Source organism: Xyrauchen texanus, chromosome 19 (genome assembly GCF_025860055.1).
Source record: "Xyrauchen texanus isolate HMW12.3.18 chromosome 19, RBS_HiC_50CHRs, whole genome shotgun sequence".
NCBI lineage: Eukaryota > Metazoa > Chordata > Actinopteri > Cypriniformes > Catostomidae > Xyrauchen > Xyrauchen texanus.
This window is the reverse complement of record NC_068294.1, coordinates 38,255,667-38,316,614: the sequence shown is the minus strand read 5'-3', so window position 1 is coordinate 38,316,614 and position 60,948 is coordinate 38,255,667. Positions and strand designations below refer to the sequence as shown.

Genomic DNA, 60,948 nt, shown 5'->3' with positions numbered 1-60,948 from the left:
TTAATAGACTACATAGGATGCATTGAGCTTTCCTGTTAATAGCTTAAATGCAGTGTATTCAGAAAGTATACAGACCCCTTAATTTTTTCACTTTTGACATGTTGCAGCCAGATGTATAGGGATGAAAGGATACCATTTTTTCCTCTTCCAATATGATTCCGATACCTAAAATCTCAGTATCGGCTATACAGAACACTCTTTGTGTAAAGAAACAAAAACCTCTAACAATGCATTATTTCATTATAAAATGGAAAAAAAAAAAAAACACAATTAAATGAGAGCATGTGCAAAATTATTTTTTACCTTTATTGTTAACTAAAAAATAACAATAAATCCAGTTCAAGTCTTCAGTAGAAAAGAAGCCATTTCTCTTTACACATTTTAACTTGTATCTGAACTTGTAAATGGTTTCAGATCTCTCTTTCTCCAGGTATCGGATCGGTGTCATCCCTAAATCAGACCCTTTGCTCTGACACTTGAAATTTAGCTCAGGTGCATCCCATTTCTCTGGATCATCTTTGAGGTGTTTCTACACTTTGATTGTTGTCCACCTGTGGCAAATTCAATTGATTGGACATGATTTGGAAAGGCACACACCTGTCTATATAAAGGTATCACAGCTGAAAATGCATATCTGAGCAAATACCAAGCCATGAGGTCAAAGGAAGTGACTCCAGAGCTCAGAGATCATGTGTGGAGATGGGAGAAATATGCAGAATTACAACCATCACTGCAACACTCCACCGATCTGGGCTTTATCGATCTGGGCTTTATGACAGAGTGACCAGATGGAAGTCTCTCCTCTGCGCAAGACACAAAAAAAGCATGTAAAGGGCTCTCAGACTGTGACAAACAAGATTCTCTAGACTGATGAAATGAAGATTGAAGTGTTTGGCCTCAATTCCAAGCATCAATTCTGGAGGAAACCAGGCACCGCTCATCAACTGTGCAATACCATCCCAATGGTGAAGCATAGTGGTGGTGCATAGCATCATGCTGTGGGGTGCTTTTCAGTGGCAGGGTCAGGGTTAAAGGAAAGCTGAGCGCAGCAAAATATAGAGATGTCCTTCACGAAAACCTGGTCCAGATCGCTCGGGACCTCAGACTGGGCTGAAGGACAATGACCATACAGCCAAGACAACTCAAGAGTGACTTAAGGACAGCTCTGTGAATGTCTTTGCGTGGCCCAGCCAGAGCCCGGACTTGAACCCAATCGAACATCTCTGGAGAAACCTGAAAATATCTGTCCACCTACAAAAAAGGGTGTACAAAAGAAAAATTAAGTAAATCTCACCAATATTGTTTTTTAGTGTACAACAGTTTAACAAATTTGGCTCATTTTGATATCAAGGGCAGCAGAACCACTAGTGTGCAGTGTGAATAGTTGTCTGACTTATAAAAAAATTAGGGATACACTGATGTATCAAACACTGATATTTATTTACCTTTGACCATCAGTAAAAAGCATGAAAACGGCAATATATATATATATAAAAAAATTGTTTATTTGGGCTATTATTAATGCCAAAATAAATCTGTAAAATGAAAAGCATGTTGAACATGAATTTGTAATGTTCTATCATAACATATAAATTGTTAGTTCTATTGTTAAGAAGTGCAAAAACAGAAGCATAAAAATGCTTTGTGCAAAATAAACTTTTTACATGCTATAAAACAACTATTTTTGTGGGTCAATGAGTTAATTAATAATCAACTCAAAATTGATAAAAAAAATGTTAAGTGAAAAATAACCCTTTTTGTCATCAACGACCTGTTGGGTTTAATTGGATAGTTACTAATTACTTTTAGGCCCAAAAAGCAGTGTAATGCATTAAAATGTTAATTATTGTAGTCAGATTACAGTTACTCACATTTAATAAAAGTAATTACTTGGGTTACAAATATTTAAAAATTTAAATTTAAGTCAATAAACATAATTTAACCACTCCACAGATTTTATATTAGCAAACTAGAGTTTTGGCAATCGTTTAGGACATCTAATTTGTGCATGACATGAGTAATTTGTCCAACTACTGTTTACAAACAGATTGTTTCACTTTTAATTGACTATATCATGATTCGAGTGGGTCAGAAGTTTACATACACTAAGTTAACTGGGCCTTTAAGCAGCTTGGAAATTTCCAGAAAATGATGTCAATCCTTTAGACAATTAGCTTCTGATAGGAGGTGTACTGAACTGGAGGTTTACCTGTGAATGTATTTTAAGGTCTACCTTCAAACTCAGTGCCTCTTTGCATGACATCATGGGAAAATCAGCCAAGACAAAAGAAATCAGCAAAGACAAAAAAAAAAATGTGGACCTCCACATGACTGGTTCATCCTTGGGACCGATTTCCAAATACCTGAAGGTACCACGTTCATCTGTACAAACAATAGTTCGCAAGTATAAGCACCATGGAACCAAACAGCCATCATACCGCTCAGGAAGGAGACACATTCGGTCTCCTAGAGATTGATGTTGTTTGGTGCTCAAAGTGCAAATCAATCCCAGAACAACAGCAAAGGACCTTGTGTAGAATGAGGAGGAAACTGGTAGAAAAGTATCTATATCCACAGTAAAATGAGTACTACATCGACATAACCTTAAAGGCTGCTCAGCAAGGAAGAAGCCACTGCTCCAAAATCACCATTAAAAAGCCAGACTACTGTTTGCAAGTGCACATGGTGTTAAAGGTCTTACTTTTTGGAGAAATGTTCTCTGGTCTGATGAAACAACTTGAACTGTTTGGCCATAATGACCATCGTTATGTTTGGAGGAAAAAGGGTGAGGGTTGTAAGCCGAAGAACACCATCCCAGCCGTGAAGCATAGTGTGGGGGTGCATTGCTGCAGGAAGGACTAGTGCACTTCACACAATAGATGGCATCATGTGGAAGGAAATTTATGAGGAAATATTGAAGTAACATCTCAAGCCAGGATGTTAAAACTTGGTCGCAAATGGGTCTTCCAAATGTACAATGGCCGCAAGCATACCTCCAAAGTTGTGGCAAATTGGCTTAAGGACAACAAAGTCAAGGTATTGTAGTGGCCATCAAAAGCCCTGACCTCAATCCGATAGAACATTTGTGGGCACAACTGAAAAAGTGTGTGCGAGTAAGGAGACATAAAAACCTGACTCCGTTACACCAGTTCTGTCTGGAGGAATGGGCCAAAATTCTGGCAACTTATTGTTAGAAGCTTGTGGAAGGCTACCCAAAACCTTTGACCCAAGTAAAACAATATAAAGGCAATGCTAACACATTTTCTGTAAACTTCTTAACCATTTGGAATGTGATGAAAGAAATAAAAGCTGAATTAAATAATTCTCTCTACTATTATTCTGACATTTCACATTCTTAAAGTAGTGATCCTAACTGACCTAATACAGGGAATATTTTCTACGATTAAATGTCAGGAATTATGAAAAACTGAGTTTAAATGTATTTGGCTACGGTGTATGTAAACTTCTGACATCAACTGTATGTGTAATACTAGTAAATGGGAATTCATGTGTTCATATGTACGTCTGTTTGCATTTCTGTGACAGCTGAGGGGTGTGCAACAGTGAACAAGAAAGAAAAAAAAAAGACATTAAAGTAAATAGTCATTTGATTATTTTTTTTCAATGAGGTAATCAATTTTAGGAAAGTTGTTAGTAATTTGTTGTGGATTACTTTATTATCATTTACCCAACGCTGAATGGTCTTGTCATCATATTTAGTTGTATCTTGTTTATTTAGCTTTCATTGTGGCTTTTAATATTTTGACATGTCGTGTAACCCATTACAGATCCAATACACATTCAATGGAAATTAGGGTTAACCCTAACCTCTTTGTACATTTTTAAAAGCATATTTCCCAAGCAAAAGTAAAATATCTGATGACAAAATCTGATGCAAAATATTTTTATCTGTAACCAACAAAATTTGCCATATCGTTGCATCCTTAACAAAAATGCATTTTATATGATTGACATGTAAAACCACCAAACCAGGAAAAAAATTGAAGTAAACAATCAGTGATCAAAATGTTTACTGAAATAAATTCAATGGTCCTGACATTACTAACATTTCTTAACTTACAGGTCCTTCGTACATGAAAGTATATACAAATATTTACATTTACAAACCAGCCTTGTTAGTTTTAGTCCCCCTTGTCAATTTACCATTCAAACAGGACCACTGAGTGCTTATGTTCATTGAAGGACTTTTCCTGGGAAAGCACAATCAAAACATTTGCATAGTATTTTGGTCAAGACAATATTTCATCCTTCAAATGTACAATATGACTGATGGCCAATCAAGAACCAGTTTATTAATTCTGATATGCAGATGCCAATGCTCTAATGATAAATGAACAAAGCTAACAAGGCCAGTATGAGGGTGAGGCATCCCAAACCAATTCAATACAAGAATGGAGAACAATCCAGCAGAGTGTAGTTTTCTTCCAAAAACTAAACTTACATTACAATAAGGTTGTTCATACATTTACCATTTGATCTGAACCCTATCATTAACTCAATGCTATAAACTGGTCAGTTGTGTGTCAAAACAAAAACAAAAAAATTATATTAGCAGCAAAGTCCTCAAACCCAGACTTAGTTAATTAGGTTCCCCTTGTACTCCAAAACAATATATGTATTCACAATTTAAAAATTATATTTCTGGAATAAGTGCCAGTTTAACTCCTGCAAGTTGCCCCCCCCCACCCCCCAAACTTGCCACACAGAGGGCCATGTGCAGTTGATTAGAGAGAGCATCTAGCCTTTTGCTGACTGTATGCTGATCTTAATGCCTGGCTGACTTGTTTATCTAACAATTATATATATATGGGGTGATACTGTTTGTGAGTGAGTTTCTTTCTACACGTAGGACAGCTGTGAGCTCTACTGAGAGAGTCGCGGAGGCACAGACTACAGAACAGGTGGCCGCATTTCGTGGAAACCATGAGCCGACCGCTGTCAATAATCTGAAAATAGGAACAATGACTCACTATTTATTCCAAAACTAAAAAAAAAAATAAAAAAATAAAAATTTAAAGGAATAGTTCACCCAAATAAAAGACACGCCAAGTTTGATGTCAATGATGAACAGTCATAAGACTCACAAGAACTAAGGACATTTGATGTAACAGACGTCAAATCGGGGGGGGGCCAGGATAGCTCAGCGGTAAAAAAACGCTGTCTACCATCCCTGAGGGTCGCTAGTTCAAATCCCAGTGTGTGCTGAGTGACTCCAGCCAGGTCTCTTAAGCATCCAAATTGGCCCAGTTGCTAGAAAGGGTAGTCACTTGGGGTAACCTCACTATAATGTGGTTCATTCTCAGTGGGCACGTGGTGAGTTGAGTGTGAAAGCTACGGTGGATAGCGTGAAGCCTCCACGCGTGCAAAGTCTCCGTGGCAACGCGCTCAATAAGCCACGTGATAAGATGCATGGGTTGATGGTCTCAGATGCGGAGGTAACTGGGATTCATCCTCCGCCACCCAGATTGAGGCGAATCACTACGCAACCACAAGGACTTAAAAGCACATTGGGAATTGGGCATACCAAATTGTGAGAAAAAGGGGGGAAAAGATATGGCTTCAAATCTATTTGAGTGTATGCAAGCGCCAATGAGATTATCTTTATGTGAGAAGGCTGAAATGTAGCTATTGTATGGCTTCAGAAGACTTGGAATATAGTACACTAGGCATATGGCCTACATTAATAATTATTTATGGTTCATTTTTGGAGCTTAACAGCCCCTGTATTAACTTTCATTACATGGAAAAGAGCACCTGGGACAACATCTTATTTTTTGTTCCACGGAAAAGTCATACAGGTTTGGAACGACTTAAGGGTGAGTCAATGTCGACATAATTTTCATTTATGGGTGAACTATACCTTCAAATGCAATGATTGGTTGATAGAATGTTGTTGCAGGACCAACAAGGATGTTGATCCAGGAACACATTCTATCTGGCTAAATAATGTTAATGCTTATTTAGTTGAGAAACAGGCACATAAAATGACTTACCTCTGAATAAACATCCATGCACACAGGACAGCTAACTGCCCCAGGTTTAGACCTAAGCACCACAAAAAAAAAACACACATGACCAGATGTACATGCAGGTTAAATATTCTAATGGTTTGGTCACTTGAGCATGGTAATGGGCTTTGTGTGTATACCTGGCTCTGGAGCTCTCATGTAGAGTGGAAAGAAAGCCTGGACTGAGTCTTAGACTGGACTCTTCCTCTTCATCACTGCTCAGTACGTAACTCTCTGTGTCCTGCCTGCGTCTGCTTGGCAAAACTGCTACACAAACAATGAATTTATACATAGGTTACAAATTTCATTTAGTGGCAATGACCCATTTACAGTGCTTAAAAGGAATATTCCATGTTCAATACAAGTTAGGCTAAATCCAAAGCATTTGTGGCATAATGTTGATTACTCAAAAACATTATTGACTGGAGAGAAAAAAAAAAAAAACACAATCATGGTACGGTGGAAGTGAACTGGACCAGTTCATAAATGTTAAAATACACACGGTTACTAAACTTTTTTCTTTTTTTTTTACACAATATTTAATATTTACTCAGGAATAAAAATACTTAAAACAGAAATCATGCACATTGACAAAACTATCAGTAGATTTTTTAAACCGATACAAGGGAAAGTAAACGCTTTTGTTATTCGGCCAAGTGGGCACAATTATCAGACAAAGCAAATATCTCTAATAATCTCAAAATGGCCAAATATTTGACGATTTATCAGTACATCCCAAATATAGATCAATAAAAGGAAAACAGGATGAAGCCTTACCCTCTTCCACAACCTTTTTTCCCCCCAACAAGGCGGTGAGAGAACAGTAAAACAGAACAGAGACGAACAGTTATTATAAGGGTCTTTAATTACACAACACCAACACAAATCCATCAAGCACGATACATGCTTAGGCCAAATCACTGGTTCAATACGGATGTTCAGTGTATGTGCTAAGGACTCACCACAATTGAATCATTATTCGTGAGATCAACAACAGCAGGTTCTGACCCTTCACACGTTAAATCCACCACATCTTCACCTTATAAAAAGGCCAGAGAAATAAAAGTAAAATAGCACATTGAAGAGAAATACTGAGATTTTTTTTTTAAAGACTCTAAAACATGCAATGTGTTGTGCGCAATTTACACTTGCCTTTCAAATTCCATTTCTGAGTTCAAACTGAATTCAGGCATGAAACAGGATGCAGAATTGTAATAAAAATGTTAAGTTTATAGAATTAAAATGAAATGTAAAAATATTTTTTAATTATGCATTACATTTTTCAGCACAACTCACCCATATGCATATTGTAAACACCATATGAGGTATATCCCTGAAATATTTAATGATACAATGATTTGTGAGGTTATAAAAATGTGAGGTTGTTATGTAACTAGTAATTTAAAAAACATTATGGCGGCTATTTTGTGGTTTGATAGTGGTGTTAATTATTTTGAAAATTAAACTTAGTTTATAAGAATTATGTTAAATATAAAATCACATATGATCAGTTCAGAAAATATATTCCATATATCAGAGAATAAATAGGCAAATTTGTTGAAATCAATGATGTAATTAATAACGTTTTGGAACAAAACTTGTAATGACCAATGAAATTCCTCTGCCATGTAAATTTACATTTTCATTTACATTTATGCATTTGGCAGATGCTTTTATCCAAAGCAACTTACAGTGCACTTATTACAGGGACAATCCCCCCAGAGCAACCTGGATATAAGTACCTTGCTCAAGGACACAATGGTGGTGGCTGTGGGGATGCAACCAGCAACCTTCTGATTAACAGTTATGTGCTTTAGCCCACTACACTACAATCACACATGTAAATTGACTTCCATAGTATGAAAAAAAAAAAAACACTATGGAAGCCAATGGTGCCCCACAACAGTTTGGTTAAAAACATTCTTCAAAATATCTTCATTGTGTTCAGCAGAACAAACAAATTTGTACAGGTTTGGAAATGATGACCTGAAGACATTACAGTCTATTGCATACTGTGGCATCTCAAAAACAAACACAAAGACAATGTTAAGTTAAATTTAACTAAACAAATATCTTTCAACTGTGTTTGATATAATGGCAAGTGATTTTCTAGTACCAAATTAGCAATTCAGCATGATTACTCAAGGATAAGGTATTGGAGTGATGGCTGCTGGAAATGGGGCCTGTAGAGATTTGATCAAAAATGACTTTTTACAAATAGTGATGGTGCGTTTTTTTACATCAGTAATGTCCTGACAATACTTTGATCAGTTGAATGCCTCTTTGGTGAATTAAAAAAAACATTTTTTTCAAAATCTGTACATTATTCCAACATTTTGCCGCCAGTGTATGTTTGTGACACCCTTTGGTTTTGTTTTTATTTTCTGTTGTGTTTTACTTTGTATTTGTACTATTTGAGTCAAATGTATGAAAACTTGTTTAATTTGTTTTTGTATTTATGAAATTCATTATTAATAATAATAAAAATCAGTTAATTCCTTTTCCTGTCATTCTGATTCAACATCCTGTGGGGCGTGGCCTATTCAATTCAAATTCCAACACATCTACTGAAAGGAAACCACTTCTTAAATTCTGAATTTAGCCCAACCACGCTTAGAAGTGTGTAATGCAACAGAATTGCAAGTTCACATATGATAATAGCACTGACTGAATGTTTTCACCAACTTAAAATGCATGTTGTTTTAGGCCATGTACCAATAACATGATCTTAGACAAACTTGTCAAACACAACAATCAGAGTGAAATGACTCATCCTCCAGAAGAAAAGTACCAAACTTACTGTTAGTTCTGTCGCTTTCAAGAAAATCTATGGTCTCCATAGCTGTGTGGGACATCTGACTCCGATTCCTCTTGCTGTTGCCACGTCTGGAACACGAAGTGGAAGTCGTCCGTCTTTTCCTCTGAGTCTGAGAGAACAGGAGCGCCAACGGTTACTATAGTACAAGCGTAGTGTTACAGTTGATGTTTGAGCTAAACAACATGCTGCAGAGGACACTGCCACTCAACATGGGCGCAAGTGTAATTTTAATGTTTTAATGACGTAAGTGATCACGTGGTCAATGATACTCACAGCATGACTCATGATTACTCTTGATTTACTCGCTGCTGGAGTTGAGTGCACGATTCCAGCTGAAAAACACCGATTTAGAAAGTTCAAATAAGCCTTGAAATATGGATTTTAGCCACCCGTCAAGTTATCTGTATTTACGATAAATAAAAACTAATTTTCACTACGTCTTTACAGTAAATGAGACTACAACCCCTTAAGACCAACATAGAGCTTTCAATGAGAACTAGAAATAAACGTTTAATCATGACATTTACGTTATCTGTAGGCCTGATAATAAAGGCACTCGTTCATATAATACATTCAGCAAAAAAAGCCCATGTCTAACTAGCCATTTAACTGACTGAGCAGTAAGCAAAACAATACAGAAAATGATCAGTTTCAAGCATTGCCATGGGCATGACTCATGGGCGCGTCTTGTTATTTTATGAACAAATATTTAATACTGATAAACACTGTAATTAAACAATAGACACATGTCTATGTTTAAGTAGAGCTGTCAATTGTAGCTAGCTTGCTAACAGTCACACTGTACTGAAGTTATTTAGCTGGTAGCTAACTTAATTCATGGTGCTAGTACTCCAGCAATCGTTTAATTCAATCATTGTGTGATACACTATCAGATAGCTTTATACATTAAATTATTACAAACCGAATCAACACTGATGTGAGTTTAGCAGGAATAGCCGGTTACATACAACAATCTACAGTTGTCTGCCTTTGATAGGAGCATAGCACAAACACAGTAAAGAGAAACAGTTCAGGACTCGTCACAGCGACACCTATGGAAGTGGAGAGTGATGAAGAAGTAAACACGTTTTTTTAACGTCTTTATTTTAAAAATTGCATATTCACAACATACAACAAAACGTGACCACCTAAGAAAAAATATTTACTTGATGGACAAAAACAGCAAGGAGCAATTAATATGAGATAAAATTACTGTAGCCTAGCAAACTAAGCTTTTTGTAACTCTGCTGAAAAGAATAAAACTGCTAAACCAGTTACTTGCTGGTCTTATGCTGCCTTCACGTGCTATCGGAATTATTGTAACCACAGTTTTGAAGCTGAGTACAAAAGCAATTAGCTAAGATAAAAATGACTTTACGGCACTTCAGCATTTATGAGTTTATCAGTGTAGCCTAATTATAGCCACATGGCTGATGCTCGTATCAGGTATGTGTATGCAAACACTTAAAGACTTGCTGAATTTATATCAGCTGTATACAGATTTTGAATTAAACATGTTTAAATATTTCGAAAGAAGAAAAAATAGAATTAATCAATCAGATATGAACAATATACTGCAGTTGCCTGATTTATAATACACACAATTAACTGTAATCTGATTATGAGTATTTTAAATGTTTTTAATCTAATTAAAACTAGCCTTTTTTTATTTTTATATAATATGAATAAAATAATCCAGATTACATATAATACCTTACTACCCAGCACTGTTGACAGGTAAAATGATCATTGGGGCTGAGTTGTTATCTTCATCATCATCATCATCATCATCATCAAATCTTGGGGAAAAGTATGGATAGAGTTTTTCAGTGAAAGACTGACCAGTGAAAGAGTAGATATGATACCTAGACTCCACATCATAAAATGAGACCAGGCCCTCCTCATAATCTACAAACACCCCCACTTTCTGTGGATTTAGTCTCAGAGTAATAAATAATGGTTTATTGTCTAAAACTCCCAAAAAATTAACAGACTCTCCATCAATACTCAAAAGACCCACAGCCCATGATCCATTCTGAGGTCTCATTTCGATCTTCTCCTTCCTGCTGATGGATTCTCTGACAACTCCTAAACTTCAGCCAGTCAGTCCCTCCACCTGTACCTCAAAATAAAATCTCCCCGAGGAGAACTCCTCCTTTCCCAAGACACAGGGAAGTTCATCAAATCTCTTTGGATTGTCTGGGAGATCATGCATAATGTCTCCATTAGTGATTTGTTTTCCATCATCAGACAGGATGAGTTCAGGATGAGCTGTATCAGGGTCCAGAATCACATCCACTATGATATAGATGACAGAAAATGAATCACAATTTTGGAATACAAAGATTTTTTTTATTATATATATTTGTATTAAAATGTTCAGTGAACTTAGAATTTAAATGCACATAGAATTTTTTGTCCAATTTTTACACCTAAAGAAATAATTTTAATATGAAAATTACATTCTAGTTGATACTATGCAAAATATATTTTCAAATATGTACTAACATTCAATTTATTGAATTAACATTAGCATGAGATAGAGATTTCAGTCATGTAGGGGACACCTATTTGCTTGTGAATGTGAGAAATCAGTGCAGATCACACGTTGTACCTTTATGTTGATGTATCGTCTTCAGCTCTGTGGAGACTAATGACAATAAAAGAAGATTTTCAATATACTTGATTATAGAGTGCAGGTTTATCTAATTGTCTGATCAGCTAATTAAACATAATAATTATAGTATAACCTAATTATTATAGTTTAATAATTAAATAATTTAATTTCCAGTTGCATTTTTAAAAAGGAATTTCCTCAAATAGGATATTTTTTGTATGCTGTATTTGATATTCAGTTACCAATATCACTGAGTTTCTCATCTAGAGTCATCTGAAGTGGTATTCAAGACTTTCCTTAGCATGTACACAACCAAACAAGTGTCAATACTGATGTCAGTCCAGCTTTGGGTTTGTGGAGGGCTGCACAGAGATGGGTGAATCTACAGAAGGAGAGAGGAGAAAACCCAATCATGGGAAATGTTATCCTGTAATGCACAAAGTATCACTTTAAAGTAATAACATACTTTGTTATAATGTTAACATTGGAAATCCATTAAAATATGAATAAATTATTGTAACAAAGGTTTCTTGGTCGCGATGAGAGGAGGAAATGGGAGCCGGATCGACAGTCCACGACAGTTTCTTTTATTACAAACAAAAACAACGCTTTACAGCGATGTAAAATGCTTTCCAGGAATGTCAGCTCCAGCACATCAAACATGTTTCACTTGTCATTTCTCTCCCTCGTCTGTGGACTGAGTCACCTTTTATCTCTCCATCTCACTGCAAACAAAGAAAAGTCATTAGAAATAATTTCCCCCAGGTGGAAGTCCTTATCACTTCCTCTCTCCCTCAGATGATCGATTGACCACACCCCCTTCTCCACATACCCACACCGCCCGACTCAGGCTGGGGGGCCATCCAGCCTGACCACTCCACCCCCCATTTCTGGAGAGGAAATCTGCGACAGCCATCTGCGCCCCCGGCCTGTGGACCACCTCATACTTAAACGGCTGCAGTGCCAGATACCAATGGGTGATCCAGGCATTGGCATCCTTCATGTGGTGGAGCCATTGGAGTGGGGCATGGTCTGAACAGAGGGTGAACGCTCGTCCCAATAAATAGTATTGGGATGGACACAACAAGGTCTATTTACAGTCTATCAACTTCTTATGAAAGTGCTGTCTTTGTTTATATCGCTGGTGCTTGAGAAAATGGAATATAATAGGATGCAGATGGTGGAATAACCAGAGAAGAACCTACGAATTAAATTGCCAAACCCACTTGCGCCTAGACTTTGCACGAAAATACCAAAACTTTAAGGCCATGTCCACAGATTTTGAGCTCAAGACTTATGGCATAGTGCTGCACTTAATGCTTGCGCAATTAAAATGTGGCCCTACAGTATATTTGAGCAAATATGTACATATTAAAATTCCACTAATATTTGAAAAAATATGTTACATATATGAAAACTATTTTTGCAGTATTATGAAATGCTGCACATGCCATATGTACAAGTACGGGACTTTATATCAGTGAAAACCATATCTGAACATATTTCATATGTGTGCTTTGTATATATTGCCACATATCAGATTTCTGCATGTGCTTTAAAAGCAGTTTAGCATTTTAAAGTTTTAAGTAACTCTTGCCTTCTTCTCTCCACTCTCCTCCACTATAGGAACAGTGTTGTGAGTCTTATGATCTGTCGCAGCGCAGAACAGACACAAACACATCTGATCATCTCTGCAGAAGAGCTCCAGAGGTTTCTCATGTTCCTGGCATATATAGTCCTCCAGATTCTCCACAGCATCAATGAGTTTGTGTTTCTTTAAACGTTGGACTCTGTGATGAGGTTCCAGGTGAGTGTCACAGTAAGAGCTCTGACACACCAGGCAGGACTTCACGGCTTTCAGCTTTCTTTCATCACAGATGTCACAAAGAACTTCACAGAACTTTCTCCGACCAGACTTTTCTTTAAAGTGCTGCACAACCTATCTTAGTGCTGTGTTGACCTTGAGGTCAGGTCTTTTACTGAATGTTTCTGTACAGTATGGACAGCAGCAGCCCTGGCTACTGTCCCAGCACTCTTTCAGGCAGGTTTTACAGAAGCTGTGTCCACATGGAATGGTGACTGGATCAACGAAAACATCCAGACAGATAGAACACTGGAGCTCTTCAGTTAGAGGACCACTGGAGGATGTCATGACTGGGGGGGGGGGGGGGTGGACATAATACAATAATGGCACATACATTTCTGGACACAATCCTTAAAGGGATAGTTCATGCAAAAATGAACATTCTGTCCTCATTTACACACCCTCATGCCATTCCTGCCCTATATGACTCAAATTCCATAAAATTAAAGTGAATGAGGGCTGAGGCTGTTAAGTGGAAAAACTGGAAACAACAAGTGGAAGTCCAAACAACTTCCATTTGATAGCTTCGTGTGAGGGACAAGTTGAAAATCAAGTCTTTACTTATGAAAACCCCTTCGCTGTAGCTGTCAAATCTCATTGTCCACTTATGCCAAACCCGGCCATTTTTTGTAAGTTGTAAGGACTATTAGGTTCATGTGCATTAACGTTTTTTTTTTTTTTTTTTGCAGCTTGATAAATGTGGTCACTGTGAATTTTATCTGTATTAAGAGTAAATAAGGTTGTTTAAATAAAATAACATAATTTTCATTTTCAGGTGAACTATTCCTTTAAGATCTGAGGAAAATATTCACATTTCTGGGTACTGACTTACATTGAGGTATTTCTAAACTCTTTTCACTGGTCACCCTCTGTTTTGATTCTGCCATTGCTCTACCTGATCAGGAAAAAATCAGCACATAGATTATTTAACAGCATGCATTGTACTGTAGTGTATCTCACTACAAGAGCTTCGTGTTTCTCAAACATTTTAAGTGATTTGACAAAATGGCAATACCCAAGTTGATTTATTTCATGTAAAATTGGACGACATAATTTACATAGTTTAGTAATACAATTATGAAACCATTTAAATGTAGTAAACAACCACACTTCCACCATTGCTCAATTTATTCTACTAGTCTATTTAACATTTTAAAACTATTAATGGAAATCTGTATTTTCATCACATACCTGCAGGTAAATATCAGCTGTATTCTGACTTGTTCAGAGATAATCAGTTTATTCAGACATCTAGTCTTATAGTTCCGTGTTTCAGATAACTTTCACTTAAAGCACATATAGCATTAACATAGCTCCTCCCATATTTTTTCAAGAGATTAAAGTCTGGTTTTGCAGCCTCATCAATGATTAAACTTGATTTGCAGCATTGCGTTCAATGTACTTGTCGTGAACAACTAAGGTAATTTACCTAAACTGATAATGTCACTTGATACATGCCCTTTTACTTGAAGACCTTGAACAAAACTATGCAAAATAAAATAAAAAATAAAAAACAGTTGCGAAACATTGACCTAAAGCTGACCAGAAATGTTGTTCTGAATCCGAAACCCATCTAAATTTAGCATAGAGTCCATGGCAGCAGCTCTTCCACTGATCGGAAAGCTCTGCAGAAAATGGTGACAACCACAGAGCTCTTCATGCTGAATAACCTTTAAAAGCTTTACAGGACTACAGCTGTCTGAGGAAAGAAAAAGGAATCAATGCGTGGACTCACAGCCAGGGGCATAGCGCCAAATCTTGGGTACCCCTGACCAATTTAGGTTTGTGGCGGGGATAATATTCAGTATAAACATTTTAGAAGGATATTTAACCGTCCAAATTCATAACTTTTTATGTTCAAATGCAAATATTATTTGGATCAAGATTTGCATTATTTAAAAAATAACTATATCCCCTTTTTCTCCCAATTTGGAATGCCCAATTCCCACTACTTAGTAGGTCCTCGTGGTAGCGCGGTTACTCAACTCAATCTGGGTGTCTGATTGCCTCTGCTTCTGAGACAGTCAATCTATGCATCTTATCACATGGTTCATTGCACATGACACTGTGGAGACTCATAGCATGTGGAGGCTCATGCTACTCTCCGCGATCCACGCAAAACTTACCACACACCCCCATTGGGAGTGAGAACCACTAATCGTGACCACAAGGAGGTTACCACTTAGGAGGTGACGCTACCCTCCTTAGCAACCGGGCCAATCTGGTTGCTTAGGAGACCTGGCTGGAGTCACTCAGCACACCTTGTATACCAACTCACAACTCCAGGGGTGGTAGTCAGCTTCAATACTCGCTGAGCTACCCAGGCCCCTCAAGATATACATTATTAAAAAAAAGTTTTCTTGGTGGCAGCATCACCATAACAAGAAGAATGCCAGGTTGTTTAGTCTATCCAGAAACATTTCTGCTCTCAGGTAGTTTTAAAACTTATATTTTGGTTACAATGTCCATTAAACTTAAATATAAAATAATGTTTTTCTTAGCTCATGCTGATAATTATGAAGGGACTTTTAGGTAACCCTTTTAGATACAATTTGAAAATATACATTTTACAAATTATACAGTGTCAGTCTTTCATCATATTGGTTGCATTTTAGTTTTTGAAAATTTTTCAAATTCATTATATTCCTATAAAACGTCATTTATTAATTTGCATATATATTTGTTACATGCTTATAGTTTACATGCATATATTGCATGCATTGTTCTATTTAAAATTATTTACACTAATACTCAGAACACATGCTAAATCGGTCTCTTTAAATATACAACAGCATCTAAGTGCAATGACAGGTGATATTGTTCCTCACATATTCTTTCGGTGGCTTAATGGGAGGAAAATTTAACATGTGTCTCATGGATTTCAAAAAAAGATAAAGATACACATCTGATGGTAAATTATGCACTGAAGTCAAATATGTTTATACAGATAGATGCATGTGGCTGATGTTGACAGTTTGATTTTAATTGCACACATCACTTTATTAAGCTAGCATCTGATTGTTGTTTACTATTTAATTAAAATCATGTAATGATCCAGTAATAATGTTGCTAACCACCTGGTAAATATTTCAGTTTTATTTTCTCAACAAAAGCAATTATGTTCTCTCGCATTTGTTGCATGCCAAGTGTTAATATTGGCCCATGTTTACATGAATATCAAACAAATATTCACCTAAAATACAACAGATGTTTTACAGGTACGTTGACAGGTATGGCTCACATTTCTTCTGTAAAAAAAAATATTTTGAATGTCCAATTTTGGATTCATTTCTGTAGATGTCGTGAACATGGGAGGAGAAAAGGCAGATAGATTATAGGGGAACACCCCATTTTTACAGGTGGAAAACAGAGTCTTGCGATGTTTTATTCCAACCAATAGCATGCTATTACTATATACAGTATATATAACAAATTATAATAGGATTGAATATCAATGAAGCCTTTCTGTGGGCCCCCTCCAGTGAGGGCCCCTGTTACACAGGTCCACCAGTAACCGCAGTCCGACGCCCCTGTGGGGATTATGACCAGCAAGAGGCCCAAGGGCCAATTTCCTTTTAGGGCCCCCTCAGTCCAATTATCTTTTAAAGTTGATATATACACCACTATTATCATTGATTTAAGACTCTTTTAAAACCTGTTCTATTATTTACAGTCAGATTAATTCAAACACAGCAAGGATGTGATAAAGTAACCACTCAGTAGAAACAGCCACTGTTCTTAAAGAGACAGTAACATTTTACCATTTGTTAAACATAACGTAAACTCAAAATTGTGCATACAAAAAACAAGTATGTCACAAAATGTGTGATAAATGTGTAAACGTGCATATATTTAAAGGGGTGGTAATACATTATGAAATATTTGAACTTCAAATACAAAATTGAATATTAAATATTAAATTGTTTCAATATTGAAGAATTTAACAAATATAGACTCTATGCACGGGTTTGGTGAAACTTGGCAAAGAGTTCAGACAGTTCTGGCTCATGCTGCTATATCTTCTCTAAGTCATCTGAATGATAGGGTGCGTTCCATTCAGAAGTGATCATCCCTACACCCTATGTCCTTCAAAGACTTAACCCTCCATTGTGAGAGCTTTGATGGGCTGATTGGTGTGGGGCTCAAAAATAGTGGTCATTTGGTCATTTTATTTAAATTCTGATTGTAATGACCGTGCAGCTTGGCTACCAATATCATTCTCCCATCAAAAAAAGCCCTGTGATGGCATCATGTAAGCCAAAAGCCACTAGACTACATTACATTGACTTTCAGTCAAGGTTTTTTCAAACCAACATTATAGTTTGTCTTGACAAACGTTATGTATCTAGTTTAATCAGTACATTTGTACCTCACAAAATAAAATATCAATATCATCTTTTTCCCAACAAGCTAAGCCAAGTTATTTTTTGTAATGTAGGGCAAACATGCAGTTATAGCAATGAATAGAATAATAAATATTTTTGTTCAACAGTCCTTTTATACAAAGAATAAAGCTTAACCATAGAAAGAATAAAATATTAAATAATCAGAAAATTATATATTTTTAAACCTGTTTAAACCAATTTTTCTTTAAAATAATGACATTTTAAGCACATGTTGTTTGAATTCAATAAATACTAATTATAAATATCAGTAACAATTACGTTTATCAAAATTAGCAAATATTTCACATTTTATATAACAAGGTCTTCTACTTCCAGACGAGCATCGAAACACCAGGAGACATCTTATACAAATAGCGATGATTATATAGAGGCTAGGAAGCCATGCATCAAATATGATATGTGCTACATATTAGGGTTAAATAGTGGCTCAAAAAACAGGAAGGAAAAAGGGTCCTACAAGAGGGCTGGGGCCCCTCATAGTCACAGGGCACTGTTGAGGGGCCCACATTTTTGAGCATATATAAACATCCGTTTTTAAAGATTATGGGCGGCGTCCTCAAGGGCCCCTGGGCCCGGTCCATAATTCAACTATGCTGCTCACAGCTCTTACCGTGCACACATCCTGTTTGTGTCTCATTACAAAAGACATTACTGGAGTATTCGGTCACGCACTACCAGACTGAAAAACAGCTTTCAACTGCAGGCCATCAGGCTACTGACCACAAGGTCACTAGGTTTTTCTCTCAGTTTAGTTTCCACTCTACACTTTTACAGTATTGTCACTTTCATGCCAATACTGGATTGCTGATATGCTGCATCCTTCTATTATTGGTTTACTGTATTTATTGTTGCTCTTCCACCATAAAGAACATGCCTGTGTATGTCATTCTTACACTTAGGGTCATGGATGCAGCATGATTTAAATGCAATTGTTTTCATTTACCAATTTGATGGTTGAAATTCACAGCCATTATTAATTTAATCCATGAGTGAGTGTCCAACAACAGGATGTTACTGAGATTAAACAGCTTTTATAAGGTTACTGATATGACTGGCATCTTCATCTCATGCAAGTGCTCAAGATTTTATACATATGTTTCAAAATTACTATTAATTTCCTTTGGTGTAAATCTACATTTATGCATTTGGCTGACGCTTTTATCCAAAGCGACTTACAGTGCACTTATTACAGGGACAATCTCCCCGAAGCAAGGACCTTGCTCAAGGACACAATGGTGGTGGCTGTGGCGAACCAGCGACCTTCTGATTAACAGTTATGTGCTTTAGCCCACTACGCCACCACCACTCCATCTAACATCACTAAATCTTTTTTAATGCAGAAAAAATTACTGAGTGCACCTTTAAGCAGTGTCAGTTTTTGCGACCTTTTTCTAAAGACTTGATTTGCAGCATTGAGTGCGCGTTCAAGTTGTTTTATTCTTCATATGTATAAGCCATGATTAAACTAAAGGCTGAGGCACCTCCATCAGAGTACAGTGCTCTTCAAGTGAAGCGATAGTTAGGTGAGAGATGTCACATAAGGAACAGTAAAACAGAAAATAAATTGCAAAACAAAAATAGAGCTCCTTTCTCTCCACAATATTCTTTTGTCACAAATAATAGGCCTCTTATATGGGCCTGATGCCATGTGATCTAAAATGAGATGAACTCGAACAACAGCCCAATTCATAACTGGTTTAGTGACAAATAGAAATGAAAACAGCACATTGACAAGTTTTTTTTTTTAATGTTTATTTTACATGACTGTGAAATAGGGTACAATGTCATCTCTCAATCTATCTATAAGCATCAATTCTGTTACAAATTCACAGAGAAGTACACTAAAATATAAGGGGTGCATTTCTTACCGCCACATCTATATGGAGAAAGCTGGAAAACTGGAGGGAGTCTTTGGATTTACCATTCTGATATGCAACGTTCTCAATCACACGATCATTAAGACGACTGCAGCAACCCAAACAATCGCTCTTAAAAGTTACAGCTGATTCGACAGATTTCTCTGGCAGTGCTTACATACAGTTGAACAGTTGAGCAAAAGAGAGGAAGACTTTGCATTAAATTCCCAACTACAGCACTTTTCTCCTTTACCAGCATGTGCTGTCCTTATAAATCAAAGCAGCGAACACATTGTGATGGAGTTGACATGAATATACAATTTCAGGCAAATAAAAGGAAGTTTTCCCCAAAAATGAAAATACATCATTTATCAGTTACTCACCCTCATGTTGTTCCAAATCGATTATAAGTCAGTATATGGCTGAAAATCTTGCCCTCCACCGTAGCTCTCGAATATCATTTGAGTGCATTCAAATATGACACATGAAGACGCATCACACCAGGCTTGATGTCAAATGCCACTGTGTGATGTATGTTTCCCGCAACCAAATAAGACAAGTCTGAATATGCAGAATTGGACGGAAGAACTTTTAGTGAATAAAGACCAAAAACGCTTGAAATGTAGTGTCATTTGTACTAGTTTTATAGTGATTCTTTTATTTTTTATTATATATTTTGAGTCATCATTCACTTTCATTGTGTGGGAAACAGCAGCATGAACATTTTTCAAACCCTCTCCATTTGTCTTTCACAGGAGAAAGTTGGGTTTGGAACAACATGCAAGTGAGTGACAACAGAATTTCCATTCTTAGGTGACATATTCCTTTAAGAACAAATGGTCTACCTCACTCTAACAACATTGCATGTTTCTGCAGTACACCGACATTCCGACTAATTTAAAAAGTCAGATACCCCACATACAGTACAGTTCTACACCAGTGCAAACAAATACACATGTTTAAAGGTTATTTTTAAGACATCTACATTTAGATTTAAAACATTTTTTATCACAGTTGCCCTTGAGAAATATGGAACATCCCATACAATTTAAGCTGAAAGCACTCGTTACAAACAGAAAACTATCTTGACCAAGACACTGGTCAAAAAACACTTGCATATGCCGGCAACTTCTGCATTTATTAATAGATTTAGTGCCTCCAGCTTGCAAATGATTCTCTTACAATTACATGTAGTTTGAAGCTCTGAAGAGATCTAGTCCATCCAAAGGTGTGTGTCACTGGGCAGAGGGAGTGTGGGTGGTGGCTGAGTATCAAGCCCGCACTAACAGCTAGCTGTTTGCAGTGCAGGCCTTCATTATGCCAGTCCACAGTCCCACTAACCAGAGAAATGGCTCCGGAGACCTACAGAGGAGAAAATGAGATTTGAGGGGCCTTTCACACAGGATGTGTTTTTGCATGCGTCTGCGCTGTTTACAAGTAAACATGCACTAGACAAAAGTCTTCGATGAGTTGAGATGGGTCTTGATGCTTTTTTAGCGTCTTGTGGCATAAGTGGAGGGTTTATTTTCTTAATACATTTCGCAAAGTTAAAAGAACGTAAACTTTTGTTACCATGTCTCGAGACACCTGCATTCTGTTCCATTTGTTGCGCTGTCTCTAGCTTTTCAAGGGAATTTCCAAGTACAATATAGGCAAAGCTCAAATCAACATAATTTGTGTTTTAAATGTTGAGCAATGCAAAATAATTTCAACATGCACCTTGTTTATTTATAAAACAAATATTTTCTCCCCAATTTGGAACACCCAATTCCCAATGCGCTCTAAGTCCTCGTGGTGATGTAGTGTCTCGCCTCAATCCGGGTGGCGGAGGATGAATCACAGTTGCCTCCATTGTGTTACCGCAGAGATGTAACGTGTGTGGAGGCTTCAAGCTATGCTCTGCGCCATCCACGCACAACTCACCACCGAGAGCGAGAACCACATTAAATCGACCACTCAGCACGCGACTCCAGTGGTGGTAGTCAGCGTCTTTACTCATTGAGCTACCAGGCCCACTTATGCACCTTGTTTAATAAAAAAGTGGTTATAGTGAGGCACTTACAATGGAAAGGATCTCGCTGCTGAATAATCCATCACTATACTACACAACTCATTCACTGGTGAGTGAAATCAAAACATTTACCAGCTTGTTGCCAAATGTATACATTTTATTCACAGCGTGGAATTCGGTTGCCAATGTGAACGTTTTCCTCTCATTGGATATCATGAATCAATATCGAGATTGTTCAAATGAAGATCGTGATGCATCAGAATAAAGATATTTTAACCCACCCCTAGCATAGAGCAAAAGATTGTTCTTGGGATTTAAGAATCGATATTGAGATCGTTCAAATGAAGATCAGGAAATCAATATTTTTTACCCACCCGAAACTTTCATTGTAAGTGCCATACTGTAACCACGATTTTTGTTCTTTTATTTTATTTTACATACGTTGATTTTTTTGTAATTAAGGAGCAGATCCAATAATTTGTGGAAATCATCATTAAGACAAAAATTATATTAATTGAGCTTAACTTGTACTAAACACTGATATTACTTTAACCCAAGAAAGCATTCTGTGTGAACGTCCCTTAATGCTGGTGTTTTGTAGAATTAAGAATGCTGTAAAGACATTTTATGTTTTACTTATTGCTTTATCATGTCACACTTGGTTAGAACCAAATTTTAGGGCAACACAGTGCCTGCTGCTGTGTAGATCTTGTCATTTTTTAAAAGAACTACTTACGTTGTACTGAACTGTCCAATTTCCTGCATACTGTTGATGGCTTGTCACAATATAAAACCCCACACATATATTCCATATTGGAATTGTACAAGCAACAAAACAAAGCTCTGCAAAACTTTAAAAAGGCACTGAAAAAGCAAACCCTTGTTAAACACCTGACATGCTTGACCAAGCAGACGCTGTGCATGCTGCGACATAAACGATGATGTCAGTGTACAGGTTTTACCACTCACTTGTCTCATGGAAAAAGCAACCGCACTACGGTGAGGGAAAGTTCATCTTGTCAACCTGATTCATCTTAAGGTGATTATCCAAGATCTGGAAAACCTCCTGAATGTTGGGCACATATCCTGATTGCAATTTGGACCAAACTGGCACATCTAAAACAGAGAAAGAGCTAGTGATAATGCTGTGACATACATAAAAGGCTTGTATAATTCAAAGCAAGATTTATCCCCCAGCATGCTCATTTGGAGTGCTCATCCAAATGACATTACCATTCAATGAAATCTCAAACGCTCCAGTAGAGAGGAAATGGGTCTCCAACATGTTACTAAGGAAGAATACCATGAGACAGGAAAATATCTGGAAAACAGACTAACAACTGTTAGAAATATTTTCTCAAGTTTTACTTACTGTAAAAAGCACTATGTGGACATTGGACAGAATTCAACAAAGACTTTATCCATTGGGATTTGACAGGATTCAAAGTAGGCTAAAATGTAATAAGTTAAAATTATTTTTCTCTTGTTTATTTCAGCTAAATGTCCTTTAAAAAGGTAGAGGGAGTTAATACATTCATTTTGATGAAAGAGTATGATTATGCAAACACATGCACTAAACTATCAAGCACATTAAGACCAGGAACTTTTAATTAAAAATGTTAATGAGGTCGATATTGATATCATTGTTGCCTTAAACACAAGTGTCTACGCAGTTGCTATATCATGGCGGCTCATTTCAGCTTATTGCGGCCCATTCGGCCCGTTTCTCGGCCGGCCCACAGGCCCGCCCGGTTCTCCCGATGGCCAGTCCGCCCCTGATCAGCCCCAAAGTACGTCAGCACACCGGGAAAATGCCCAGTATGCCAGATTACCAATCCAACCCTGCCTCTGAGTTATTGCCTCTGCACGCACATCACTACAGCCTCTTCTGGCTAACATCGACGTGATAGTTTGTTGGGAGGACAGTGTTCCACTTTCGACTTGCACTGCAACCGTCGGGTGCTGACTTTTCAGGTGGTACAACAATGACGTTGTACTGGAGCTGTATTTTAAGACGGTGTCGCAATATTTACATTAAGCATTGTCCTCTTTTACAGTGTAATGCTCCCACACTGAACTACATTTTGCCCTCTTCATCTTGTCTCATCATTTACGGACCGCTTCTTTCTTTATTGCACGCCATTAGTTTTTATCAACTGCAAATGTGAAGTATGCCCTCGAGTGGTATTAAAGTTGCTCCGGAGAAATTGTACATATACATTGTCGGTTAATACATTTTTAATTGGTTAAATTCTTAACGACAATTAACCGATTAACAGATATCATTGACATCTCTAGAAGTGACACAAACATTACCTTATTCTCCTGTCCCCAGGACCATATTCTTGGAGTGTTCATCCCAAACATTTGGAAAGGATTTTGTCCAGTCACAATCAAGGCGATGGCAAGCAGTTTGAAGTAGGAGACGAAATTTGCAATGTATCTGGAGAGGAAAACATTGAAATTAGGATCAAACCACATCACTTGTGCATATCAAAGTTTATGCAAAGACTAGACTTACTCCATAACATTTGGAAAAGCAGACTCACTTGTTGATAGGTTTGGGAGGGTAATTCTCTCCCTCGATTCGGATGTCCGGGTACAGCTGGTTTATGGACCGGGAGTACTCCTGGAACACCTTACTGTACCCTCAGGATATACTGAAGAAAAAGAAGCAATTAACCCTTTCGCATGTACGATCAAACCGGCGTGATTACACTAAGCTGGGCTCAGAGGCGTACAATCAAACAGGTGTGATCTGTATTACTAAATTATGAACCAGCTGCTCAAATGGTCATTTTCAACATCACAATATCTTTATTTAAATGTTACAAACATTCAAACAATCACTAAATAAAAATGTCAAGCCATTACCATTGGATTGCACTGTTTTGATGCAGTGGCAGCGATGGCATCCCATACTGCATTGCATGTAAACAATACAGCAGTGCACATAGCTGGCAAGTGCATTCGCGATCGCATCTTATCTAATCAATCGATATGACCATCTAAAAACGACATTGTATGTTTGATAATATGCAATCTGATCTTCAGTGCACCTGCTGTGATATAATCTGTCCTACAGTGCATTCGCTGTGAAGTGAGCTTTAGAGCTCCTTGCATGAGAGCAGAGCGCTGCATCCACTCGCAAGGTGGGCCGATCAAACAAAAAAGATTTTTTTCCTCCCGCTTCAACAGGACCACCAGTTTTATTAACAACAAAAAACACAACATGGCTGCACACAAACCAGAGTAAAGAACTTACATGTCTGAAGCATTTGTAGTCGAAATATAAATGCATTTCTATGCCCAGAAATAGAGAAAAGCGGAGGGAGTGGGAATGTCTGTGACCTCTTCTCCATCCTGAACTTGTATGTGCGTGTGTGTGTTTAGGACACGGTGTGACTTTAACTACCTTCAGCCGCATCACTCTGTTTGATTGAGGACTCTGGTTCAAACACATAAGGCTTATCACTGACGTGCATAGAACGGGGGCAGCAGGGGCGCAAGCCCCTTTCATTCACAAATCTAAAGGGTGCCTGTGGAGCGGAGGGGGGCGGGGCCGTGTCGGAATATCGCGCGCCCGGTCCCCAATCGGCCTGATGAGGCGCGCGAGGGATAAAGGCGGCCGGTGACGATTGTTCGAGAGAGAGAGAGAGAATTACAGGCATGTCCGCATGTGTGTTTGTTTATGTTGTGTTTTAAGTTTCTTATTAAATTATTATTTATGTTGACAAGCCGGTTCTCGCCTCCTCCTTGCCCATCCTTTAACTGTTTTACATTGGTGCTGAAACCCGGGAAGGAGGAGGGATGCCTGTCGCAGAGTCCTCGACACTGCCGTCCACCCAGGGGAGCGTCGCTGCCATCTGCCGGGTGACGGAGTAGCCCGACCGCCCGGATGCGGTGTACGGCCGTCGTCCGCGGGGCAAGTGGGGACTGGATACCCCGACCGCCTGGAGCGAGGGAGCCGCTGCCGGGGGCGGAGGAGTGCCCTGCCATCCCCAGAGACGCGGAGAGGTCGAGGGAAGACCGCCGTCCGCGAGGGGAGGAGGGAAAAACTCTCCAACCGCCCGGAGCGGTAGAGCCGCTGCCAGGGGCGGACGAGTGTCCCCATTTGCCGCCAGAAAAGCGGAGGCGCGTTCTACCCGCTGGGGGTCGACGGTTTCACTCCGGTTCGCCCGGGGTTGGAGCGGCTGTCGTCCGCCTGAGTGTGGAGGAGTGTTCGAGGACCACGCGACGGTACATCAGAGAACCGGTGAGTGAGCTTTTTGTCTCTCTCCTCTCTCTCTCCCTTTCGCACCGTGTTAGCCTTTTCCCTCGCCTATTTTGTTGTTGTTTGTCCCCTTCCGTCTCCTCCCAGGGCAAGGAAGGCGGGGATGACCACGTGAGATACACCCCGCCCCAGGGACAGGGGGGGTGTAAGTCATGCCGGTGGCACCCCGTCCTGAGATAACGCCGGGAGGAATGTGGAGTGGAGGGGGGCGGGGTCGGGTCGGAATATCGCGCGCCCGGTCCCCAATCGGCCCGATGAGGCGCGCGAGGGATAAAGGCGGCCGGTGACGATTGTTCGAGAGGGAGAGAATTACGGGCATGTCCGCATGTGTGTTTGTTTATGTTGTGTTTTAAGTTTCTTATTAAATTATTATTTATGTTGACAAGCCGGTTCTCGCCTCCTCCTTGCCCATCCTTTAACTGTTTTACAGTGCCCTTTTGGTTGCCAGAAAAACAGGAGATATTTTAATAAATTAAAATCTTGTCATAATGTCACAATAACAGTAATTATGTGTTATTTTGAGATTTATTTGATAATCTTGGGCATATTAAAGAAAATTAAGTGGATGTGCCTTTAAAAGCATGCAGATCATGGGGGCAGATTCCAATCGCAAGTGATCCTCCCTATGGCCTATACTCACTACAATGTGCAGAGCCCCTTGAAGTGGGCACTCTGAAGGAAACATGGCATTACTGTATTATTGTACCCTTTGCTAATAGTATTGTGCGAGGGCCCTCCGAGAAAAGATAAATTTTCTCACTTTCGTTTAGAACAAGCTTTCGAGTGGCATCCCATCCCGCAGGAGTGCCCTTCAAGAAAGCAAAAAATGCAGTTTTGAATTTGCAATACCCAGAACATCGAAGTGCCGTTACCTCAGACGCATAACAGGTCAGATAAAATGTACACTCCATTTATTGTGCTGCAAGTTCATCAAAAGAATAATACTCGATTGCTACTGCATTTCCGACATCGTGTACCACTAGTACACAGATTTAGACAGATTTTATATTTATAATGGGAGCAGACGCATCGCTTTCAGTGATATCAATTAAATTATTATTTTATAGAATATTGACATAAACTGAAGGAGCTGTCAGGTTCAGCCAAAGCCAGTTTGCTTTTGCTGAAACTATTAAGCCACTAGACTAAACGCTTTCAGAAACGTACCATTAGGCTACCACAGAACCGCCGCACCCTATTTGCATATTAAGCAGTCTGTGAAGGGCACCAACTCCCTAGGGGGGCACTATCATATCCAAAGGGTGCACTAGCTGCCTTTACTCACATGTATATGTTAAATCAAGGACCTGTAGCATTCACGGAACACAGTAGATCGCCTCACGCTCGCAATTTCTCATGTCTTCGCACCATGCACCACGTTACCAGGGTAATGCCATGGTACTGATTGATTAATCATATTTCATGACACTGTCATGGTACTCCAAGGTTCTTAAACAAAATACCATGGTTTTACTATGACACATGTCAAAAGCATTGGGTTATCACAGACCATGTCCGAGAATAAAAAAATAAACAAGTGTATAACCATGGATTTTTGTGAGAAATGTAACAGTATAGGCTAATAAATAAAGGAATATTTTAATATATTTTGAAAATTGAAATAATAAAAATATTTTTATAGTGTATATATATATATATATATATATATATATATATATATATAACACACACACAAGAAAATGGTTAAATACTCAAAAAGTAAAGAAATTAGTTAGTTTAAAAAAAAACAAATAAAAAAAAACAAAAACAAATCAGTGCCCTTATTTATCCTTCTGCACCTGTCCCAGCTAAGGTCTGTGCACGTCTCTGAGACTTGTCATAGACAGGCATCTATTTTTTTTTTTTTTTTACAACAAACTCTTCAGACATGCAAGTTTTGTTCTCTGGTTTGTGTGCAGCCATGTTGTGTTTTCTGTTGTTAATATCGCTGGTGTTCCTGTTGAAGCAAAGCAAAACAAAACACATTTTCGCTTGAACGCCCATCTCGCGAGCGGCTGCAGCACTCTGCTCTCATGCAGGGAGCTCTAAAGCTCGCATACATGTACACACATGTACATACATAAATAAATAAACATTAATTACATTTCATAGCTTATTTTTTTTTTTTATGAATAATTATTACATATAACAACTATCGCGATCATCATTATCAGTGATTAATTATAAATAAATTACATATTTGTTATTAAGACTTATTTATTTATTTTGATTATTATTATTATTATATTACCAGAACTGGAACTTGAGAAGCGGACCCGTATAGAATTTGGGTTTGTTCTGCCTCTGTGTGTGCATGTCCGGATCCAGAAAGCTGTCGGGCCCGCTGCTGCTGCTACTACTACTACTCCTGTTGAGTCATGCTGCTCCGGCCAACATAAATATCCCTCACTGTTAGCACAGTAAACAGCAGCAGGGCTGTTAATATCCCCGTCTGACTATACTCCGCCATCTCTGGCCCTGTCCGCAGTGACAGAACCGAGCCCACGGTCCCACTGCCGCCGACGCCGAGCTGCCACACCAGCCTCTGACTGATCAAGCGACCAGCACGGAAAAAACTATGATGTTTCATAATAAAAGTCATTCAAGGTTGTCAAGGGAAAAAAGTGGGAACTGCGCCATCTGATGGTGACATAATATATGACACTGAATGTTTATGAAAAACACTATTTTGTATATTAATTGTATATATTGCATCCAATTAATCAAGAAATGGAAATATTAATATTTGATTCGATCATTAGATGTAAAAAAATAAATAAATAAAATAAAATTTCACAAAAAAGGTTCTGTGTAGTAAATTGAAATTAATTTGTGCAACAGAGAAATGTGGAGAGTAGACAATTTATTTACACAGTTACAGTGCAAATCAGGAAAGAAACACTTACATAATTTAAGTTACCATTATTATGTTTTGGTATCAAATGTTCCAGTGAGAAATATTTGATTACCTCATGTGCTTTTGTTTGATCTTTGAGTTTAACTTGTGACACAATTGTGGGCGTTGAGAGTACTTTCTTATCGTATATATATATATACTTTGAGTTTCATTTAACTGTTAAATGTATTAAGTGAAATACTATCAGAATTCTGTAAATGAGAACCAGTCTCATATTGTATTTATGTGAACATAAAACTGATAACACAAGTTTTATAACAAATTAGGGCTTTATCATCATAAAAATTAATGTAACTCCACTCTGCAATGGCAATTGGTATGTAATCCTTGTTTTAAGTGGTTTGTCTCTTAGTACTGTTAACACTCTTCTATATAAGCATCAATGTCTGCCATGTATGCACTTCGCCAATATAATCAATAGTATTACATTGTGCATTTTTAAAAACGCTTTCCTCACTTGATAAATGTTTAATGCTTTGTTCATCTGAAACTTGAGCTCCAAAAATGTTTCATGTTAATAACCATTTTTTTTCTCCAGATAATATATTGGTTCAGTGCTTCAGGGTATATGTAATTTAATCTGGTGCTCATAACCAAACATACATACAGTAACATGTAACATGAAATAGCGTCATTGGCTTACACGATTAAAAATTCTCTGATGGGTTTTAAAACATGAAGAGCATTTGAAACCATTAAAAGAAACTGCAAACACACACCTAGCAACTTCTGAAATAGTAGAGAGTATTCTACGGAATGTTTAAGAACCAAAAGACAGAACAGACAGTTTAGCAGTAAATAGTGATAATGCTATAAAAACAGTCACAGGGCACTCTCCTATTCCATAATCAAAATTGTTTTCCCAATTAGCAACACCAACCAGGAAACACTCGACAGATCTAAAATACTGCCTTTTCTTTTGTTAATTTATTTAAAAAACAAAAAAACATATAGAACAGTTGTTAAGCTTACATTCATAGATGGTCAAGCGTTTTTACATTTGGAGGAACCCTTAAGCTGGTGAAATATTAATGTGATGTTAAGTAGTATTTTTCTGCTATATACATGATACTTCCCACACTGTTATACTTGTTTGTCCACATTTGGTAAATTATTGGTGTTACCTAATTGCATTAAATATTTGGTTGGGTTCTCAACCATTTAATGCTAAACACCAAAGAATATGTGTTTATAACTGTTTTTACATTTTCATAATATCCGTATCAAATGCCTAATACATCCATGCACTCAGTGAGTGCTAATGTTATCACTTTTGTTTAGCATTGAGGAATAACAAAGCTATGTGAAATCACCAATATTTAAGGCATACAAACATTTGAATTATGAAACTTGAAACTTCATGTGAAACCTCATGTACTGCTTGATGATTCAGAATCCAGTGCAGTACCTGACTGCTAATACATTAAGACCATCAACCGATGATGATGTAGGGGATGTTATGTCTTATTGCAGTAAGTGATATTTTGAGTTGATTGTATACTGATGCATAGATCCAAATTAATATGACTGACCTAAATGACTGGAAATCAGACAAATGTCACATTTCTTCAAACCTTTAAAGATATAGTGATATTGCAGATACAGTGTGTCCTAAATTTAGTATTAGCAATCCAACATCAATAAATGGGTGAATGTTATCGAATGTCACATTTCACCCAGAAAACAAATTAAGTTATAAATAAGAAATTATATTGTGTGCTAAGAAAATTAAGCCTATTTTAGGGCCATTGAGATTGCATTGTGACAATATTTTAACAGAAATTAAGCGCACCCCCCCCAACACAAACTACCATTATGTATAAATATTTCACAAACATCATTTTTTTCACATTACAGTAATCAGAATGAGATTCTTTATGCATTACATAAATGAGAATTGGAGGAAAATGTGCTTAATTGTCATTAAATTATGTCAAAATGCAAAAAAAAAGAAAATATACCAAAAAAAATTACATTTAATGGTCCTAAAAATAAGCTCCGTTTAAGCAAAATATTTTAAAAATACTTTTTTCCCCTTTGTTTTGATTTCAAGGTGAAATATGACCTAGACTTTTTCTTGTCAGGTTACATGTGTTTCATCCACATCTGAGTGTTTTTAGTGATGTAATTCTAGAAAACTAAAGATAAGCACATACAGAGAAACTCAGAGAAAATGGCAAGGTCAGTTGGTGCAGTTATCACAAAATAAAATGTCATTAGTTGCAGGCACATTGTTTCAATGCAAATGATAAACGTTACTAATTTCACAGTTTAAGGTCCTCAGCACAGGCAGTTACTTTTAGGGCCTGGTTGATGGGTCAATCTGACTCTACCATCTTCTCTCTCCACATCTCTGTAGATCAAATACTTTTGGGCTTTTAGACGACATGCCAGGCACATGAAAATGGAGTCCACATTCTGGCTCTCCTTTGGATCTTTGGCTGACGTTTCAAACAGCAGCATGTTATGGGCATCGGCAAACTTGAGGGCAGTGTTGGAGGGGACCTGAATCTGGTCAATCAGATCGCACTTGTTGCCCACCAGGACACGAGGCACAGCGGATGACACACCATGCCCGTTGCACTCCTGAATCCAGGTCTTTAAGTTCTGGAAAGAGGCCATTTTAGTGACATCGTACACGAATACGACAGCATGGACGTTGCGGTAGTAATGCTCTACCATGCTCTTGCGAAAGCGTTCCTGGCCTGCTGTGTCCCATACTTGTACCTATTAGAGAAGAAAGAAGACAAAACAAATTGCAAGGTTACATAGGAGTTTAGGAGATTTAGTTCCATCTGATTTAACCCTAGGATGCCAACTAACATGGATGTCTTTAAAACCCCATTTCTAGGCATAAACCACCACAGGTGATTGTCTATGCACCTTACTTATAATTCTACATATGTCACCATGTTTTTTTTGTTGTTGACATAAATTAAACATGGCTGAGAAAAGTGATGATACACCAAGTACCTCTGGAATATTATCTTCAAGAAGTGATGTGACAGATGTGTAACTTTGGAAAAAAAAAAATATATACAAATAAAAAGTTATTATTAAAATGTAATATTAAAGAAATTATTATATTCTTGTTTTGAAGTAAAAAAAAAAATCAAGATTTGTTTTTTTATTTAATAATGTCATGTAAAATCATGAATGTCTAAATTGCACTTTGCAGGTTGCAATTAACATCATCTTTTTAGCCTACTCATAAAACGTGATAAAATAATAGAATTTAATTCAGTCCTGATTTCTGCAATTGGAGATGATTTGTTTTTATTTAATGGCTTTTGGTTGTGAAGGTAGGCCTACAAGTAAAATATGGCTGATTTGGGATGACAATCCCAAAATCTACATTGTTTTTTTCCCTTTTATCTACTTCTGTATCTTTCCAATGGCTGCATCCATTCTTTCCAGAGCTCTGTAAACTTAATGCAACATAATATGGCCAAGAAAACTACCCTTACAAATGTATCATGCATAGTTCCCTTCAAAATATAATTTTAAGAGTTATTGTTACTACTGCAATTTTTTTTAAACAAATATTGGATCTCCATCAGTGTAAGAAGCTTTCAGAATATTTCCATCATCTTATTTAATTATCTTTTTTGATAGAAGTGAAGCTAAAAACGTACACCAGTTTAGAGTAACTATATTAAACATGGTACTTTTTTATGAGTATAGAGTTCACTTGATTGGTATTTTAATTCACCAGAGTGGCATTCAGCTGATCACAAAGTATAGTCAGGACAATACTGATATAAAAAAAACAGTGCACCACCACTATTTGAAATTTTATTTTTAATATTTTTTTTTAATCAAATCTAGACAGGCCCCACTTCCAGAAGCCATCACTCCAATACCTTTTACTTGAGTAATCATGTTAAATCACTTGCCATTATATCAAACACAGCTGAAAGCTATTTGGTTCATTAAAAGACGCTTACAGTCTTTTTGTTTGGTTTTGAGTTGCCACAGTATTCAATAGACTGGCATGTCTTAAGGTCAATATTAGGTAAAAAAATGGCAAAAAAATAAAAATAAACTACTTTCTCAAGAAACTCATCAGTCAATCATTGTTTTGAGGAATGAAGGCTATACAATGCTTGAAATTACCAAAACCTGAAGATTTCATACAAAGGTGTCCACTACAGTCTTCAAAGGACAACTGGCTCTAACAAGGACAGAAAGAGATGTGGAAGCCCAGATGTGCAACTAAACAAAAGAATAAGTACACCAGAGTCTCTAGTTTGAGAAATAGACACCTCACATGTCCTCAGCTGACAGCTTCATTGAATTCTACCCGCTCAACACCAGTTTCATGTACAACAGTAAGAGAAGACTCAGGGGCGCCCCTTATGGGAAGAATTGCAAAGAAAATGCCACTTTGAAAAGGTTAGAGTGGGCAAAGAAGCACAGACATTGGACAACAGATAATTGGAAGTGAATCCCATTGAGCTTTTGTGGGATCAGCTAGACTGTAAGGTGCGTAAGAAATACCCAACATGACAGCCGTATCTATAGCAAGTGCTACAGGAAGTGTGGGGTGAGTGTCACCTGAGTATCTGGACAAACTGACAGCTAGAATGGCAAGGATATGAAAAGCTTTCATTGCTGCAAGTGGAAGATTTTTTAAAGATAACTCTTTGAAGTAGTTTAAGAAGTACTGAATTTTTTTTTTAATTCTTTTTTAATTGTAATGGTAATTTTTCAGGTAATTAATTGCCATGACTATACATTGTGATCAGTTGAATGCCACTTTGGTCAATAAATTACCTATTTCTTTCCATAAGAGCAAAATCTGTACATTATTCCAAACCTTTGGCAACCAGTTTATATATATTTAGCAGCAGACGTTTATGTGAAATCTAAAGATATGTATTGTGTCAAACTATTATCTTTGCAATTGTCCACAGTATTGTATTGCATTAATGATAAAACAAAGAAAACAAAGATATTGCTGAACGATAAAATGAAAAACAGCATCACAGCAGGCTACTCACTGAAAATGCCTGTTTCTTTAATTGTCAAAATAATGTAGCCTAATGTTGATATGTCTGAAATAAAAGACATACGTCTTTGATGCAACATGTAAGCGACATTGAATAGAATGTAAACATTGAGCTTCCTCATGTGTTGGTATCAGACATCTGCATCTGAAAACCACAATACTTCTGTGTTAGAACGAGACATCGGCCTTCGATACAACAACAATCCCACCTTTATTTTCTCGCCCTCGATCTCCACGGCTTTCTCCCTGAAATCCACGCCGATGGTGGCTTCAGTCTTGCATGGGAAGGATCTGCCGGTGAAGCGGAAGGTTAAACAGGTCTTACCCACATTAGAGTCCCCGATCACAATAATTTTAAAAATGCGCGTCTGGACGCTGTGATCCAGCGACGTGCTCAGATCGAGAGACGACGTGAGGTTGGCATTCTGTGAGTTGGTGAATTCATGTGCCATAACGGTGAAATGATGTACACAGCCTTGTGTTCACTCACTGGTCCGGCAGTGGTGATGGTGGTGATGGGGGAAGGGATGATAGATCTACTCCCTTTGCAGATGCAGGGAGTTTACATAAAGACAAGTGCATGCGAAAGATGCAGTACTTCTGGTTAATGTAAATGTGAGTTTTATTGCAATTGAAAGGATATCATATTCCGTTAAATTCAGTGAGCTTTACTGGCATGCCTGTAGTACATACTATATTACCAAAGCTGTTGATTTTTTTTTACAACAGTGACTCAAACTTTCCAATGTGGCATAAAAGTCATAATCAATAGAACACTGTTAATTAAGACAGTATTAATTGAACTGGTAATAATAAAAGTAATAGTTATCTTTAAGTAGGAAAGAAAATATTTATAATGAATTAAAAAAAGGTCATGTGGAACAGGGGCTTATTGGTTGTGGCAGGTGGATAAATATTTTGCTGTCACCCTGCAGCATTTCTCATCCTCTCCCAATAGTAGGGGCAGTTTATATGTATTGCTGTAATTCTGGAAATCATTGAAGAATTTAGTCATTTTAGGATGGTATTCTTGCCGAAGGTTTTGATAGTTTGTGCACTGGGTCAGGAAATGCTGCTCAGTTTCAACTGCTGCTTAATCACAGTGAGAGCACAGTCTCTGCTTTAGAGAACCAGTTGACTATATTTTAAAGCTAAAGTATGTAACTTTTTCTGTGTTAAACAATTTCTCCTATCGCAGCTTAATATGCAGAGACAACTCACTCAGTTAGCCATTCACAGGTTAATTTTCTCGAAAACTGTATGCATTGTGTCTCTGTGGCACTTTGAAAATTCCTCTGTTTGTTTTGAGAGACCTGCTTCGATCTGCCTTAACAATGTTACTGAACAAATTGTGTGAGTTGTGGGTGGGACTATTTCATAATTTTACATTCACATTTGGCAGATGCTTTTATCCAAAGCAATTTACAGTGCACTGTGGTAGGTCGGAGGGCGGGGTCGGGTTGTGATCCTACGCACCCGGTCCCGTATTACCTAATTAAACATTTTACACACTGTTTTAAAAGTGTAGAAGCAAGACATAAACATTATGTGTTAACATGTTTTAGTGTGACAAAATTGCTTACAAACCTTATATGAGAATTATAATTATATCCAAAATTACAACTTCATTGCCACGATGACGTAACACCAGTAAACCCTGTAATCTGGTGAACATTGTTACGCTGGTAACTAAATCCCTGATTTAATCATACTTAAATATGTTTACATATTTTTTACTTTTGAAACAGTATCTATTTTAGTTTATTGCCTAACCCCATTCACTTACTGAAACCTCACAAATTACAGTTTGTGACATTGTTGAAACCTTGTTTGAAACTCTACTGAGATTAATGGGGTCTTTTTCTCAGGAGAAAAATCTGAGAAGCAGCAGTCTTAACCCCCCATTGCTTTCTATTTAATCTCATTGCATCCTAGGATAAATAATTGAGATATTAAAGAGACCTCATTTTCTTTCCTGTGGGAATGCAAAAATGCACAGTTAATTACATTTAAAATAGTAATATTGTATACTTTTTACTTCTATTTCTTGATTAAACTCTGAGGTTTATTACAATTAAAATAGTAGGCTAATGTATAGCTAATGTATAGTCCACTTTATTTTACTTTACAGTATTGTGCATTTGTTATTTTAAATTTTTAGAATAGTATATTCTATATGAATGACTTGAAACTAAAATCATAAATCATAAAACTAATATTATTAATATTTAATTACCCAGTGTGGCAGTAAAGTCAGTAGCTAACATAATTGGTTTCTTGTTGTGTCTTATTTGTTGTACATCTACCACATCAATGCCTTCATTTGTACCATACAAGGCCTCTTTCTACTCGGACAGTGAAAAGCCAATTTGTTTTACTGGACTGAAAATGCATAAAATCTGGCAGAACTTATCAGACAAACATGTAGACATACATTAGTTTATGTGGATACACTCTGGAATGTTTTTGTGCAATGTAAGAAAAAGTATGTAAAATGATTCAGTTTTAATCTGTGTAATATTTAAATATGTACAAGCCAAAATTTTCATAAATTAAATACATAATGACAAAGAAATCATTGTGCCTTGTGTCAATGGCACATTGGATTGTCAATTCCAAAGTTACAAGCACATGGCTGTGACACAAAAAAACATTTGAATGCCATTCGAACAACATTTCTTTGGTTAATAAAAGTGCTTTAGATGCACTTATGGTTTCTTATATAGTTTTCGGGAAAGGTGAAGAGACCATTCATTTTTGTTAATTGCAAAGCTATATTCAATGTTACCTAGTGGATATTGTTTATTGTTCAATTCACTTGAAGATATGTTGCTTTGAAGTCTGTTCCCAAGGCATTTCTGGCGTTACATTTATAAATCCCTGAGTTCATGAGGCTTGGGTCCTGGATGACCAAATTGCCCTCCTCAGTCATGTGAATTCCACCCTGCACTGTGAAGCGATTATTGGGCACAAGTGTAGTACGTCCAGGAAGAGTCCAAGAAATTTCAGGTTTGGGTATGCCAGCAGCTATACAGTTTAGAATCACAGGTGAACCCTTGTTAACTCTGGTCATTGAAGGTGGTGCATGAGTGATTTGAGGTGGGAATACCATAATACTTACAGGATATGACAATGTTGACGATCCAAAAGTGTTTGTTGCTTTGCAGGTATACGTTCCTCTATCAAATTTGCTAGTTTCTCGTACCTGAAGTGTACCATTAGATAAATATGTTACTTTTCCAATAACCTGAGGCTTGTCCAAAACCATGCCGTTTGGAAGAGTCCAGGTAATTGTTACTTGAGGCCAGCCATCCACAGTGCATGGCATATTTAGAGTCTGTCCAAATGAAATCTTCATAGTAGCAGCTGAACTTCTAATTTGAGGCTTTTGTCCATGTTCTAAAGCATAGCGCTTCTCTGCTTGTCCAGCTACATTTTTGGCCAGACAACGGTATACGCCTTTGTCAACAACAACTGGCTGCATAATACGTAATGTTCCGTTTTCCAGGTAGTGAGTAAACCGCTGGAGTTTCATACCTGGATTTAGCGCTGTTCCATTGGGTAGAATCCAAAGAAACTCTGGCTTTGGTTTTCCAGTAGCTCGACACTCCAAAGTGATGTCTACACCATCTGCTTTGAGAGGGAGAACCTCAATGTTTGGCACGGGAAAGCTTGGCTTCTCGGAAAGTGATGCAACTTCCAGGTCAATTGCCAGACTTGCTTCCCCCAAGTAATTTTTGGCTATGCACAGAAACTGACCTTCATCGGTCTTTCGGATGCCCCTCAACTCTAGACTTCCATTCCTGTGGATTTGGAACCTGCCTCCCAAATACGGTGTGGGCAAAGACATGCCATAGGGTGTTGTCCAGGTGATCAGGGGCTCAGGCATACCCTCTGCTTTGCAGTCCAGCAATAGGGTCTGGTAATACACTGCTAACACTTTCTTCTCGGTTTGTCCATTTTTTCCATTGATAGTCGGCTCTTTAACCTCAACTATAAGCTTCACATTTCTGATGCGATCCCCAGCTGGGTTCCGTGCCACACAGGCATACTTCCCCTGGTCAGCCAAAGTCAATTTGTTAATGATCAGAGTTCCATCATTCAGTATTTGATATTTGACCGAAGATCTGGTTATTATCTCATTCCTTGGTGAGATCCAGATGATTGTAGATAGTGGCACGCCGGTAGCATAACACTTCATCTGGGCTGATTGACCAAAAGATGCCCACATGGATACCTGGTCAACTTGGGGTGAGTTTGTGACCACTTGTACGCTTATTTTCATTGCATCCTCCCCAAGGTTGTTTTTAGCATAGCATGTGTAATTGCCCTCATCATTCTTTCCCATTTGTTGCAACAAAAGAGTTCCATTGTCAAAGATGATGTAGCGTCGATTACGTGTTCCGCTGTCATCCGACTGGAGGGCGTTATTGATCATGGTGCCGTCTGGGAGGCTCCATGATACCTCAGGGTCTGGAAAGCCAGAAGCTACACAGTCCACCAGGAAGTTTTCTCCATTAGCAACTCTCTTATTTTGTGCTCCAGTGTTCTCTATCTTTGGTGGCCTCATGAGGACCTCTACTTGGAATAGCTCCATGTCCTCACCATTTGGTCTTTGGTACATACACAGATAATTGCCTCCATCTTTCTCAGTCAGTCTGAGAATTCTAAGAGTTCCATTGGGGAAAGCAGCGATGTGTCTTTGTGGACTGGGAACAAAAAGAGAAACATTGATTACACCTTTTCATTACAGATTAATTATTTAATAGTAATTAAATATGAAAGTTCATAGAATTCTTCTTGGTTATTAATTTAATTCATAGCCATAATTATGACTGAATAAATAAATAATGTTTCAGACCCGCATTCTGTTATTGTTTCTGTGGAAACCAGAATTTATAGAACATTCTTGCTGCTTTTTTTCTAAACAATGACCCTGCCTGTCAAGCTCCAAAAGGACCAAAATAACATAAAAAAGCACCATTAAAATAGTCCATAGGACTATATTATATGTCTTCTGTATTCTCAAATCAAATATGCCACCTTGGATGAATTGGTTGAAAAAAACAAGTCAAGTTGGTTGTCAATGACATCATTAAAAGTCATTGGTTCTCATGTGTCTAATGACCAAATGTCAACCTGACGACTGGCATTTTAGCCTGTTTGTTACACAAACCTTTTCTATGTCTTCATAAGACTTGGAATATAACAAGTTGTACAAACTACTTTTATGGTATTTTTCTTTTCTTGTTTTGTAATTTTTTGAGCTTTAGAGACATGGTCATTATGAACTGTTGTTATATGGAAGAGAGCTGTCTGAATAATCTTCAAAATGTATGCCTTAATTATCCTCAAAAATAACAGTATATGGGTTTGGAACAAGATGAACATGAGTAAATAATGATAGCGTTGTCATTGTAAGAAGTTTTGGGTGAAATGTTCCTTAAAGTAGCCTGTTGTACAGATGATTAGGCCTAAGTGTTTGAAGTAGACTAATTGTTCCACTCAGTTAATGTATGGTCTGGATCAGCAGGGGTTGTTTGGGCTTTCCAGTCTGAGACAGACTGCTTGTGTAATCTACACCAGACATTGTTTGAATTACACAAGTGATGAAGTTGGCCTGCTGTGAGTTTGAGAGTGTATTTCAGACTACATAGGGAGAACATTGAGAACAATTAATATCTCCAAAGATGAAGAGGAATAATGAAGGGGTAATTGTAATAAAGCTATGTCAGCCTGACAATTATCCCACTGCTGGGATGTTTCTGATGGGGGAAGGAAGACCCCACTTCTCTGAGCAAATACACTAATGTATTTCTTCTGAAATTAAATACTAAATAATTTATTTTCTTTGAAATGAAGCGAACAAACAAAACTGAAGTGAAAGTTAATAGTTATTAGCCTAGTTTATATTTCTTTAAATAAAAATTGACTGACTGAGATATATATTGTCCAAAAGTCTGATACCAGTAGTAAAAATGCTTCTTTTTTTTTTTTTTAGGGATAAAACTTTGATTTTAAATTCTAGATTTTCAATGTGGTCTCACACTTTTATAACTCACAGTATATACACATTATATATAGCAATTTTAATCGATAATTGTATCTTGCCCAGTGCCACCTGTAGTGATGTTCAAGCAGAATTTTAGATGGCAGTCTCCAAACTGTGCCTCTTTGTGAGTCTATGGACTCTGGACAGTGCAGATAAACTGTGGATCCATATGTTGCTGTGACACTGTGATGCTGGGACAGGCCTTTCCAGGGACCTGGAGCCTCTTGTCTAACATCCATCTGGAATGTTCTTTTAGCAAAGCCAACTGGATTGGTTGCCAAACACTCATACTTCCCTGAATCATTGGGAGTGACGTTCTTTATATAAAGTGTTCCATTTGGGAAAATAAATAACCGTCTTCCAATGAACTGTGTAGGCTTCATTTGAGAACCATCAGGTAGAACCCACTTAATAAGAGGAAATGGCTCTCCTTTAGCTGTGCAATGCACATATATGGTTCTTCCAACATTCATAAACATACTCTCAGATGCAACCTCGGCAATTGTCGGAGGTAGAGCTTCAACGTGAACGTGGTACTTTAGTGTGTCAGCCCCTGCTGCGTTGCTCGCAATACACTTATATTCACCTTTATTGGAAAAGTTTGCTGAGTGAATACTCAGTGTTCCATTAGGAAATAAGAATACTCTTCGGTCAAGCGTACCAACATCTCGCACAAATGTCCTGTCTGGAAGTATCCATGAGATCTGAGCTTCAGGTTTACCCACAGCAATGCAGTCCAAGCTGACTGGTTTTCCCAAAAATGCAGAGACATCTCTGGCCTTTGAACTCATGATTTTTGGAGGCTGAGTTTGAACGACGAGGGTCACTATCATGCGGTCTGATCCAAATTTGTTTTGTGCTGTGCACAGGTACTGGCCACGGTCTTGTAACTGGATATTCTTAATCACAAAAGTACCATTGGAAAGGACCTCAAATCTCTGTCCATGTTTTGTGTTGGCCTGAATTGTTGCACCTATAGAGGAGATACACAAAGTATCAAGTTAAAATAGCAAAAGATTAAACAAATAATATTCAAAAACATTTCTTAAACAGTTTGACTGTTTCTCAGATAATCAACACAGCTAAGGCGCATGCTATACTATATAGTCTGCTTTGAAATATGTACCGCTCTCACATTAAACATTATCAGCCTTTTTCATAACTGCAAGTAAACTGATAAACCTGAATAATAATAATTTAATTGTATATAGCACTATGTACGATTTATTTAGAGTAAAGATTAAAAAAAAAAAAATACCATGTGTATCATCTGAGCTACCTTGCATCACTTTTATAGGTGACCTGGCAAAAAGTTATATAAAATTCTGCTTAAAAATACTGAGACACACATGACTCACATAGACTTATTAGATTAAAGAAAACATTTGTTAAAAGAAAATTGCAGATGGAAAGAGTTACTAAGATAGGATTGGTGACACTTTTAAGGTGGGGCTTAGCGAAGCTAATTTCCTTTACAAATACAGTTATGTTCTTCCGTTCATATAAATCCATGACTTCTACAATGAACTAACCTGTAGAAACTTTGGTCCATGAAACAACAGGTTTGGGGTCCCCAGATGATCTACAGGACAAAAATACATCGGCTTCTGCTAAAGCAGATACAGTGACAGATTCAGTTGTTATGATTCTGGGTTTGACTCCACTGCCCATCAGGCTTGGAAAGGGAATCGCAGTGCTCAGTTTCTTTGCTCCAAAATGACTGTAATGCCAGCGACTACCAAATGGCACGTTAGATGTGATGGGTGGTTTGTTTGTGTATGCTAGGATGGTTTGGGGAGTCACATGCTTGTAGATGTTGGGGAAGTTTGGTACTTGGTGAGTTTGAGGGGTGGGCTGAAATGTCCTTGTTTTAACACTGACATTCTTGCCCAGCTGGGCAAGTCGATATGCATCAAGCTGTGATTGTCTAAATCTGTTTCTGAGCCTGTTGAAGAGCAAGTGGTCTCGTACATGAGACAAAGAGCTGACATGTGGAGCTATGGTCCTTTGAAAGGAAGCTGTGGCTGACCCAGAAATGTAAGCTGTGGGCTTCGCTGTCTCAGCGGTGATTTCAGGTCGATTGGTGACCGCTGGCCCCCTGCCTCCTGTTTGGAGGAAATACCATGTTTTGTCTCGAGAGGGGTGGTTTTGTGAGTTATGAACTGTGGGCCAGATTGGAATGCCATAGTTGCTGACCCAAACAGGAGACTGAGTGTATGAACGTGGTGTAATTAATATTTGTTTCTTTTGTGTATTCTTTTGGATTAGCCAAGGGTGGAGAGGCACAACTTCAATCTCAGGTTGTATTCCCCAGCTATAGGCTCTATGTCTTTCTACATTAGTTAAGGTTGGTTTTTCAGTCGTTGGTTTTCTTTGTGTCACAGGAGGATTTATGTTGCTGGTTTGAACATTGGGTATTTTTGTTGCTGTTATCTGTCTTGTTTTGTCTTCTATTGTCTGACTATTTGTTCTCAAAAGTGTTTCTCTGTTCTCATTTTCATACCTGATAGGTCCGGGGGCAAGTGTTGTTGGAGATAATTCGGTTTCTAGAGGTGTTGTAATTATAGTAGTTAGCTTCTTCTCTTTTCTGAATGTGGTTTTAGAAAATTCTGGATCCTCTGTGACTTGTTCAGCTAAGCTTTCAGTCACTGGGTTTTGTGTGGTAGAATTTTCTTCTGGTAAAGTCATTGATGCTGTGGCTTGATTGTTTTGGTTTGAAGTATAAGAGTCACTGCTCATAACTGCACTGTTAACAGGAATTGATGTTCTAAGTGGAGACTGAGTGAATTGCACTGCTAAATTGGGAGCTGGGGAGAAATTTTGGCGTAGCTTTGGGCGTAACCTACGTGATGGAGGCCTACGTTGCCTTAATGGGAATCTTCGCCTTTGATTCCAAGAGGAACTACTGTTAGCCCTTATTTTCTGTTCTATTGCATGTTTGTCTACCTGTTTAACCAGTTGTGTTTCATGCTCAGGTGCTGTTATCTCATCTCTGTGCACTGAAGTCAAATCTGAAATGTTAGAATCACTGTTATTGTGTTTTGATAGTTTTCCCTGAATAGTATCTTGTTTTACATGCTCCCTGTTGGGGGGTATTTCCTGCTGTTTCGCATTGAAATGCTGCACACTTGAACTTGTGCTGGCACTGCTAGCCGCAACATCTGGTTTTGTTGTTGGAGAGACATCAAACATAGAAGGGGCTTTGGTTATAATCATTGTAGGCTTTGGCACTGTTTTTGATGTTGTTGTAATTTCTAGAGGAACTGGTGAGGTGATCAAGACCCTAGCATTAGCTCTTGCAAGAATCTGTTCCCAACGGCTGGGGTCAAGCTCTTTGATAGAATTGTTAGGTTTTCTCACACTCTCCTTGATTTTCTTTCCATTTGCATTTGTTCGAAAAATACCGCCTCTGTGTTGCCCGTCCACCCTTTGAGGAGTGAGTTTAGCAGTTGGTTGTTTGATTTCTTTGTACCCTGACCCTTCGTTGTTTTCACCCTCAAAAAGGAGTGATTCTTCTTCAGACAGTGTAACACCTCTATGAGCTTCTTCCTTTTCACCAGTAACAACAACTAGATGAGACAACATGTCTGCCCCATAAAGGTTAGCTGCCAAACAGCTGTACTCTCCAGCATCCTCATAAGTCACTTTTTTGATTATCAAAGTGTTATTTTGTGATATGTGAACCCTGCCTTTCATGCTCGAAGCTTTGAGAATCTGATGGTTTGGTAAGTACCATCTTGTCTCCACTGGATGTGGGGAAGTTACTAAACAAGGAAGATTAAGAGAGTCCCCATTCTCCACAGACATCTTCTTTCCATTTAAATCACTGGGACTTAAGAGATGCACCCTGACTGTGAGTCTAAAGGAGACTATATCCACACTATTGTCAGTCCTCACAAAACAATGATAAAGTCCAGAGTCTTCAATGCTTGTGTTTTTGATGACTAATCTGTTATTCTCCAACCTTAGTTTATGGGAATCAGTTTGATCCAATGTTGTTAAGTCTGGAAGCATCCACTCCACAAGCTGATGCCCTGAACTGAGCACACTACAGTCCAAACTGACCTCAGAGTGCTCTAGTATGGATTTGATTCTCCCCGGGGCTCCTCTTTGGATCATAGCCCAAGAGGAGGCTATATCCTCTTTGTTCCCCCTTCCAATGATGTTCTTTGATATAAAAGTAGAAAAGTTCATAACCAGTTTTTTAGTTGTGGTTTTGCGTCTGTTAAGCTGAAGACTGACCCTAGGTTGCAAAAGCCAATACGGTTTAGCCATTAAGTGTCCTTTGAGCTCTGTAAAATATGGTGATTCCTCACTTGTGGCTTGAGAGTACTGAAAAGTCACTTGGGAAGAATTCCCAAGTTTGGTTCCTCGCTCCAAAATGGCTGGGCTCTCATAGTAGTAGGCGACCAACCTCCAGAGGTTCTGAAGAGCATCCCTGTCGATCTCACACTCAAGCAATGTCCGCAGGGTCACATTGACAGCAATCTCATCTGATCTCCTCACTGGCTCCCACATCATAGAGGTACCATCGACAGGATGAGTTACATCACAAGCCACATGGGCACGATTCCCATGGCTGTCAGACAGAACGAAGGTCAGGTGGCCAAGAGGACGCTGTAGGTCCTTGATGTAGGGGACATCTGGTTCCTGGTCTTCCCAGATGCCGCCCTCCCCGATTTTCAGTGGGGACTGGATGGAGGGTCGGTCACAAGTGAGCTGGTTGGTTGAAAGCTGGAAGATCTGACTGTTGTTCAGGGGCTGAGGTGAGGAACATAAGACACAGTTGCCACGTTCTTTTTTGCACTTAATAACTCCTAGAGGAAGAAATAGACAAGAATATTTCAGAAAAAAACTTTTCTTAATTTTCTTTGTTCTCTTCAAAATTTGTACTTGTGCTCATTCAACCTCCAGTTAAATATGACAACACAATGTGTCCAAGACAGTGATGACAATTGTAACAATTTTGAATAAATGGTGCATAACCAGACTGAGAACCATGTGAAAAAGACCATCTTAATCAGCATGCAACTCCCATGTTTTTTTTAGGTTGGTTTATGCAAGTTAGTGCTGGTTAGGGGCTGGTCAAGCTGGTGGACAAGCATAACCATTTTGTTCACCAGCAAAATCAGTATATTTTTTCTGGTAATGTTGGTTAAAGGAATTTTCCAGGTTTTATTTTCCAGGTGTTTAAAGTTAAGCTCAATTGACAGCATTTCTGGCATAGTTACAACCAAAAATTATTTAAACTCATCCCTTGTTCATTAAAAAAAATGAATGAAAAGAAAATGGGCATTTACAATGGAAGTGAATGGGGCCAGTCCATAAACATGGAAATACACAGTTTCAACAGGATAACTAGAACACATTGTTACCATGATTTATGTGGGATAAAAACAATGTTTCACATAGTAAAATATTTACTGTGTATGTCGTTATTATGAAGTTGTAATATTGGATATAACTTTACACACATAACAAGGTAAGTGTTTATTTTTTGTGATAATAGCCATTATGCCAAAATTACAGTTGACTGAGCTTAACTTTTATTGGACATTCCTTTAACCAAAGAAGTCTTAAAAGTTTAGCAAGTCAAACGCCTTGTTGGAACACCAGCACACCAGCATCCCATGTTGTGGACCAGCATTCAAAACATATGCTGGTGACCAGCTATGATGTTTTTTTTTGTTTTGTTTTTTCAACAGGGAAGTGGCATTTAAAACAAAATTGCCATTACATCAAGTTCTGAATGAGTGGTGCAAAGGTTTCTAAAATAGAATCAAAGGAGTGTCACCCTCATGATTTTTGTCCCACTCCAAAAGCCAGTGCAAGTGGCAGTCACAGATCCAGGGGTTTCCATGCAGGGAAAGGACTTCCAGCTTGTCTAAGGGCTCTAGAGTGCCAGGCAACAGGTATTCCAGTTGGTTGTCTGCCAGATGCAGGTGCCGCAGGCCTGAGCTCCAGAATGTACCCAGGACTGAGACAGTAATGAATGTGTATGGGTGCAAATCCCTCAGCCGATTCCCCTCCAGTTGCAATAGTTTCAATGATATAAGTCCATTAAAGGAAAAAGGCTCAATGAAATCAATGTGGTTGTGGTCCAGATGAAGCCGTACAAGGCTTGTCAAGCCCTCTAACAGGTTGGGGTCAACTTTTTTGATTTTGTTGTAGCTCAACTTCAGAATCTGGTGCAACATAGAACAACAATTACCTGAAAGCAATTTCTAAGTCATGTCTCATAGGTATTTATATAATTTGATGGTAAAATTAAGAGTGGAGACACTTCTACATTATAGTACAGTGCTTAATGTACTCTCTCTCTCTCTCTCTATATATATATATATATATATATATATAGCCTTTTAGAAATATACCTGAAGGGAACGGAGATGGTAAAAGGTTCCAGGAGACACTGAGGCGATTTCATTTCCATGGAGCATGAGCATTTCCAATTGCCGTAGGTTTACAAAATCTGAAGTCCCAACAGTCCCAATGCTGTTATAGCTTTAAAGTAGACAAAGAGGATCACCAAAATTTTTAGCATGAAACATCACATTGGTTTGCCCATAATTTTGTTAATTGCAGAGTACTTAAAGGGATAGTTCCCCCAAAAGTGAATTCTGTCCTCATTTACTCCACAATTATTCTTATATTTAACAAAACAAAAAGGTTTAGTTAGACATTACCGGTGATTCTTAGTTAAAACTTAAACCTAGAATAGTGTTTGTCAACGCTGTGCTTTTTAAAGAAACAGGACAACAAATGACCAGCTAACCCTAAGTTGAGCCTCTCAGTGTCTTGGGGCAGGTTGCGTGGGGCAGAAAGGAGGTGGCGGAAGGTGCAGTGGACTTCCTTAGGGTTGGGGCAGCTGCAGGACCTCGGACACGCACAGAGGGATGGAGGCAAAATGAGCAGCAGCAGCCACAGAGCTGCCAACATCAGGAGAGCAGGTACACCCACTGAAGCCATGATTTTCTCATGTCATTATCTGATTTGGAACACTGAGACTGCAAAGCAGAGTTTTACATAATTAAAGGGATCGTTAACCAACATGAAAATTCTGTCATAATTTACTCACCTTCATGTTGTTCCTGTATGACTTCTTTTAGTGGAATACAAAAGGAGATATTAGGCAGAATGTTAGACTTAGTCACCATTCACTTTCATTCACTCAATTTTTCCATACAATGAGGCTGTCATTCGACCTAACATCTATTATTTTTCATGGAAGAAATACATTTGGGGTTGAAATAATATGTAAATAATATGTAAGCAAATTTAGATTTTTTTGGGGGGCTAACTTAATGTACAGATCTGCACAAAGTTAACATGGCAATTAAAAAGCTAAAGATAGTTGACAATTAATGGAATATTCTAAGTTCAATACAAGTTAAGCTCAGTTGTAAAAATTTATGGCATAGTGTTAATTACCACAAAAGATCATTTCAACCCCCACCCCCACACAAACTAAAAAAAGAAAAAATCTAGGGTACATTTAGGCATTTACATTTATGCATTTATCCAAAGCGACTTACAGTGCACTTATTACAGGGACAGTCCCCCCCGGAGCAACCTGGAGTTAAGTGCCAGCGACTTTCTGATTACCAGTGTACCAGTTATGTGCATTAGACCACTACACCACCACCACTCCAGGCACTTTACAATGGAAGTGAATTGGGCCAATTTTTGTCGATTTTAAAGGCAGAAATGTGCAGCTTTTAATTTGATTGAAGCACTTCCATTAATTATTGTTAAAACGTTTGTATTATCTGAGCTGTAGAGTTGTTCAAATCATTGCTTTTACAGTTATTTTAGGGTTTACAGTGTTACGCCGTCATTGCAACGAAGTTGTGAAATTGGATATAACTTTACACAGAAAATGTTAGCAAGTGATTTTATCACACTAAAATCATGTTAACACATGCATTGCTAAACATTTTGTGGCTATACTTTTGAAACTGAGTTTTTTAACGTTTACAGATTGGCAATATTCACTTCCATTGTAGTGCCTCACTGTAACACAGAGGAACAAATCAAAATATATTTTTGCGTTTATCAACATTACTTCACTTATGCTGTCAATTGAGCTTAACTTGTATTGAACCTGTAATATTCCTTTAAAAATCAAGTTTTCAAAAATAAGTTTTATTTTTAGTATTAATTTTCCTAGGAACTTTTAGTGGCAGTATTATGTTACAGCCACTGAAGTTTGTTCCTGTACTGATTAACTCAGAAAGCACAAAGCAAAACATTGTTGATGTCTCACTGGATTTTTGAAAGCAACTGTCTTTGACTAATGATTACATACTCCTAAAATAGCCTACGCATGAAGTATCTCATATACAAGTTTTTCATTATTGGCAGATTTACAGTATGCCGTTTCTTTTAATTCAGTCTATTGTTGTCTTTACTTCAACACAGAGCTGCTGAGCCCACACAAAATAAATCATTGCTCAAGTATATTTCTCAGCAAGAACATTGCATGGGTTTCCTATACAAACACTGCAAGCCACCCATCCACTGCTTAACTACACAAACAGTGTTGAAGTGGAAGGTGATAAGTGCTGCACTTCCCAGTACACACATATTTAGATTCCGGGACGCAGAAAGCCGATGGGGCCCGTTTTTTGCATTTGTATTATTTTTTTGCCAGCTTAGGTTGCGCAAGTCTGCTGTTTAGTTCAGAGCAGCCAAAAAGTTAAAACTGCAAGCATGATTTATTTATCTGCCGGAGGTTCGATAATGGCCCATGATGACTCTGACCATTTTGGACAATTTTAGTCTTGCATTCCTGTCTCTGTAATGTTGCTTCCAGCTGCTGGCAGAATAACTACACTATACCAGGGTCCTGACAGAATGAATATTATATGGGCCAGTTAACAAACCCAACAATTTATCCCCAAAGTTTCTGGTTTGTTTTACGATTTGCATAAATGCGGTTTCACACTATACTGACACAGACAACTCTTTAAACTTCACTTCTACACTCATCTTTGCTGAACCCCAGACTGGCCAAGCTGGTCTTCAACTGGTTTACAGATTGGACATAAGGTCTCCTAGCCTGACCAGCTGACAACAAGTGCCCAAATCTGCCCTTAAAACCAGCAAACCAGCTTAGGTTTTATTTTTTTCTCTGGCAAGGATGTTTTATGTGAATACATATGGAATATGTTTCTTATTTCATGCAAATGCTAGTCATTAATAATAATTATATTATTAAAAAATGCTTAAATCACTTTGGGCTAAACTCCATCTCTACAATGATGTTTTAAAATAATTAATGGAATATTTATCTTATTTCATGTACAAAAGATCAAGTGGCTGCTTAAAAGCAATACAAATTGGTTTCTATATCACGCATATGGTTGGTTCTCAAGTAATACATTTTTTTAATAGCCAGCCTTTACTTTTGAGGGCATAATTTATGTTTAAATTAATTCAAATAGATCTTTGCTGGCTTCTCTTACTATAAAATACTGTCTGCTTGCCCTTTTTCTTTTTAAATAGATAAGAATGAACTCTTATGATGATGGTGCTTAAGACCTCAAACTGTGCTTCACTTAACTCATAAAACAATTATTAAATGCATACATAATGATTTTGACAATATTTAAAAAGTTTATCAAACCTTCAACAATTCTTTTGTAGTGAACTTTTGCTAAAGCTTTAGTTCTGTTTAATATGCCAGATTGTTATGTGATAGATAAGCATGTTTAAATTGTCAGATTCTAATGCAACCACAAAGCCCTCCTTAATGTCCATGGGGAACTACCACGAACATCGGTATGCACTGAAATATTTATGACTGAGAAAGTTCTGGAAGAAATAAATGGCATGCTATTTGTGATAATTAGATGCTGAGACAGATCTTAACTTGAGTACCTTGGAACAAATATTGCATCTTACCTTGAGATTCCTTTTGAGAGAACGTTCAAAGTGGATACCGGAGTGTGTAATTGTTTGCAGATGACACGCAAAACTCCCGTGACTTTGTTTATCCCTGTACTTCACTGAGCAGGAACTGTTCAGAGCTCTGAGTGATGGAGGCTTATCTGGAAAATATCCTACTCTAGGAGCAGCAGTCAACTACATCTGGAGAAGTACTTACCTCCCACCTACACCCCTCCTCTGAGCTGGCCTGTACAGGGGGAGGGAGAGCTAGGAGTTTTGGCCTCCATCCATCCCCTCTGTCCTCCTCTCTTCCTCGATTACCTGCACCTCCTGATCTGCGTGTATAATGGTTCTCTCACTCCCTGTGGCTGCTCTTTGTTCTCTTCTACTCCCACTTACACTGGTCTTGTTTTTCTCACTTTTAAACTTTAATGACGGCTTGCTAACATATGCACACACATGCTCACACACACCGTGTCTATTTCAAATGTTCATGTTCTAGTATTCCAACCTGCTCCTTTCTCCTTCAGGTAACAGTCTATCTCCATGTCAGCTTTTCTTTCATAAACTTTTAAAAGGCCATCAAGCTTATTTTATAATGCACTATTAATACATGAGAGACAAATTACCACTGCAAATAATTAACCAAATCAAGCATGTTCACAGTTTGTTTAATAAAAGGAATTAAATAATTGTACTCAACTGATTTCACAGTAAAACGAGAAAAATGTACTTGTACATGTATTAATTATTTTTTCAATAACTAAATTAGCACAATTTTAATCAATATTTATAGACAAAAATGATGGGTGTCATTTGTTGATGTTAAAATACTCTTATCCTAGCATTATATGCAAAGACAGCTACAACTAATACAGTTGTTGGCTAATTTCCTGAAAAGTATAACTTTATGGAATTTTAAAAACGTTGCTGTTTGATTAAGCAACCCATCCAGCCCAATACAATGTCAATGTATTGAATGTCACTTGAAGACGGACTTCCAACTTGGAAACTCGTGCGGAACTATTCAACTCTGATTTCACCAAAATGCAAGTACGGGATGTTGCACAAATATCTTAGCACCCAGGGAGATGTACAAGTGATAATCATTCACTTTTATTAAATAATATCAATCAATGACATTGCATGACATTAAAGCTTGTTTAATAACGTTTGCAGAGACGGGTGTAGAAAACTTGGTAAATTATACTCTCTTTTGATAATTGTACACCTGTAGCACAAATGCTGGCATTGTTTATCAGTTGTGTTGCTTTGAGACCTTTCTGGTGACAGTCGAACAGCTGCTAAGCTAATAGGAGCATTGCAGTTATTTTTCCTTGCACGTCATCTTCCGAGAATCATGCAATAGTACGCTTTAATGGCCAGAGATCAGATACAGTTGAAGTCGAAGTTTATACACTTAGGTTGAAGTCATTAAAACTCATTTTTTAACCACTTCACAGATTTAATATTAGCAAACAATAGTTTAGGCAAGTTGTTTAGGACATCTACCTTGTGCATGACACAAATAATTTGTCCAACAATTGTTTACAGACAGATTGTATCACTTTTAATTGACTATATCAAAATTCAAGTGTGTCAGAAGTTTACATACTCTAAGTTAACTGTGCCTTTAAACAGCTTGGAAAATTCCTGAAAATGATGTCAAGCCTTTAGACAATTATCCAATTAGCTTCTGATAAGGAGGTGTAATGAATTGGAGGTGTACCTGTGGATGTAGTTTAAGGCCTACCTTTAAACTCAGAGCATCTATGCTTGGTATCTTGGGAAAATCAAAAGAAATCAGCCAAGACCTCAGAAAACTTATTGTGGACCTCCACAAGTCTGATTCATCCTTGGTACCAATTTCCAAACACCTGAAGGTACCACATTCATCTGTATAAGCAATAGTATGCAAGGATAAACACCATGGGACCACGCAGCCATCACACCGCTCAGGAAGGAGACTCATTCTGTCTCCTAGAGATGAACGTAGTTTGGTGCGAAAGTGCAAATCAATCCCAGAACAACAAATTATCTTCTGAAGATGCTGGAGGAAACAGGTAGACAAGTATCTATATCCACAGTAAAACGAGCCCTAGATCTACATAATCAGAAAGGTTGCTTAGCAAGGAAGAAGCCACTGCTCCAAAACTGGCATTTGTCTGGAGGAATGGGCCAAAATTCCAGCAACTTATTGTGAGAAGATTGTGGAAGGCTATCCAAAAAGCTTGACCCAAGTTAAACAATTTAAAGGCAATGCTACCAAATGCTAACAAAGTGTATGTAAACTTATGACCCACTGGGAATGTGATGAAAGAAATAAAAGCAGAAATAAATCATTCTCTCTACTATTATTTTGACATTTCACAATTTCTTTTAAAATGTATTTTCTCCCCTTTTCTCCCCAATTTGGAATACCCAATTCCCAAAGTGCTCTAAATCCTTGTGGTGGCATATTGACTCACCTCAGTCCTGGTGGCGGAGGATGAATCTCTTTTGCCTCTGCGTCTGAGATCATCAATCCGCACGTTATCACATGGCTTGTTGAGTGCGTTAATGCGGAAACGAAGTGTTTGGGGAGGCTTCACGCTATTCTCCGCGACATCCACACACAACTCATCATGAGCCCCACTGAGAGCAAGAACCACATTATGGCAACCATGAGGAGGTTAACCCAATGTGATTCTACACAACCTAGCAACTGGGAAAATTGGTTGCTTAGGAAGCCTGACTGGAATCACTCACCACATCCAGGATTCGAACTTGCGACTCAGGTTTGGTAGTCAGCTTCTATAATTTCTGAGATACCCAGGCCCCTGACATTTTGCATTCGTAAAATGTAGTAGTGATCCTAACTGACCTAAATCAGGGAAAGTTTTGTATGATTAAATGTCAGGAATTATAATGCATATGGCTAATGTGTATGTAAACTTTTGATTTCAACTGTATATTAAGTAGAAATAACCCACATCTGATGTTGAATTGAAAGCATAAACTATTACAAAATAAGTTAAGCATTTAAGCATAAGCCTTTAGCTCAAATTGTTTTTAAGGAACTGAGAGACATAATTTCAGTGAAGTGCCCAAACATTTGATTGGTAGTGTACATCCTATATACATGTAAAAATATTTTGTTTTACTTAAATCAGACTTTTGTTCTTCTATAAAATTTTTTTAATCCATTCAGTTTCAGTGGAATTTTGGAAAAATACATTTCTGTGTAATTGAGAAAGATAATAACGTGACTGATCACTTGTCAATGGGATCAGACCATGAAAAATACAAGTCCATTTCACTTTCAAGAGCCCAAAATGTGAATTAATTGTTTGATTGAAATTTTTCTTGAAAAAAAAAAAAAACATGATAAAAAATTAGGGATGCACTGATACCACTTTTTCAGAAATCTAAGTATCAGCCAATCTGATACCAGTGTTGTTTTTTGCATAATCGGTATAGAATATCTTTACATTGTTGTGTGGAATTAATTGGGTGTACTCTTTAAAGAATCACAAACCTCTAACTACACACTATTTCAATATAAATGTATCGCTTATAAAGTAAAACTTTTTTGTTAACAAGTATACTGGATAATGTAGCAGCAAAATTAACAGTAATTACTTTTATTTTTTTATTTTTTTCAACTTGTATCTGGACTAAAGGATTCAGATCTCTTTTTTGTTAATTTAGTTGTAAGATATCAGCTTACTATTCATTCACAAATGAATTTTTGGAACCCATCAACTTTGAATATTATTCATTCTCAATCGTGCACCTTTAACTTTTATACCCTCACTCTTTTATTTTTATATTCTAAACTCTCCAGTAAGTCCTGTAAGTGTGTCTGTTTGTAGACAAGTTTTGCTTCTTATTCAAATTCTGGTAAAATGCACCTCCAGTGCCATTCTAAATGCATGTTGTAAGTGAACCGAACTATTGAGCATCTACATCCAAGATGTTGCTCATGAGTAGAGCTCAAATATTGTGCACCACGTGAAGGCTAAAAATGTGACACAAGTGTGTGTGTGAACAGAGCAGCGCCATTCACTGACGCACTAGAGCTACGTGTGCATTTTATATATTTAATTATTAAACACAGCCTATTTATGATTCACAGAGCTATCGCACGTCTTCAAGTGGCTTTGAATAAAATGCACGAGTTATATTAACTACTTTAATTGTGTATTTATGGTTCTTTTATGTCAGCTTGACAGTATCGGATTTGGATCGGGCTCGTAAGACCGATACCTGATCCATCTAAAAGTGTCAGTATTACAGCTGATACCGATACAGGTATCGGATCAGTGCATCCCTACAGTAAATAACAACTTTTGAACTTTTTTTGTCATCACAGTGTAGTTCCAGCAACTACCAGCAGAGGCTAACAGGAACCTGCAAATCAGCTAATTCCTGACCCTCTGGCTCGACCAGTTCCGTAAGTTTGGGGGCAGGGCTATCTGTTTGCAGATGGAGTTTTTGGGAAAGCTGCTTGAAAACAATCCTTATTTTTGCAATTCTGTTTTTGGACACTAGTGGTGTAGAAATTACACGCTTCAGCTTTAATTGCCAAGAGATCTAGAAAAATATCTTATAACAAAATATTTTAGAATCATATTTGGAATACACTCATGGTGTAAGATGAGGTTGTGCTCATCTCATGAGTCCTATTTAACAACAGCCCATAGTGCTTCTGTGACTGAGTGCTAGACCAAGCATATCTGGACTGAAACCACATTTCCCCTCATAAAACAAGTTATGATCTAGAACCTGAGAAGATCAGTTATTTAGATTATCTTTCTCAATGACACATTAACTGATTTTTCCAAAATTCCAGTATATAGTATACACACACACACACACACACACACACACACTGGCAGTCAGAACTTTGTAATAATGCACAGATTTTGCTCCTATGGAAAGAAATTGGTACTTTTATTTACCAAAGTGACATTCAGCTGATCACAAATATAGTCAGGACATTACTGATGTAAAAACAGCACCACTATTTGGAAAAAAAAGGCAATTTTGATAAAATCTAGACAAATCCTATTTCCAACAGCATCACGCAAACACCTTATCCTTGAGTAATCATGCTAAATTGTTAATTTGGTACTAGAAAATCACTTGCCATTTCATCAAACATTAAATTAAATTAACATTATCTTTGTGTTTGTTTTTGGGTTACCACAGTTAGGCACAGTAGACTTGCATGTCTTTAGGTCAATATTAGGTAAAAAAAATTGCAAAAAAGAAACCGCTTTCTCTAGAAACTCATCAGTCAATCATTGTTTTGAGGAATGAAGGTTTGAAACTGTAAAGCATTGAAGTGGGCGACCACTCAGTTGGTAGAGTGGGTTGTCCACTAATCACAGGGTTGGTGGTTCGATTCCTGGCCTACACAACTCCACATGCTGAAGTGTCCTTGGGCAAGACACTGAACCTCAAGTTGCTTCCAGTGGCAGGCTAGCACCTTGCATGGCAGCTCTGCCGTAACTGGTGTGTGAATGGGTGACTGAGATGCAGGGTAAATCGCTTTGAATACCGCTAAGGTTAAAAAGGCGCTATATAAGTGCTGACCATTTACCATTACAAGTGGCCGATTAAAAGCCTTAACTGAGTCTTAACTGCTTCCCAGTGTCCTCCTTCCCTTCTGGTTGTGGAGTCCTTCCCACTGGTGCTGAAATCCGGGATTGAAGTTGGAGGAAGTACACCCTAAGGAGTCCTTGCAGTTGGCAGGGTTCCTCCAGTCTCTCGCCGACCTACACCAGTCCCACCAACAATCCCTGCTTGAGCTTCACCAAGACCAAGACCCACGCCCTTGAAGATGGGGGGAAGAAGATGACCCAGAAGCCTTCCTCAATCTTTTCGAGTGCACAGCTGAGATCTGGTGCTGGCCGCGTGACCAGTGGGCCTCCAAGTTCCTCCCGTTGCTGTCCGGGGTAGCCCAGCTTGCTGCTCAACAACTGCCAGCAGTTAACCTCCTGGCTTATGAAGACCTGAAGAAGTCCATCCTGCAGCGGGTTGGCCGTGGTCCAAAGCAGTACTGCCAGCTCTTTCGATCCATGAAACTGGAGAGGACCGGCAGCCCATTTGCTTTCTCGCAACGTCTCCAAGACGCATGCCGGAGGTATACTATTTTAGGAGGTATGTGCTTAATTATTCAGACGTCAGTTAGCACGCTGACTGATCTCACTAAAAAGAGGGCTCCAGACCCGGTCCAGTGGACTGAGCAGTGCCAAAAGGTGTTTATGCAGGTTAAAGCTGTACTTTTTGGGGGTGACTTTTACATGCACCTAATCTCTCACTCCCTTTCGTATTACAGATGGATGCTTTAAACAGAGGGCTGGGGGCCGTACTTTCGCAGGTGGTGGAGGAGGAGGAGGAGCGCCCGGTGCTGTACATCAGCCTCAATCTCGTCTTGAGGGAAACAAAGTGCAGCACCATCAAGTGGGCAGTCCTCACCCTCCATTACTACCTGCTGGGGCAGGCCTTCACTTTCTGCTCGGATCACACCCGCACACTGAAGGATACCAGTGTGCGGATCACCCAGTGATATCTGGCTCTCCAGCCCTTTAAATTCAAGGTGGTCCACAGACAGGGTGCGCAGATGGCTGTCGCTGACTTCCTTTCCAGATATGGCGGAGGAGTGGTAGAAAATCCGGATGGTCGTCGGCGTGAGTCGGGCGGTGGGGATATGTGGCAGCGGTGGCAAGGTCGAGAGTCCATCCGGAGAGAGGGAAAGCAGTAAGGGCGCTTAAACCTGATCTAGATTAGGTCTAACACCTGTCTCTAATTCCAGTGAGTATGGAGATAGCGGCATATAAATGGCCAGAGAGGCAGAGAGAGTCTGGCACAAGGGAGTCTACAATGCTCGTGGAAGCTGATGTGTTTATGTTTGTGAAGGTAATGGGTTTATATTTGTGAAGCTAATGAGTTTGAGTGCCTATGTTCCTCTGAAACCGTTAAGTTTTAGAAGCTGTAAAGCATTGAAGTGGCTGATTAAAAGCCTTACCTGAGTCTGGAAAAACCCACTTCCCTGTGTCCTCCTTCCCTTCTGTTTGTGGAGTCCTTCACAACATGCTTCCCCTGGGAGATATTGTCAGGAATCATGGAATAAATTTCCACTGTTATGCCAACGATACCCAACATTACTCACAATACTCCAAATTAGAAGAGTGTATCAATGAAATCAAAGTTTGGATGGCAAGAAATGTCCTTCTACTCAATTCTGACAAAACAGTGGTACTAATGAAAACCTAAAAATTAAGCAGCTAAAATATAATTTGACACTCGATGGATACTGTTACGTTGTCTTCTTCTGCATAGAACTTAGGTGTTATATTTGATACCAATCTGTCCTTTGAAAATCTAATTTCCAATGTTTGTAGAACAGCATTCTTCCATTTGAGAAATATTGCTAAATTATGACACATGCTCTCTGTTGCGGATACAGAAAAATAAATTAATGCGTTCATGATCTCAAGTCTAGGATATTAAAATGCATTACTGGGAGGATGTCCAGCAAGTTACATAAATAAACTTATAAATAAAAATGGTTAAAAATGCAGCTGCCAGAGTGCTGGATAGAACTAATAAATATGATCATATTAGCCCAATTTTATCATTGTTACGTTGGCTACCTGATACATTTCATATTCATTTTAAAATTCTGTTAACAACATACAAAGCTTTGAATGGTCCAGCTCCACAGTACTTAAGTGACCTTCTGACATGCTATATTCCATCACGTTCATTAAGATCTCAACATTCAGGCTTGTTAATAATTCCAAGAATATCAAAATACAAAAAAGGAGGTAGATCCTTTTCAAAAGACATTAGTGATTCATCTTAAAATTCATAAAAAATAATACTGGACCTTAACACTTACTTAATTTACAAATTTAAAACCATGACTTGCACTGCACACAAATAATTAATATCTGCCAGCTGGTCTGCACATCCTCTGAGCACTCTGCCAGGAATGTTGTCTGGTCCAGCAGCCTTCCGTGGGTTGACTCTACATAGAGTTTCTCACATCAGCTGTGGTAAGACAGAGCACCTGGTCGTTGGGAGGTGGGGTGGTCTTACTCGCCACCACGTCGTTCTGTGCTTCAAACCTAGCGTAGAAGTCGTGCAGCACATCTGGAAGGGAGGCATCTTTGTCACAGGCAACTGACGTTGTCCTGTAGTTGGTGATGGCCTGGATGCCCTGCCACATGTGCCGCGTGTTGCAACTGTCCTGGAAGTGACTGTGGATTCTCTGGGCATGTGCGCACTTTGCCTCTCTGATGGCCCGGGACAATTTGGCCCTCGCTGTTCTTAGTGCAGCCTTGTCGCCTGCTCTGAAGTTGGAGTCTCGGGTCCTCAGCAGCACACGCACCTCCGCAGTCATCCACGGCTTCTGGTTGGAGCGTGTGGTGATGGTCTTGGAGAAGGTGACATCATGAATGCACTTGCTGATGTAGCTGGTCACTGATGCTGTGTATTCCTCCAAGTTGGTAGAGTCGCCATATGTTGCAGCCTCCCTGAACATGTGCCAGTCAGTACACTCAAAACAGTCCTGAAGAGCAGAGATGGCTCCTGCTGGACAGGTTTTCACCTGCTTCTGGAGTGGTTTTGTGTGTCAGACGAGCGGTCTGGATGCTGGAATTAGCATAAAGAGATGTGGTCTGAGTAGCCGAGGTGGGGGCGGGGCTCCGCTCGGTACGCGCCTGGGATGTTTGTGTAAACAAGATCAAGCGTGTTCGCCCCTCTCGTTGCAAAGTTCACATACTGATGGAATCTAAGGAGCACTGTCTTGAGATTTGCATGGTTGAAATCTCAGGTGACAATAAACAGTCCATCAGGGTGAGCGTTCTGCAGTTCGCTCATAGCCCCATACAGTTCACAGATCGCTTCCTTAGCATTAGCACTGGGGGGAATGTAAACACCGGTTATAATAACAGTGGTGAATTCCCGTGGTAAAAAAAAGGTCTGCATCTAACAGTCACAAGCTCCACCAGCGATGAGCAGTAACTAGAGACTAGCATAGAGTTATTGCACCATTCCGTGTTGATGTAAACACACAAGCCACCACCTCGAGTCTTACCGCATAGAGCTGCATTTCTGTCGGCACGAAACGAGGCGAGCCCGTCTAGCTGAATGGCGGCATACGGAATTCTGTCGCTGAGCCACGTCTCCGTGAAAACAAAAACGCAGCAGTCTCTAAGCTAACGCTGCGTAGTCTGCTGGAGTCGGTTGTAGTCCAGTTTATTGTCCAGGGAGCAAACATTTGAGAGCAGGATAGATGGGAGAGCCGGCCAGCTAGGGTTTGTTTTTAGCCTAGCATGAACCCCCGCCCTCTTGCCGTGCTTTCGTATCCTCGCACACCACTTACGACGTCCCCTCCCCCGGGCACCGGCATCAGGCGACGCTGAGGACTGGAGGCCTGGTCTCCGCAGCAAGCCGAGTTCACGTAGCAACTCCTGCAGATCATCATGCAGCTTGGTTGTTGCATGAATCTTATATTTTAACAGTGTCTGGCGATGGTAGACATGAACACCGGTTGCTCTGATGTCCGTGTGCCATAAAAGTCGGGCTAAGTGACAAAAATAGCAAAAATAGCACCATTTTGGATCCGGAGTTGCCGCTGCGTGCTACCGCGCCGCCATCTTAGATCATGTATCACTGGTCGATGGTAGGAGAAGACTTAGCTTGTGCTCTGGTGAAAAAAACAAACTATACATGTAAATTTAACAATTTAATTTCATATCTCGAAGCCATATCGACAATAACCACATCACACTGATTTTAAAATCGGACAAGGTGGGAAAAATTACATTATTCAAAACATTAAATCACAATGGCAAAATTTGTATGTATTTAGACTGCAACTGCCATCCAGACCTCCGCCCCCACCGCCAGCTCAAGTCTCCCGGATTTTGGTACCCAAATGTTGACCGGTATGAGTATAATTATTACAGTTAAAAAATCTGAGCAAATGAAACCGAGATTTACTTTTATTTGAGCATCAAACCAGATTTGCTCTCAATTCCTGTGGGTTTAGTCTCTGAATGCAATCCCTGCTAATACTAAACATTCACACAATTATTACAGTATTGCACTGAAAATAAATTATTTTCTCTTATTTTGCATCCTGTCAGTGTGTGCCCATCATCGTGTCTGCATTTCTCTGTTTCTCGCACCCTGAGAGGCGCATATGTATCCCTCATTTTCTTTTCTTTTCACAAGTCCCCCTCTCTCTCTTTCCCCTTTCCGGGAGGAAATGCAAGCTTTTCATCATTCCAGTCCTGTCTTTCAGCCACATCTGGCAAATTAATTTAGGTACTTTCTTTGCCACAGCTTAGAGTTGCATATGAGCACAGAGCCAAAACAATCACACAGTCATGTGAGACCTTGAGAATCCTTTACCTAAGGACATGCTGAGCATAGAAAAAACCTTACACACAGGGAATGATAAGATGTCTTAACAGATGTAGCTGTACAATGATGGGGAATAGGAATGGTTTATGATCGTCGTCTAGTCAATTAATGAGGATGACTAGTTTTACTGGTTTTCTTTAAGTTTAAGATTTTTAGCTGTGGTGCTTTATTTAGCATGCTAACAGTGCACTGTGCAGTAGCTGTTCGGAATCATTCACACAAGATGCATTCTTGCATTTAAAAAAAATCAATGAGTGCAACAGGTCAGAATGGAACAAAATATAGGTGTTTCGAGAAGCGTTTTTAAAATTAGAATTATTTTGATTTTGACACGGTATCTTAAAAACACTGCACTCATGGCATAAGAAGCAAATAAACCTACAAGTTGCATTGTAATGGTAAAAGACATCCATCAGCGGCATGTTTACTTAGAAAATATTCTATGTCCTATAAAAAAAGATAGTGTGATGCAAGATTATGTTTTGTGTGAATGGCCCTTTAGACAGTTTGCATGGTGAAACCCTGGTTGCAGGTTGCATCTTTAAATTGATCCCCTATAGCCCTACACATACAGATGGATGTCTTTGGCCATTGCATTGCAAATCGAATGCTGAATTCTGGCCATTGCGTTGCTGTTTTTTGAGTGTCTTGTTCCATGAGCATTGCATTTTAAAAATGCAGTATCAAGTAAAAAATAGACCAACTTTTGAAAACACGTCTCGAGACTGCTGTGTTCTGTTTATTTTCACTCCGTCCAGTTTTTTAAAACACAATAACG

At 38.5% G+C, this 60,948-nt stretch overlaps 3 protein-coding genes and 2 pseudogenes across 6 annotated transcripts; all 5 read right to left on the bottom strand.

The window, feature by feature from the left end:
* Positions 1–3,512: 3,512 nt before the first annotated feature.
* On the bottom strand, positions 3,513–8,977 carry LOC127659810 (E3 ubiquitin-protein ligase RNF4-like; the record flags this gene model as incomplete). The annotated part of the gene is made up of 6 exons (XM_052149759.1): positions 3,513–4,967; positions 6,015–6,066; positions 6,170–6,293; positions 6,807–6,819; positions 6,992–7,068; positions 8,830–8,977. Coding segments are annotated over 6 exons (564 nt in total), but the record flags the coding sequence as incomplete, so codon positions are not given.
* Positions 8,978–9,949: 972 nt separating this feature from the next.
* Positions 9,950–14,652, bottom strand: LOC127659809 (E3 ubiquitin-protein ligase TRIM21-like; annotated as a pseudogene).
* Positions 14,653–19,482: 4,830 nt separating this feature from the next.
* On the bottom strand, positions 19,483–28,430 carry LOC127659553 (selenoprotein T2-like; annotated as a pseudogene).
* An 835-nt stretch (positions 28,431–29,265) lies between these two features.
* LOC127659552 (ras-related protein Rab-33A-like) lies at positions 29,266–34,290 on the bottom strand. The gene is made up of 2 exons (XM_052149412.1): positions 34,012–34,290; positions 29,266–31,518 (listed from the first exon to the last, which is right to left on the bottom strand). The coding sequence occupies exons 1-2, from the start codon at positions 34,252–34,254 to the stop codon at positions 31,072–31,074; spliced, it is 690 nt and encodes a 229-aa protein (XP_052005372.1). The 5' UTR covers positions 34,255–34,290; the 3' UTR covers positions 29,266–31,071.
* A 1,753-nt stretch (positions 34,291–36,043) lies between these two features.
* si:ch211-159i8.4 (matrix-remodeling-associated protein 5) lies at positions 36,044–50,098 on the bottom strand. 4 transcript variants are annotated; one of them, XM_052149410.1, is made up of 8 exons: positions 49,963–50,098; positions 46,630–46,861; positions 46,229–46,358; positions 45,649–46,039; positions 41,387–44,671; positions 39,924–40,827; positions 36,924–38,511; positions 36,044–36,829 (listed from the first exon to the last, which is right to left on the bottom strand). In XM_052149410.1, exons 2-8 carry the CDS (start codon positions 46,821–46,823, stop codon positions 36,731–36,733), a joined length of 6,591 nt encoding a protein of 2,196 aa, XP_052005370.1. In that variant the 5' UTR covers positions 46,824–46,861; positions 49,963–50,098; the 3' UTR covers positions 36,044–36,730. The 4 variants fall into 4 exon arrangements, with proteins under 4 accessions (XP_052005370.1, XP_052005367.1, XP_052005368.1 ...); XM_052149407.1 differs by having other exon boundaries at positions 36,044–38,511; XM_052149408.1 differs by lacking the exon at positions 49,963–50,098 and adding an exon at positions 49,761–49,870 and having other exon boundaries at positions 36,044–38,511.
* Between the last annotated feature and the right edge of the window lie 10,850 nt (positions 50,099–60,948).

Coding starts and splice junctions, on each gene's coding strand:
- si:ch211-159i8.4 (XM_052149407.1), bottom strand. CDS start 46,823: ATGGCTTCAGTGGGTGTACCTGCTCTCCTGATGTTGGCAGCTCTGTGG. Junction 46,359..46,629: donor ACTGAGAGGCTCAACTTAGG/GTTAGCTGGTCA, acceptor TCTACTTTAAAG/CTATAACAGCATTGGGACTG. Junction 40,828..41,386: donor ATGGACCAAAGTTTCTACAG/GTTAGTTCATTG, acceptor TCTCCTCTATAG/GTGCAACAATTCAGGCCAAC.
- LOC127659552 (XM_052149412.1), bottom strand. CDS start 34,254: ATGGCACATGAATTCACCAACTCACAGAATGCCAACCTCACGTCGTCT. Junction 31,519..34,011: donor TCGAGGGCGAGAAAATAAAG/GTGGGATTGTTG, acceptor CTTCTCTAATAG/GTACAAGTATGGGACACAGC.